This window comes from Lycium ferocissimum, chromosome 5 (assembly GCF_029784015.1).
Source record: "Lycium ferocissimum isolate CSIRO_LF1 chromosome 5, AGI_CSIRO_Lferr_CH_V1, whole genome shotgun sequence".
Classification (NCBI taxonomy): Eukaryota; Viridiplantae; Streptophyta; class Magnoliopsida; order Solanales; family Solanaceae; genus Lycium; species Lycium ferocissimum.
Genome location: NC_081346.1, coordinates 6,881,541 through 6,952,961, shown reverse-complemented (window position 1 = coordinate 6,952,961; position 71,421 = coordinate 6,881,541). Strand labels below are relative to the sequence as shown.

The 71,421-nt window shown below is 35.0% G+C and overlaps 4 protein-coding genes, 2 long non-coding RNA genes and 1 other non-coding gene across 7 annotated transcripts; 2 read left to right on the top strand and 5 right to left on the bottom strand.

The window, feature by feature from the left end:
- Nucleotides 1-546: 546 nt before the first annotated feature.
- Nucleotides 547-3,138, top strand: LOC132058150 (galactoside 2-alpha-L-fucosyltransferase-like). Its single transcript, XM_059450705.1, has 2 exons — nucleotides 547-928; nucleotides 1,649-3,138. The coding sequence occupies exons 1-2, from the start codon at nucleotides 694-696 to the stop codon at nucleotides 3,097-3,099; spliced, it is 1,686 nt and encodes a 561-aa protein (XP_059306688.1). The 5' UTR covers nucleotides 547-693; the 3' UTR covers nucleotides 3,100-3,138.
- A 587-nt stretch (nucleotides 3,139-3,725) lies between these two features.
- LOC132055693 (uncharacterized) lies at nucleotides 3,726-22,043 on the bottom strand. Its single transcript, XM_059447641.1, has 21 exons — nucleotides 21,795-22,043; nucleotides 21,627-21,696; nucleotides 18,986-19,028; nucleotides 16,939-17,016; nucleotides 16,726-16,810; nucleotides 16,210-16,292; nucleotides 15,887-15,944; nucleotides 15,642-15,750; nucleotides 14,717-14,776; nucleotides 14,466-14,562; nucleotides 13,340-13,375; nucleotides 11,601-11,737; nucleotides 10,513-10,583; nucleotides 10,353-10,406; nucleotides 8,947-9,089; nucleotides 7,516-7,656; nucleotides 6,374-6,598; nucleotides 5,505-5,564; nucleotides 4,697-5,002; nucleotides 4,108-4,595; nucleotides 3,726-3,844 (listed from the first exon to the last, which is right to left on the bottom strand). Exons 1-20 carry the CDS (start codon nucleotides 21,952-21,954, stop codon nucleotides 4,482-4,484), a joined length of 2,130 nt encoding a protein of 709 aa, XP_059303624.1. The 5' UTR covers nucleotides 21,955-22,043; the 3' UTR covers nucleotides 3,726-3,844; nucleotides 4,108-4,481.
- Nucleotides 22,044-23,405: 1,362 nt separating this feature from the next.
- Nucleotides 23,406-29,162, top strand: LOC132055692 (uncharacterized). The gene is made up of 2 exons (XR_009414630.1): nucleotides 23,406-23,709; nucleotides 28,900-29,162. It is a non-coding gene; the product is annotated as an uncharacterized LOC132055692 (long non-coding RNA).
- Nucleotides 29,163-41,128: 11,966 nt separating this feature from the next.
- Nucleotides 41,129-43,188, bottom strand: LOC132055691 (NAC domain-containing protein 100). The gene is made up of 3 exons (XM_059447640.1): nucleotides 42,608-43,188; nucleotides 42,095-42,372; nucleotides 41,129-41,991 (listed from the first exon to the last, which is right to left on the bottom strand). The coding sequence occupies exons 1-3, from the start codon at nucleotides 42,807-42,809 to the stop codon at nucleotides 41,470-41,472; spliced, it is 1,002 nt and encodes a 333-aa protein (XP_059303623.1). The 5' UTR covers nucleotides 42,810-43,188; the 3' UTR covers nucleotides 41,129-41,469.
- A 7,296-nt stretch (nucleotides 43,189-50,484) lies between these two features.
- Nucleotides 50,485-56,746, bottom strand: LOC132055690 (uncharacterized). The gene is made up of 2 exons (XR_009414629.1): nucleotides 56,717-56,746; nucleotides 50,485-51,481 (listed from the first exon to the last, which is right to left on the bottom strand). It is a non-coding gene; the product is annotated as an uncharacterized LOC132055690 (long non-coding RNA).
- A 1,752-nt stretch (nucleotides 56,747-58,498) lies between these two features.
- On the bottom strand, nucleotides 58,499-62,771 carry LOC132055689 (2-hydroxy-palmitic acid dioxygenase mpo1). Its single transcript, XM_059447639.1, has 4 exons — nucleotides 62,219-62,771; nucleotides 59,030-59,092; nucleotides 58,876-58,947; nucleotides 58,499-58,782 (listed from the first exon to the last, which is right to left on the bottom strand). The coding sequence occupies exons 1-4, from the start codon at nucleotides 62,555-62,557 to the stop codon at nucleotides 58,666-58,668; spliced, it is 591 nt and encodes a 196-aa protein (XP_059303622.1). The 5' UTR covers nucleotides 62,558-62,771; the 3' UTR covers nucleotides 58,499-58,665.
- A 2,934-nt stretch (nucleotides 62,772-65,705) lies between these two features.
- TRNAI-AAU (transfer RNA isoleucine (anticodon AAU)) lies at nucleotides 65,706-65,779 on the bottom strand. The gene has a single exon. It is a non-coding gene; the product is annotated as a tRNA-Ile (tRNA).
- Between the last annotated feature and the right edge of the window lie 5,642 nt (nucleotides 65,780-71,421).

Here is a 71,421-nt window from a genome sequence, read left to right as displayed (position 1 = left end):
CCCATTGGCCATTCTCCAAAATGCATTGTCCTCCAGAGAGATGCGTGATGCCCTCCAAATAATGCTGGATGAAGTGAGATGAAACTTCTTTATAAGTAAAAAGAAGGACAAATATCACTGATGTAATATTGACATATTTCAAAATGTTTTACGACTATCCGCACTATCCAAACTTATTAAAGTTGCTCTATCTCGAATTACTCCGTGACGTAAATGATGGATATAAATGTTATTTTCTTGATCACTATAAGTATCCCCTTATAGCATCTGAAATAGTAATGACATTGAATTGTACAAAAGCTCAAACTCGAGCGCCACATCTGTCATGTCTGTCCAAATTTGACCCACATTCTATGGATGATCAAAAGCAGCAACAAATAATTAATAGCCAAAATGAACAACCTTGGAACTAGGAAGCCATTTGTAGCAAAAACGGAAACAAGAATAGAGGCAAGATGATCTGCACTTTGCAGAAAAAGGAAAGCAATCATCACTAGTAAATACAGTTAATTGGTACATGATGTATCCATCAACCTTTGAATTTGCTGTAACCTCTTTTGCAGGGGCTGCGACCAATACTTAATTTCCATTCAAATTTCACAACACGTTTTTAGTGCATGCCAAATTCATCATTCTGTATTTGCTACTGGACTTTCAGTTCTATTTGACGACCCCACGAATATTGGAGAAACTATGAAGAGATTCAAGAAAATATCCAATGATGAACAAGTTTCTTCCTATCGAGCTGTTTCAAAGGATCAAGAGTTGAAATGGGGTCTGGATCCAATGACACTCAGGGGTTTTATAGTTGTTCTCTTGATGGTTCTTACTGTTATTTTCTCCATTGCCTTCATTTTCGGGGACTTGCCTTCTGATTGCTTGTGGACTTTTGGTGAAGCAAGATTTTTTGATATTAAACCTTCAAAAGGTGCTGCATTTCCGCTTTATTTTCGCATTTTTGTTTTTCCTTTCACTTTTATATTAGAATTTCTTCCTTTTCTGCAACTCAAGTTTGCTGAAACTAGAACAATAGGTATAGAAACTACCCCGGCATGCCATTCATTATGTACTCCTATGTACATAGTATATAGGTTTGATACTGGTAGCAAGTCTGCACTAAATGTGATATGTACTCCAGAAGTGTTAGGTAAGTTACTAGACCCATGTTTTCTGAAATCAGATCATAATGAATAAAGCTAACAAAAGGAGCAAGTTTAGTCGCAGAAGTTTCCATTTCTTGGCATTTAAATTTTCACATGCCGGGCAATTCCCTTGTTGTTATACTGGATTTCACCAATTACTCATTGTGTAATATTTTGGGGCGGAGTTAGGCGAACTCAAGGTGGTCCAATTGATCCCTTTGTTGGAAAAGTATATTTTGCTAATAGGGCAAAAACAATCTGTTCCATATATAACTTGTTGAATCCCCTTGACATAAAGGGAAGATTCTAGCATACAGTCAAAGGTGGCTCAAAAATTGTTTCAAGTCATAGAGTATCTACTTACATGTGCTTGCAATATTTCCTTATTGTGATCTAGCTTTTGGAAAAATGCTTGTAGTACTAATATATAGGTGCAAATCAGCATATGATGTGTGAATGCTTGGCCAGTAATCTTATTCTTTTCTTTTTCTTTCTTCCAGCCCCAGTTTCTGATGAGAATATTCTGACAGTACCAAAAGACAAACTACTAGGTGGCCTTCTTCCTTCTGGTTTTGATGAAACATCTTGTCGGAGTAGGTATGAATCACTCTTATACAACAAACGTCTGCAGCATAAGCCGTCCTCTTATCTTATCTCAGCGTTAAGAAGATACGAAGCTCTTCACAAGCAATGCGGACCTTATACAGAATTATATAACAGAACAGTCGACCTTATAAAGTCCGGTGAATACAGTAGTGCATCTTCAGTTTGTAATTATGTAGTTTGGATATCGTTTAGTGGTTTAGGGAACAGGATACTAACCTTAACTTCTGCTTTCCTTTATGCTCTTCTCACAAATAGAGTCCTTCTTGTTGATCCCAGAGTTAACTTACCTGACCTGTTCTGTGAACCTTTTCCTGAAGTTTCTTGGTTACTTCCTCCAGATTTTCCAATTATTGATAAGTTTAGTAGTTTTAATCAGAAGTCTCAACATTCTTATGGTTATATGGTGAGAAATAATGTCATAGGAAATTCAAGAATACCTTCATTCCTCTACCTTCATTTAAATCATGACTTTGATGAGCAAGATAAATTATTTTTCTGTGACACTGACCAAACTTTTCTCCAAAAAGTCCCTTGGCTATTTGTGAAGTCAAATACCTATTATGTGCCGGCTCTTTTCTTGATCCCATCTTTTGAGAAAGAGCTAAACAATCTTTTTCCAGAGAAAGAAACTGTTTTCCAATTTTTGGGCAAGTACCTTTTTCATCCCACAAATTCTGTATGGGGACTTATTACTAGGTACTATCAAGCTTACTTAGCCCAAGCAGATGAAAAAATAGGCATTCAAATTAGAGTTTTTGATTTTGGTGTAGGTTATTTAAAATTTGTGTTGGATCAAATCTTAGCTTGTACAACAAAGGAGAATCTATTGCCACCGGTTAACCTGAATGAGCCTATAGTCAATTCGTCTGGCAAGACGAAGACTACAAGTGTATTGGTGACATCGCTAAATTCACGATATTTTGAGGAGATTAGGAACATATATTGGGAGAATCCTACTGTGACAGGAGAAATTGTTAGTGTTTTTCAGCCAAGTCATGAAGAGCGTCAACAAACTGAGAAGCTGATGCATGACAGAAAGGCATGGGCAGAAATGTATTTGCTGAGTTTAACTGATAAGTTGGTTACAAGTGCATGGTCTACTTTTGGATATGTGGCTCAGGGCCTTGGAGGTTTGAAGCCATGGATTTTGTATAAGTTTGAGAATGGGACAGTCCATAATCCGCCTTGTTTTCGAGCTATGTCGTTGGAGCCATGTTATCATTCTCCTCCGTACTACGATTGCAAGAAAAAAACAAGAAGTTATAACGCAGTTAACATTGTTCCTCATGTGAAACATTGTGAGGATAATAGCTGGGGTTTTAAGTTATTTGATCGGAATGGTGAATTGTAACCATGCAATTATAACTATTGAGGTTAATAACACATTAGAATAAGGGGAAAAACAGGTCTTGCAGTAGTAATAATTGTAACTTTTTTCAAGATTATTTCATTGTTATGATTCTTTTGATGAAAAGCAATGATGCAACTTAGAACGGAAAAGAGACAAAATCATTTTTTACAGTTACTCTAATCTTATGGTGTTGCTATTTCTTTAGACCCTTTTACTCATTTTGACTAAAGTGACATGACATCCAGGCCTGCAGAACTCAATACACTAATTCAACCATGGCTATGCTTGACACACAGCTTTCGTATGACCTCAAGGAAGATATAAATAGTAAACCAAACGAAATGCTGCTTCTGAAATAATATTTCATATTTTGCAATGTACTTCAGATTAGCTTACTGATTAGCAAAAACTTACAAGCGATTCTCCTAGTATTATTACCCAATAACCGTAGGAACCAAGAGAACAATCAACATGGATGAGTCTCCTTGGTGGAAAATAAGACTTTCACCACCCCATAACTACATATGTATGTGCGCGTGTAAAATCCATCGGTGTTAACAGGACTTGGCTCCCAGAACCAAAATTCAGAAAACTGAACAGCGTGTGAACTAAATTTGCCAGAAATGGACAACCAATTGAAATTAAATAGATGAGCTCAACATCACAGAAGCGGTCATCCATTCGAGCTATGGAAAATTGGAAATCCAAGTAAGTTTCTAATTTGTGCTTCTAACAGAAGGACCATCTATCAATGGGATCGAAATAATAAAGTTATCAGTACCCTCTTTATTTTTTTTGATTAAGCACCGGGTGTCCGAGTCTCTTTGAGCCCCGACTAATCCCGGGGGTGCACAGGCCCTCGGCAAGGAGTTTCCCGCAAGTGCACCACGGTTAATTCAGGGTTTCCCGGTCCGATGGCCCTCGAAATTGTTTGCACCCAGCGGGTTTCGAACTTGAGACCTTGAAAGGGAGCACCCCAAGGCTCAAGTCAATTGCCACCAGGCCAACCCCTGAGGGTTAATTATCAGTACCCTCTTTACCGTATCACAAACAACGACTACACACTTCCTGTTATAAAATGGAAGCTCTTCAATATTTATTGAGATTTTCTTCCAATCAGAATCGTGATATATATTACTGTAGTAATTTTCCAATCAGAATCGTGACATATTGTCTTGGTCTCTACATAAATTAAAGCTAACCTACTGAGAAAATATGTTTACACGTCAAGAAACATTATCGAGCTCAATGTAGATGGTACCCGATGCCTGCAAGACAACCAGTTATGTAAAGGAGGTTGTTGTTAAGTCATCTGCCTGCTTGCTACCAATTTCAGCTTCTACTCTGTGTTAATAAAACAGCCTGCAATCTTTTGAATCCAACTAGCCTGTATCAGAATCTGAAAATTCCACTTGCTGAGCATCTTTCGGTTCCACATCGGTCATAGAAGGTGGAACAAGATCATTTCTTGGGCGTCGCTTTCGTATGGTTGCTTTCTGCAAAGAGATATAAGGTGGAAAAGATCCATGTTACGTAATTTCCAAAGAGGCCGAAATAAAGATCAATTGAGGAACAAACTGAAAGTGCCTATAACTACCTTCGCATTTGGTTGATTTGACTGATCAGGTTCTCTGGTCTGCTGGTTATTGGGTCTCTGGCTTGAATGATCAGGCTCGCTTGACTGAACTACCTGACTTCTCTTAAACCAAACACTACCGAATGAGATCAATGCTGCCAGGAGCAAGAAAGGTCCAACCCTTGGATCACCGCTGTAATCATGAACTTTGTTTAGGAAACTTTTGATCCTGTGATTCAATCCTCTACTAGGGCTAACAGTTCCTTCAGACCAAGATGACCAACTGGAATCTGCATCCTCCGGGACCAATTCAGGAGTTCTTGTTCTCTGCAACGAAATGTCTATAATGATGCAGAAATAGAAAAGGAAACTAAAAAAGGGTAAAGATGGGTTTCCACCATTTTACATCCTTGCAAAAATCAACATATGAATAACATGAGAAATCATTATCTCATGACATTGAGATCTATTATTCCTCCCACGTTGATTAAAAGGAGATTACTCCTATCACTCCTCCCACGTACATTGATTAAGTACCTTCCAGACTAGCATCCATAAATTCCACTCAAATGAGAGACGATAGATCAATTACCATAGAGATTTATTAGCCAGGGGTAAATAATCTTGTGCATGCACAAGTTCTGGTGTACTACCTACAACCAACTGGCAGCTGCTGTCATGAATAAAGCTTACAATCTTGAAGGAGGGGTGTCATTTATAAGATCCATTTTCAAACCCAAACCACCATTTAACCCAAAAAATAAAAGATCTTTTTGGAATCAGTTGGTGCAAACAAGTCTAAACAGAAAGATTTTGGAAATTAACTTACAAAAGAAGGAAGATTATTTGAGTCGCCATCTTTGATTATCTCAGAAATCCATTGTACAATCTGTCATTCCAATATAACATTAGATATCTAGATATAATCATCATGAACATTCTCATACAAGAAGCAGGCTCAATGCAAGATTGGAGAGTCCAAAAAATCTCAGGATAGATTATATATTTTCCTATCTAGGTTGTTCCCATATATGCTGATACTTCAGTCAAATATCAGACAGGGAAAACGTTTAGAGAGCCAAGCTTTATTTGCTAATCAAGCATAATACTTACATGTTCTAAAAGAAGGAGGCATTGACTATAAGTGTTCATAAGTTTTTCCAACTTCACAACATATGTCCTTTTTTCTCTCTTAATGAAGGACTTTGCATAACTTCCAAGACTGGTATCATGCAAATATGTGATCAATTATCATCAATGAGGGAAAGGAAACAGCCCTAAGCGCCAACCTCCAAAATTAACTTGTCTCCTATATGTATCTTCTACATAAACAGGTATTTTTGGTTCATAGAAAGAAAACCATTGGAAAAAGTAAATAGTTTAGGAAGGCAAAATCGAGAGATAAATGTTCAACTAGAAGCAATTTTGGAAGGACTGCTCGTCACAGTGTGAAGCAAAGAGAACCGTGGAAGGAGCAACTTTGATATCGTCCAATATAGAGGCTGTATACAATAGAAAAATGAATTGCTCGACGGAGCAAAAGATGTTTTATATACATACTTTGGTGTTGCTGTCAAGTAACATAGATAAACTAGTGAGTTTATACTCAATCACAAGAGAAAATCACAAGAGAACGTGAAAAATAGATCCATCATGTGACTGGCTATAGAATTTCAGGGGATCTGTCAGCCTACTGACCTCTTCAATTTTATTAGAACCATTGTATTTTGCCACAAGCTGAGATGCAGGATCAGTTTCAACATTGTACAATGCTGAGAATTTGTTAGTTGGCTGCTTTCCAACGTCCTCTGTACCATTCCTGTCATAGCGTACAATAAACAATTGTGCTATGTCTGTTATATCCCTCCTCGGCCCACAGGTCTCATAACTATTTTCTGAATTAATGTAGAAGAAACAGTAACTCTGCAAAAAGGAGAAGCTGTTAGCTTCAACGTGACAAAAAATCATAATTTTGATCAAAGAAGAGTCAACCAACACAATGAACCTCATGGGTACCACAGTAACATAATAGTCAATCAAGTCTTACATGCTTAAATAATATAAATAAAAGCCTAGATTTAGAAGAATAAAAGCAGACAAGGGAAAGAAAGATAGTTATATGAATCAAATTCAAGTTCAGGGAGCATCTCTCAACTACATAAAGGAAAAAAAAGTTTTTCAAAGCATAACGAAGTCTGCAAGCTTTCCAGACCCCACTTGTGGGATCACACTGGGTATGCTGTTGTAGCTGATGAACGAGTCTTCAAGCTTTAAGAAGGTTTGGATCCAAAACCATCTGGAAATTTAGAGCCTACCAACTAATCAATCAACTAAGCCTCAGCCCCAAATTAGTTGGGGCCGGGTAATATGAATCCTTTATATCCGATATGCTCTAATAGCTAAATAAAATGAAACTATCAAAGCAATCAGTTAATGCACCTTCTCCAAAATTTAAGAATTTGTAAATCCACAGAAGTGTCCTAGAGCTGAAATTTTTCAGGAAAAGCTATAAGAATCTAAGATGGGAGGTTAAATCAGCACGAAACAAGTAATTTAAAGATGGCTAGTTGAGTATCTAATCTAAGATGAGAGGTTCTAGGAATTCGATTTTCACTCTAGTCTAGATTCATGCTTTTCTGTAGTTTGTTATGGACTCCATCAGTCTGTCAAAAGACCTCCTACCGGTCATGTTCAACACAAGATGGGTATGAATCTATTATACAGATATAAAAAATGGATGCTAATTATTGTGCTAAAATTAAAACTACTGATGCTACAGAAAATGCAATCACAGCACTATTTAACCAAAGCAATGCAAAAATTTGAAGAGAGGTGCTCACTTTCTGTGCTTCCCCATCAAGCCAGGTAAATGTCAGTCGTTTCTGTTTTAGTGCAAGCCGAGCTGGCACAGACAACGAATCTTGATCCACTGCAGTCAATTCTTCATCAATTGAAAGAGTTTCTTGAACCCTGCGCATGGTCTTATGTGGTAGGTAATTTACACCATCAGCTAATGTAACAGACATTCAAAGCATCTAACATTTTATGCATGTCGCTTAATGTGAAACAAAATTTGAAGTCAATATGAATCTCTGGTGATAATGAGAAGTCCTTCAGGCCCGAGGGCAAGTCTCTTCCGGCATTTTAGGGTTGAAGCAGTTTACCAGAAAAATGCATCCCAAGGAAGAAATCTTTAGCTTTTATATATTAGGACAAAACTAAGCAGAGAGGCACATATAATATGCAGATGCAGACAAGTAGACATCTATCAGTTAGGAGAGGATGGAGGTCGAGTATTAGGGTAGACGGTTAGTAGGTAGTAGAGCATTTTCTCTCTTCACAGTGGTAGAGCAGGGCTCTATTCTGGAGCATCTTATCTGTTTCCTTACCATTATTAGTTATACTAGCATTATCTTATGCTCCGATTTTACTATTGTTGTTGTTTCTTTTGGTTATCTTTAATATTTGTACTGTCGGTACTTTCCTTTCTTCAATATTTCATCATAGCTTTTACTCTTGCATTTCTTTCAACCATTTTCTGAAAAAGGATTTTCTTAAGCCGAGGGTCTACCGGAAACAGCCTATCTGCCCCACAAAGGTAGGGGTAAGGTCCGCTACACCCCGCCCTCAGCAGACCCCACTTGTGGGAATGTACTGGGTATATTGTTGCAGACAAGTAGACATCACTATCAACAGATTATTGTAGGTCTTGGCATCTTATTAAAGTGTTTCAATTCTAATTAATCTTTCATCTCAAAGTTCTTACATAAAAATGTAAAGTCAGTGCTAATTGTTGGAATGCACATCTTCTACGTATTATCAGGTGGTGATCCCTAGCAACCCAACACAGATTTCGTCTGGTCCAGGCAGTCCAGATATTGATAGCATAAAAGGACATATGCTGAATAGGACTTTAATGGTTCGTGTCATTCATGTAGGCTTGGGTCTTCGGTCGGGCCCTACTGGGGCAACCTGTGGGCCAATTCATAGGTATATGACTCCACTGGCAAAAACTGCTGAATAGAGAGGGGCTTTATCAGATTCTCTACAATTACTAGCTCCAAAATCTCTCTCTCTCTCTCTCACACACACACACACACAGTTTCTCCCCCTCTTTCTCTATCACAATTATCACACTACATCAGCCGTTAATCTCCGTTCAGACTTTCTAAAACCAGATGGAAAGATAAATCAACTAAAACTGAGATGGATAAGCCAAATTACAGTCTAGAGCATTCATTAAGAAAAATGGACGATGAAAAAGAGCTTACTTCACGCATTTCATTGAGCTCCTGGCTATACCTCCCGACTAAAACAACACAATACCATATCTTGGTATCCTTTCCAGCACGTGAAAAGCCCCGCGAATCACAACCCAATTCTGTCGAAGTTACAGTCCTCAATTGTGGAAGCACTGAAGAAGTATGAAACAAAGACCAGCAAAATCCATATTAATACTATTTCAGAAAAGATTGTAAGACACATACTACAAGAGGCGCAGTTCTTGAAGCCTTTTGCCATATTTCAATACCACAATCTGCAGCACAATAACCCAGCATCTTAATTTTTTCTCCATCTAAATTGGAGAACTCAAGACATATAAACACAAATATAACCACCCTTGAATTATGATCACAACACAAATTTTGGATCTCATCTTTCCGCATGTTGTCAACTGAAAATAAGCCAACCTGAAGATGCACAGTTGTGCATTCATACTTCATAGTGCTATGAATGCCTATACCAATTTGGATGTAGGTAGGCTTCAACTCAGGCATAGATGTTGAATTAGTTTAACGATCAATGTACTAAAACATAATTGTCATGAAAATGCCTAGACCAGTTTATGCAGAACATGGCAAGAACTTTGAAGCAGTTAAATTGCCACAGCTATGCTTCTACCTTTCCGTCAAAAAAAAAAAAGTTGTCACAAATATGCGTACGAAATTAACTAGGGTAGCTACAGTGGTCACATGAAAAACTACACCTCAATTAACTAGTAATAAAATATAATTCCTTGTTCATCTGGGTACACAGCACTAACTATCCCTCTAGAGCCAATTCATGACACTCTAAATAAGCATAGGCAAAGGCACAAAGCAGGATATAACAAAGTTTTTAAGACTTCAATTTCTATGTTGTCTTTTGTGTTCACTCAACTACTGCCAGCATGATAATTTGTTCAATTAGGCATCAATCAACAAAAACAAATCTTGGTAAAGTGGCTATCACTTGGAGGAAATATACTTGAAATTAATGAGCAAAAAACACCTTGTACATATTGTCAAAGTGGTGATGAAAAGTTTGAACTAGGTATTCTCCTCTATTGATCCTGGAAACACCAACAACAACATACAACAAGAAGAAACAGGATAACTCCAAAGGAAAATTTGCTAAGTCAATCTAAAATGAGGGCCAAGTTTACATAATGATTGCTAAACACTACAGTAACATGAATAAAATAAACTCTGCTGACTACTTATCAAAAAAAAAAAAAAAAAAACTGCTGCTGACTGGAATGTATATACTAAAATCTCCAATTGATTAGCCAGCATAAACCATATCAGATAAAGCAGTGTATGAAAAAATACTTACTCAATTCACTTATGTAGTACACTATTTTATGAAACTGATGAAATAGCCAAATCCATTGGTAAAAGGTGGAAAAGATGAGTACCTTGATGTTTATTCATCTCCATAATATCCACAAACAATGAACTGTTGACATAGCCTACAACCACATATATTTTTCAGATTGCTATCTTAGGCACATCACTAATCACAGGCACCAGAAGTTATGACAATATGACAACAAATAAGGAGGATAATGAACTTACCATGATGAACAACAGGTTTGACACCTGTTTCTTTTAGAAATACAATGGCAGGAGCAGATTCGACCCCTAACCTGTATAGATAGGACAATAGGTCATCTTCCAAAATCTTTAAGTGAAAATTATCAAGGAAGCGGAGCATGAAAGTATAGAAGAATAACTAAGTAAAAGTTGTGCATTTCACATCAAAGAACTTTGTATTTGCTTTATCATTCTCTTTTTTCCTGTTTTATTAGACGTGGAAGAGGAACCAATCATACAAGACAATAATATTAATTGGAGAACATGTATTAGCTGACTAAAATCACGTCGTGAAAGTTCCACATTAGTGTTCAATAGACTTTTCTAGGATCCTCCATATTGGCTGATCCAATCAACATAATGCCTTCCTCTGTTATTAGCTAAATACATCACGTATGAAGTACCAAGGTAACTTACCAAAAGAGAGCACCTCAAGATACTATTTAACCACGCCTATCCATAGTAATCAATGCTCCAAACTGTTGCTACACTTTAGTAGGTTATTTCTGTTATTTCATGTAGACAGATAGCAAAGTACAAGCTTAGGGGTACTTTTAAGACTAGCCATAGTTTGGGGACTAAAGTAACAATTTGTGCCAAGTTTAGGGGTGTTTTAACCACTTCAGCCAACTATAAATGACAAGATTTTCAGGCTTCAGATCCTGTGGAGATACTTGGCTCTCCACAACGAAAGTCGTTATCTGTAACAGTTGTTTGACGCTTTCTAGTTAGTCATAAAAGTTTCCTTGAGGTCCAAAATCTTTTTATTTTACTGTTATTATTTATATCTACGTAACCTTCAGCTGTTCACCACACAAAATCAACTTCCAAGCTGTTCAACATTCACTCAATGAGGAAAAATCAAAAGATAATGGAAACCAACGAAGCTAGGAGAGATGATAAGGAAGGGCGAGGGAGAATATTCGAGGAGAAAAAAGAAAAGGAAATCAAGAACCCGTTCAACACCCCTCTCCCGCCAAAACAAAAAAGATTGACAAAGTAGCATGAGATGGAAAGGAAAAATACACTACATAGTTGGAAAAAGAAACAGCAAAACTAGTGTACATTACATATTCCACCACAATGAAGATTCTCCTTCCTGCCACAGGACAAATGCAAATGTAGCATAGGCTGAATAATTCTTAGCAGCCTGACGTATAAATGGAGTTGCCCGTTCTCCAGTTTGAGAGAAGAAAATGACCTTGACCTTATCATTGAGAAAAATAAGAAACCTGTCAAATTCTACACAAGCGACCGAAAAATAGTACACATGGCGGCACCAGGGTACTAAACATGACGGTGAAAATTGAAAAATATCTTCATTCACGCTGGGTTTATTCTTGTGTAGAATCAAATTAGTCAAGCTATATGGCATTTAAGGTGTGTATGCAGCCAATCCAATACAAACTACTAAAACCTGTGACAGAGACTTTGAACAAATCAAAGAATAAGACTACTCAGCTAAAAAGAAGTTGCACGGTATAGCATGCCCTCAGTTTCTAGGAAAGGAACTTTCTTCCCACAATCTTCTCCAATGTTGAATGTTCAACAAAGTTCGCCCAAATCTTTTAAGAATGGTATAAACTTTCTTCTATTTCAGGTGATGATTTAGTTTGTCTTACAGTCCGGATTTTAAACTCCAAAGCCTACAATGTTCAATTTTATCGAAATCTTAGCAAGTATTTTGACTCTGGTCAATAGTTGTCAAGGATTTATATCAACGAGTAGTGGACCTAGTGGTAAAGCATATTCTTCCTTTCAGGGAGATGGGATTTATTTAGCTTTAATTTGATGGATGTAGTCAGCGCTTCATAGAAGTGTGTCCTTCAAACAATGACATGAAGAGATCCTAAGTTCCTGACATGAAGAGATCCTAAGTTCCTAACAAGAAGAGTTGGGTTAAGTGGTCAACATGGTATTAACATGGTATTATTAAGTGGTTAACACGGTTCTTTTGAATCTCAATTTTGAAGAGTTGGGTTAAGTGGTTAACATGGTATTATTGTATATTAGATACTGAAATTAGTTATTCTAACTTCTATTTGATCGATATAGTACTAAATTCATATATGTGTGGCACTTTTTTAAAATCGTGAATTGTGCACCTCTCTTCAAAGAAGCGATCGCTTGACTTCTCGCTTTTCGCTTCAAGTCCCATTTTGTCGAAATCTTACAAAGTATTTTGACTTCGACCAATAGTTTTTGAGGATTTATATCAACTGAGTAGTGGACCTAGTGGTAAAGCATATTCTTTGTTTCAGAAGGACAGTATTTTTTTTAACAGAAGGCTGGTACTTATTTTAGCTTTATTTTGAACACTAAAAGGACATGTTAAAAAATGTTGCTTGGGATCTAGATTTTTGGACAATGATCATTTCTAAAAGAAGAAACGGCTTAGTGAAGGTAATTGCATTATGGCAATACTTTACAGAACTTATTGGTCACCGTTTAAAGAGGATGTTTGAGCATCATCCCAATGTTTTGCTCAAACGAAAGCCAGTAACATATCATAATTAGAAGATAATTAAAGACAGGATGCTCTTCAAAATGGTTTTACACAGATAGAGGAGTATGTGATTGTAACCTTCGATAATTGCATTGTGATGACCTCTTAAAAGATGATCGGTATAGATGTGGTTGAACTGGTAAAAATAAGGGTAACTCGAAAAGGATACTTTAGCGTGCACATTAATCGAGCTAATCAATCATAAGTTGCAGCAACTGGCCATTTTTCATCACTTCATTTTTTTTTTTTATTTTTTTTTTTTTACACAACTGCAGTAGTTGGGTAGGCTATCAGAAGTTATACCTTGTGAGGTTTGCTTTTCAGCAGAAAATCTTGAACCTGAAATTAAGAAGAAGGGGTGAATCAGAATATATAAAGCTAGTCAAATATTTTTTGATGAAGAAAAGCTAGTCAAATATTTTTTTGATGGAGAAAAGCTAGTCAAATATTAAAGAATACTTTATTGAACGCAAAACTTGTCTATCTTTCAACAAGTTAAGTAGAAAATTTGCATGTATGTTGATCAGTCTAGGAGTTTACCATATATAAAAGATGTGAATGCGGAAAAACTCGCGATTTACAACAAGAAACACATTTGTCTGTTAGCCTGTTAGGCCAAGCTTTTGGGAGCCAAGGAATCCTTTTTTGGAAAAAAAAAAAAAAGTAATTGTTTTGGAGAATTAAGGAGTTTGGCCAAATTTTTTTGAAGTAAAAAAAAAACAAAGTATCCTAAGTAGTAGCATAAACTACCTTCCCCACTTTGAACTGGAAAATAAATTTGTAACTTCTCCTTGGAAGCACAAGCAAAATAGAAAATTAAATTTTCAGGACAAGAGTACCCTTACCAAATATTAACATTTGTCAAACTGTCCCTCTTAATTTGGCTATCTGTATCCCAGTTATAATAATAACAATATAAGATGTATACTGTATCTCAGTATAATAATAACAATATAAGATGTATACATTTACCAATCATATGAATATTAAGTACTTATATAATATTCCAATTATTACTTTGATATAACTATATCGATAGATAAAATTTTGAATAAAATTTTGAATAAAATTTTGATATATACTTTTTATGTTATTTTTTACATTTAGTTAAATAAAATTGAGAATTTTAATTACATTCTTCCACAATAAATATTTAAAGCCATTTATCGTAAGAATTATCAAGTAAATCTTTACCTGTCTTTTCTCGCTGAAACCATTTCCTTGAAAATTTGGTCAAACACAAATTGTTTTTCCAATACTAAGAAACACTTCTCAAATCCTAAAAAAACAGCTAGCTAAGTTTTTGTTCCCAAAATCCCATGAAACTGCTATTTTCAGTTTTCTCACACACACCAACCTACCCATCAGTCTAATTTGTGCAATGACAGCAGAATAAAGCATAAGATGAAAGCTAAATCACATATGTTACCATTGACTCCTTCGAGTAGTACCGAATACGAGGCAAACTTAGAATGGATGTTGCAACCCAATCGGTAACTGAATCAATGGAAAGTTCTCCTTCATACCTAACCAGATTATGAAGTATCATTAGCAAAACACAAAGCAAGAAATTGTATTGAAGGCAAAGTAAGTCCACGCTCTACTTTTGAACTTTAATCAAGCAAACATGACTGTATGACAGGAGAATAACCTGAAGAATGGTGAGAAAAGGAAACTCACCTAGACATGCACCTTAAACCTCTACAACCTGGGGGGAACGCCACAAATGCTGGAATTCCTGTAAGCGTGGCAATAAGTCAAGTTAAAAAGGGTTGAAGAAATGGGGAAATTCATGCATCACTGTCAGTTAATTCATCAAAGCATAATGAACTTCCTGCAAGTTCAATTGAATTTTGGTGGATGACATGACCCTATAAAAATTGTAAGCTAAGCAAGTAAAAGAAGATAAGTCCTATATGAACATGTACATAATCAAAATTTATCTGATTTTAAGTCAATCTCGATTCCTTCATCTTAGGGGCCGAAAATTAGACTTAGTGAGCTGAGTGCAAGAGAAGATTAGTGCATCTGAAATTCTTCTCCTACTAACTGCACTTATTGCAAAAATATAAATCATGCCCCACTGGGCACAAATGTATAATTTACACAATATATCATCTAGGAAGAGATTCATGATAAGACCAACTGCCCCGACAATTCAGTTTCAATGTCTCCAGATCTTCTTACTAGTGCAAAGGCTTTTTGCATTGCAATCTCATATGTACTCTTTCTAAATTCAACGAGCTATAGTATTTCAAGTCCATCACATCTTCCCTCTAATGAATTTATACATGATTCAGAACCTAACAGCTGCCATTACTGGTCAAGAGCTGCAGTCAAATTCCGAACACCACAAAACAGCAATCTAATTCTTATCTCAATAAGTCCAAAAAAAATATTGATTTCCCTATTATGCTAACAATTGAATCCCAACTTCTATACATGGTTCGCTAGAAGAACAAAATATCAGTCATAAATATGAACTCCGTGACATGTGTTCCAAGCTTGTATTTCAGCAGAATACTATCTAACAGCCTGTGTTCTGTTGAACATTTTCGAGGAATGACAAAGTAATATTTATATTTGTTTATTAGAATACTTTCCATGTCTAAAATATGGTAGTCCACCAGGTCTCTTCTCAGCTAGATATGTTGCAAGTTGAACATCAGCAAGATCAATAACTCCAGTATCTGCGACCCCATCTAACAAAGTAACTGAAGACACAAGGTAGAAGAAATAAATGGGAAAATACATCAAGTAAAGTTAGCAGGGTAGAAGAAAAATACACCAAATAACATTTAGCAAGATTATAGATGGAATAAATGTTTGCAAAAATATTCAAACGCTTACCAATTCTCTTCCACTTGTTTGAAAATTGAGCACATCTCGCACTCCCCGGAGAAAAAATCTAGAGAAGAATTTCAGTCAGATATTGAGGTAACACAGGTTCGTCATGCAAAAAAGAGTTTCATAGCATGTTATTGAACGATATATCCGACGATGCATTTATCCCTCTATAACACACAGATATATAAATGAGGGACTAGATTCTGGTTGATACTATAGTATACATTGAGCTCTCCATGTACAGAGAGTGAATAATGAAAGCACAAACTAGTAGCTACATAAGAATTCCCAAAAGTAAGAAAACCAGTTTGACACACATATTGTACCTGAATTAGCAATGCCTTGTCAGTTCCAATCTTGGATAGAAAATTCTCCGAGTTGATGACATCAAAAGCATGGTCTTCAGGATCTAAGGTACAAAAATAGTGAAATATGCATCAGACAAACATAGATAATGACTCTAGAAAGAAAAAATCTAAACTAAACTAATATTATTATTTTTATTTTTATTTTTATTTTTGAAAAAGTAAAAGATTTCATTAGCCATGGCCTTGTTATTTTTTATTTTTTTTTAATTTTCAGTTTCCATAAAAAATAACAAGGCAACTTGGCCATATACAAGAGGTATATCGAAAAAGGGGAAACCCTACAAAATATGATTCACCCCTAAAGACACCCTATCCTCTATACAAACAGGAACTACATGGGGGCACCAAAAATCTAAACTAAACTAATATCAGTTGAAGTATCATATGATCTCTGGTTTACATATCTGTGGGGTGGGGGATGGCACTGGGCAAGTGCTTGCCTAGCAAAGTCTAGCTAAAGAGGTGTTTACGAACCAAAAGAAATTGTCTCCAGGAGTGGTAAGCTGATTTCTGAAATACTTCTCCCAACGTACTGCTCTTTAGCCTTTTCAATAGCATCCTGAGTAGCGAAAGAAAAAATAGATTAAACATAAAACAGAACACATCAATAGGAAATGTGAAATGAATCTACAGATTCCCATTTATGGTACTAAAAATTATCAGTACAAACTAGAACAGAAAACTTACGAATTGCTCATCAATACTGAATAAGTCATAATCTCTCTTCCAAATTTGATTGGTCAGCAACTCAAAAGCATATCGAGCCTGTGAAAAAATTATGCAGCAATTATGATATGGGAAGCATGAGCCAAATTGGTCATGTTAAGGGGTGCAGGAGAGCCAGGCAACCGGAAAGTAAAATCAACCAGTTCACAGCTGTCCAAAATAGAAATATCAAGACCTCTAATCAGAGGAAAGGCCATACCATGGCACTAGGAAAAAATGCTAAGACATGTCTTGCAGATCTAATTGCATGCAATACCATGGTTAAGGGCATTAAGTGTGCATAAGCCAGCAATAACAAAACAAACATAATGAGAAAGAAGCTACTGCTTAGAATCTGGCAATATTTGGATGGCTGGTATGAGAAAACATTTCAAGTAAAAGAAAATAATATTTAAGAAAGCAAACAAACCCCGGTGCTAGAATCAAAAGAAAATGTCAACAGATTAGGGAGAGGAGGTCAGCATGAAGATACAGTATTACTGCATGGTAAATTAGCAAGTGATGAGCCAAATTTAGAAATACTCAAATATCCAATATTATTTAACAGAATATCAAGAAACAAATATTTAAAGTTTGTTAAAAACTAACTTATCAAAGAATTTTTTTTTAAAAAGTTAAACAAATAGTTTCAGTGTTCCAAGATGAAAGTTTATATCAAGTAATTTTTCAATTCTTTCCTTCTTCCTTATTCAAGGTGTTGACGCCAGTCATTAAAGCACAAGAGAGCAAGATGAATATGCTAATCAGAAAATCTTTACAATCAGCATCAGATGAAAGATAGCTTTATAAAATTTGAAGGGAAAAGAGGAAATAGAAAGACCCTGAACCCTGCTCCTCCTTTAGTTAAAGTCCCTATATGGAAGAACATCATGTCGGCCTAGGGAGATCCAACAGCATGAAAAGAAATGAAATGCAATACGACCTGCTTCTTTCTTAGATTGTTGCACTTCCTTCACATATCTTGCCCATTAAACCTGGTTTTCTAAAGTTATTAATGCATTCAAGCCATAGAATTTAACACCAATTAGCCTTAAACTAGGATTGCCTTTGCCACCAAAACGGGTAAGTGTACCCTCACTTGTCCTACATCCACTTGTTCTCATCGCGTGAAGTCACCCATCACATAATGTATAACCTTTATGGTAGAATCTACAATAGAGACTTAAAATGGGGAACTCATGCTAGCTAAATGTTGATCAACTATCTGATAAACACTGAACAAAATCACTAATATGAAGCAGACAAAATTAACTCTTCTCTTTTTAAATCCATCCACAAACTTAAAAAAATGTATTTCTACCACAAACTTGGAGTGATGAATAGTTAGTGGGACAATGAATAAAGATGTGCATGAAGTGCACACCTTGATCCTTCATAGTATTGAGATCAAATCATTACACACAGCCCATGATTGAAAGGGGCAAAAGCTACATGTTGCCCACTTCAAAATGTCCGCGAATTGGAGATTCTGGAGCCGAAAAGAAAAAAAATGAAAATATTCCCACATGCACTCTAACTTCATTTTATGTAGGACAAGGTTCAGAAGGTTGGTGGGGCCAAGGAAATTAGAGATTGAGCAGAGCTAATGCACCAAAGTGTGAGCAGTGAAGACCATTGCCTAAGGATAAAACAACCCGTAAACATGTACTTGTTGAGGTGAACAAAGATATTGGGTGTTCATCAACTCCATCACTACAACAAGAACAGGGTCTTGCTTTACAATCTTGGATAAGATCAAGGACAATGGAAATTGCAGATTTGGGAAACAGGATGAATTTTCATAATACTTTTGCCTCTATGTTGCTATCACAAGATAAGAAGAAAAAATGAGGGACATTATTCATGATAAACAGGACATTTTTGGCATACATAGGCTAGCTTTTTCCTTTTAAAACCACACACTAGTTTTATCATGCTTCAGTTTTCAATTTTCAATTAAAGACAAGGAAGTTGCAAAGCGTCATTCACTGTAGGGAAAAATAATGTCAAATTAGTGCTGACAACTAACCTTGATAAAATCGACAGTAGAAGGAACTTCAGCACCTGAATTCCTGTAAATAATACACTTTTATTTCCAGGAAATTAAATCCAACAAACAAATTCAAATCAATGTTTCTTCGTGCTAAATACTGGATTTGACACCAAAGATGTGCAGCAGTGGAAAAGTGAAAGCGCAATAAATTCTAAGCACATCTCATACATATGTCATAGAAAGCATCCATATAATGTTCATGAGTCACACCTCATCCCAACAAAGGGATATTAAAAACATACTATGCCATTTGTGCACCTTTTCAGTTTATTGGTAAAAAGATGGAAATAAATTGCCTGAAAGCACATGTTGAGAAGGAAATTGAAGTTTGAGCCTAACTCAATCTCAAAATCTAGCTTATGAGGTGAGGATTGTCCACAACCATAAAAGAAGACCAATTACTCCATCCACCACCGGTGTGGGAAAGCTAACACACATCAAGTTACAATTTCTTCTTCTTCTTTTTTTTTTTTTTTTTTTTTTTTTTTTTGATAATGAAGGGGAATTCTCAAGTTAAACTTTTAAACCAAGGATCAGATATGAAATATATTGCTTCGCTTAGTTTAAGGGATAATTTATAAGCACAATAGAGTGTCTCTTATTTCTCTTTCCATTAGTTAAAATTTTTGAGACGTGGCATAGTAGAGTCCTGATTTATCGATTAAGTGACTTTTTAATTGAGCAGAATAAACTTGGGGAACATAGGGACATCTAGCAGGGGATGAGTAGAATGGGTTAGAGAACGATTAGTGCAACTAAGAACTATCTGCGTAAGAGGGTGCAGGGGTTAAATTTTTGAAAGATTATGGTGAAACCAGCAGCAAAAGAGGCCAACGTTTCTGATTGTGAGAAATGCAATAATATGGAGTAAAAGCAAATTTAGCAGAAGATACAAGGATTACAATGAAAATTGGTGATGTGTCATCCATAAGATTCTAGCAAAAGTGAATATTGTACTGGGTATTAAAATTATCATCATCTCATCCCGAACAAGTTTAACTATAACACAAAGGCAAACCCAAAGAGAACAGCTAATTTAACAAGGCACGCTGACGAATTTCAAAGTAGTCTTAGGGGACTAACAAGACCTCTAAACTGAGACAAGATTGAGAATCTATAAATTTCATGACAACAAAAGCAGTACACCAACATGATGAATATATCGTACAAAGTATGATTGATACCTCCACACACCCTAAAGGTATGGTTTTCGAGCTCACTGGCACCCTGAAGGTTTAAATGAGACACAAATACCCCTTAACGAGGTGGACTAACCACTCAATTATCCAGAAAAAAACTCGACCAGGAAATGTCCATGTTCTACTTTCAGGATATAATTAAATATTAGAGTAGGAGATAAGTTTTTTTCAATTATCCGTACTACTATACGTCAATAAGTTATTCAATATTATCTGTATTATTATGAAACTAGTTTTGAAAATTTAAATACATCTTACATGTCAATGAGAATTCTCAATGTATTAGGCTATTAGTTACTTAACCAAAAGTTGTGATAAGTATGAAACAGTAGTAAAATAATCTAGTGTTGAAACATTACACTACAAGGGTTAAAAAAAAAAAAAAAAAAAAAGGTCTTGCAGGCTAACGAAAAACCTTATGTCCCAAGAGAACAGTTGAGTGAATTCAAACAATAGTTTATAAAAGAGAATTACACACGAGAACACTTACGTATTTTTTTATTTTATTTTTTGATGACATGGGAACCCACAGCCGCTACCTTTCGGGTGCGCACAGGGTAAACCCAGCTCCTGTGCAATAGCTCGCAAACCACACAGGAGAGGTAACCCGCACTAGGCAAGCCCCATGCGACGAGCTCGACCCAGAAGGCAGATCCCCTGCTGTCGTAAGCAGGGGGTTTCGAACCTGAGACCTCCATTATGAAAGTCCCATGCTCAACCAACTGAGCCACCCTTGCGGGTAACACTTATGTATTTTCTCAAAAGAATAATATTGAAAATACTATTCATATTACTTTATGCTAACAAGCTTTATATAAATGCATATCTACACAAGAAAAACGATAGAGAAAAAGATCAATCCAAAAATTATCTTAGTAAGAAGTTTCTTCAGGTGGTTGGTTAACTATCCTGTCAAGGAATGCTTATGTCCAGTTGAAACCTTACAGGCGTTAGAGTCTAAAAGTCCATCCTCTATAATGTTTGTGCAATTAACCCAAAAAAAAAAAAAAAAGAAGCAATTTCACACAAATGATAGAGGCTGTGGCGAATTTATGTAGAAAAAATGGGTCGCGTGAATGCATGGTGACCCGACAAAACTTGGTATGTATGTAATTCTTAACATATTATCTAATATAAACTGAAGTAACACATAGTCAAACGAGGGAGCACTGGTTGAGTGCTGGGATTAATCCCTAAAGGTTGCGGGATCAAATCCTACCAAATCCACTTTTCCGTCCTTTTTTTTTTTTCTATAAAATTTTATATCTTATCTTAAAAGCAATGGTGAACCCATCCTGTTGAAATCCTGGATTTGCCTTTGGATAGAGGAAGCAATGTTGGAACAACAAGTATATAACAAAACTAATCAAGAACCACCCCAATATGTAACAACAGAATTCCAGTGAAAAATGAATTACCACTTTGAAGATAGCTTTTCGTATGCCTGACTGACATCCTCAATTGAACTATGTGCTCTGATACCCAATGCTACAAACAGTCACACCAATATAATTCAAGAAATAAGAAAACTTGGCATACAGTTAGGAAAAAAGATTTATAATGTAATAATCAGAGTGTGAACTCACAATCATAATGCGAACGAGGGAATGCACGAGGAATTACGATTAACTGATAAAAAACCGAAGCAGAGAAAAGTATAAAAGGGATAAAGTAAGCCTTGAGAGTCAACAACACTGGATAAGTGACCGGTGGTTTTGTCGGAACCCTAACAGAGGGTGTCGCCATGATCAAATACTGCTTTTCAGGACAATGTGAGAATGCCTTTTGGGAGTTTGATTTAAGACACTGTCCGGAAACTCTACGCTGTGTGTAGGCAAAGTAGTCGGTTTGATTCGCGTTTTTATTCTTATCGGGTCCGGGTCCGGGTCCGGGTCAAGGTTTTTCTTGAATAAATCATTAAGAAATTATTATGTCATATTATGTTATCCGTTGCTTTATTAATGCAGTGGAGTTTAAAAAATAGAGAGATATTTTTTGAATCATGCAGTTTATAAATTAAAGATATGTATAATGTACTAAAATATCTTTTGAGTTTTATGGTAATAAATTTGTCATGTAAGATTTTTGAATTGTCAAACTTACTACATATAGAAAGAGACGCTTTTTTTTAACAGACCAAAAAGGAAAGTAGGATCTTTTAAATGTGTGATGTTCCACATCGGTGGGATAAGTGTGCTTATATGGGTTTAAAATAACCTTGGGTTCTCCCACATTAATAGCTAGCTTTTGGGGTGTGAGTTAGGTCCGAGGTTATTACAAATTGGGAAGGAGAAAATATATTTTCATTATCCGCAATTAAAATTTTGAAGTGACATAATATTAGTAAAATATACTTATGTATTTATAATTATATGCATGTGAGCTAAACTTTGGAAGAATATAACCTAGAAAAATGTAGAATTCTTATAGTTTTTGGTTAGTTTAGAAGTTTTAGAAGGCCAAGGAAATGAGTTTGTGTTTTGAGGTTTTATAATGCAATTGGTAGAAAATGGGAACAAACACTCTAACAAAAATGTACTTCACTCTCTATCATAAGTAGTTTCGTTATAATCATTTGGTAGTCTATGTTTAATAGCTGACTAATTCTAGTTCACGCTATAAATTCCAAACGATTAGGTTAGGGAATGGTGGAGTTTTCTTCAGCATTGCTCTTTTAGGTGTAGTTCCGTCAAGGCGCCATGATCAAACTCCGGCAATGAGGGACCCCGAAACTAGAATATGTTGCAGCTTTCTTGATCACAGTCAGGGTGCTGCTCGCTCTCTCTCAGCCACTAGTGGCTCATGTAGTGGTCTGCATTCCTACGTGCTCATAGAGCTGCATATGCATAACGTTAATTAAAACAACCAAAGTTGTAAGTTCATAGATAGTCATACATTCTTAGGAAAAGAATTGGTGTATTAAAATGTCTTAATCATAATCCCCATTCAATATCTACTTTTCACTAAGAATTATTTGTAATATTAATATGACGGAGTAAACCCTAACACGAAGTAAATTCTTATAAGAATAGAATACACTGTACTAAAGAAAAAAAAAATCTATAATTTTTTTAAGTTTATATCATTATGACAAAAAATAATAATAACAACCCCCATATCTTTTTTTTTTTTAAAATCAAAAGGCATAAAAGCCTTCTTCTTTTTTTATTATTAATAAAGCATAAGCAACTAAGAGTCTAAAATAAGACACAACTAAAACAAATGCAAAAAGGTAAAGCTGAAGTATCTACAGGGGTTAAGATTAGGAAAGTGTGTTCTACTTGGGAGATCTTCGTCTTCGCATATGGGACATTTTTGGTCAAGATCCATCTGAAATTTAGTCTTCATCTTTTAAAATCCAAGGTGGGTATGCTTCATTTCTTGATCATTTTCACCTTTTACTTCACCTTGTTCAGTCTGTTGGATGTGTTCTTGATACGAGAAGTTGTTGATCAAGATCGAAATGAAATTTGTCCTTCTCCTCCAGAAATCGAGTGCTAGGTATGCCTTCTATCCATTCCTTTTGTAGTAGTTGTGATTTTATTTTGCTGAATCTACTCATTGTTGTCTCTATATGTGCCAATTTGCCGATTTGCTTGTGTTTTAACTGATGTACTCTGCTTTGTGGGAAATTTCGTTGGGATGTCCTCTGTAACGTCTTGATACTACCTATTCTTAGCGACCTTCCTTGCATATGATTCTTGTTCAATGGGATGAGCACCTAATGGCACTAATACCACCATTAAACAATTGTACGATAGCAAGTATTTTTGCCATGGTGTGTATCCTTTCATGAATCTTTTTTGATTTCCTTTTCCTCTTTGTTGAATCTTTCATTGCTATGTTTTATTAGTCTCCCTGTATGTATGTTTTTTTTTTTTTTTTTTTTTTTTAAATGTCCTTTGGTACCTGCAAAAAGGAAACAAACAGTTAGTCAAATTAATCCCTATATTCTTCTCCCAAAGGATTTGAACATAGGGATTGTAGTCACTCCATTTCATTCCATTTAGTTCCTTCATTTGAAAATTCTCCTTCTCAGATATGGCAATTGTAACTTGTCATTGTTGAGTAATCTTCTTCCTTCCCTTTCCAGTTGCTGAAATGAGTTAACTAGGGCGCTACCATTATCTAGTGCCAAATTTGCCAAATAATCTGCCATTTTATTTCCTTCTCTCGGAATGTGATTCACACTTACACTCCTAGTGGCCATAATTTCCCAAATCTCCTCCATTTCATTCACTATTTGCCAAGGCACCTCCCAGATTTTATGAATCACCTTCACTAGAAGTAAAGAGTCAGTTTCAATGAGTATCTGATCGCTCTGAGTGTGCTTAATGAATCTCAGAGCACAGTATGGCCATTACTTCTGCTTGTGTATTTGTAGAATATGCTCCCTCTATCTCCTCTGCCTGAGCATGAATAATGTCTCCAGTATTATTTCTAACACAGAAACCCCAAGAGCTTATACCAGGATTATCCCTCAATGCACCATCTGTGTTACATTTGATCCATCCCATTTCTGGAAATTTCCATAGTACCTGTCTAACCTTGTACTTATGAGTATAAGCCTGTAACACTTGCACCTGTTCATTCCAATTATAGGGTGCATACTTAAAGTTACTCATTCTCACTTTCATGAACATGATAATATTGTGTATGACATTATACATTAGCTTCCCATGGGAAATCTTCCCTTCATGCTTAATGGCATTCCTCCTCTTCCAAAGCTCCCACAATATAATTCTTTGGGACTGCTTGAAAAATATTTCTAGCATTAGGGTTCAAAGGAGCATCCCACCATAGGTTAACCACTTGTGTAATCCGCAATCCTTGTATATTCAACCCTACTGCACCACTAAATTGCTTCCATAGGAACTGAGCAGCTGGAGATTGTAGAAAAACATGTGCAAAGTCTTCTACTTTAGGGGATTGACAACAATAGCACCTAGAAGGATATTGAAATCCCCACTTCCTTACAACATCATCCAAAGGGAGTTTGTACTTCCAAAATCTCCATAAAAAAAAAGATATTTTCACAGGTAAACCTTTTATCCACATGTTTCTGTACAGCATACTTGTTTGTTGCCTCTGTCTTACCAGCTGATAAGCAGAACCCATAGTAAATTTACCTTTTGCTTCTAGTCTCCAGAAAGGTATATCAGCTGGTCCATTTTCACTAGGAGGAGGAATATTTGTTAAGATATGCTCCACAATGTCATTAGGAATCAGACCCCTTAGTTTAGATATATTCCAACTTCCTTGCTCCACTGCTTCATATACTTGGACCACAATTCTATCACAAACAAATTGTGATCCAGTAACATGATACAATGCTCCCAAACCAGTCCAATTATCCAGCCAAAAGTGTGATTGCCCCTGTTTTTGCTGCCACCATATTTCTTGTTCTATCTGATCTCTCATTTGTAGCATTTTCTTCCATATATAGGTTCCTTTTGTCCATCCAGCTAATACAACATGCTCCTTCTTTAAGTATTTATTGTTCAAATACATTCTCCACAAGGATTGTTTGGTCCTAAAATTCCACCACAGTTTGGCAAATAAAGCTTTTGACACATCCTGAAGACTTCTAAATCCCAACCCACCCTAATCATAAGGATGACATAGCACTGTCTACGAAGTCCAATGTTTACTAGAGTTTCCAACAGAGTTACTCCAGAAAAACTTGGCAAACATCCTATGTAAGTTAGCAATAACCCCTGCAGGGGGATCACATGCTGACAACAAATGAATAGGCATGCTTTGAAGAACATGCTTAATGAGAGTGATCCTTCCCCCAATGGATAGTAATTTTCCAGACCATGAGAATAACCTGTTACTGACCTTGTCAATGATCTCCTTATAATGCTCATTCTTCCTCCTGCTGTAGTAAATCGGCACCCCTAAATATGTAAAGGGAAAATCCTTTCTAGGAATCTTTGTCACTCTATGAACCAGCTGTTCCACCTCTACTTCTACATTTTCATGCATATACACTGCACTTTTCTCCTTGTTAATCAGTTGTCCACTAACTTTCTCATATGCACCAAGAGTCTCCATCACCAATTTCAAGGAATTCTCCTCGGCAGAGGTAAAAATTATAGTATCATCTGCATAGGCTAAGTGGTTGATATAGGGGCTCCACTTAGGCATTCCATACCCTCTAAACTGCTCTTTATAGTGTAGTGCATTCAAAGCTCTGGACATGCATTCAGCAGCTAGAATGAATAGGGTTGGTGAAAGAGGGTCTCCTTGTTTCACACCTCTAGTGGATTTAAAGAATCCCTGTGGCTGCCCATTAATAAGAATAGAATACCAATTATTAGACACTATCCTATAAACCATATCAATCAGCATTTCACCAAACCCCATTTTTCTCAAAACTTTGGTTAAAAATAACCATGATACTCTGTCATAAGCCTTTGTCATGTCCAGCTTGATTACAACATTAGCTGGATTTCCCCTCATTTCGATATCATGCACAATTTCTTGAACTAACAGAATATTTTCCACAATGCTTCTTCCCTTTACAAACCCTGCCTGCTGTGGAGAAATAATAGTTGGCAGTAAGTGTGCAATTCTGTCATGTATGATTCTGGAAAAAATCTTACTGTTAAAGTTGCTCAAGCTGATAGGCCTCATATCTGAGAAAGTCATGATCTCTTTCTTTTTGGGCAGTAGCACTAGATTTGTACAAGTGACATATCTTGGTAGCTCATGTCCACAGAAAAAAGATTGGACCATCTTAACAATATCTTCTTCAATAATCTCCCAACAGTGTTGATAGAACTTCCCTGTAAAACCATCTGGCCCTCCTGCACTGTCTAAGTTTAGCCCAAACACAGCTCTCTTCACTTTTTCTTTTCCTGGTATTTCATGTATCAATTTCTTCTACTCCGTATTAACCAATTGAGGTATATGATTCAATATCTCAAAATCAAATGGAATATGGTCCTCAGCAAACTGGTTTGAATAAAACCTGATAGCCTCTTGAATAATATCCTCCTCCTTGTCAAGCCAAATCCCATTCTGATCTTGAATCTTCTTGATTAGCAACCTTCTCCTCTTTCCATTTACATGAGAATGAAAGAACTTAGTATTCCTATCTCCATCCTTAAACCATTGCATCCTTGCCTTTTGTTTCTAGAACTTCTCTTCAATTGCATAGAATCTGATAAGTTCTGCTTGTACCTTCTGCAATTTCTCCCTGTTACCACTAGAAGGATTCTGTTCAAATTCTAGTTCATGCACCTTCACTATTTCTTCTAAAGTTGCAATCTGCTTGAAAATGTCCCCATAAGTATCTCTGCTCCATTTAGACAAAGCTTTACTGACCTTCTTCAATTTGCTATACACTTTGAAAAAAGGATCTGTACCAAAGTTGCCTGACCAATTTTGCTTCACAACCTCCAAGAATGATTCTTGCTCCACCCAAAAATTAAGGAATCTGAATGATTTCTTAATAATTCTGCTATCTTCATTATAATTTATTATCAAAGGGGCATGATCAGAACCTTGTTTAATCAGATGTTCTACTTCCAGATTAGGAAACTTGTTCATTAATAATTGATTGCCCAAACACCTATCAAGTCTCTTAAATATACAAGCTTCATCTGATCTGCCATTCCACCAAGTGTAAATACTACCAGTGAACCCCAAGTCTGATAGTTGGCAAATATTTAAACACACTCTAAAATCCTCAGTCTCCATAACTGAAACAGGCAAACCTCCAATTTTCTCAGAGTCATCCAGAATAACATTAAAATCACCCCCACCAGCCAAGGAGTTTGAATTTGATTAGATAATTCATACAAAGCATCCCATAGTTCTATTCTAGTATCTCTATCATTACTAGCATAGACCAAAGATGCAGTGATTTCCTGATTACCATCCACCTGAGTCAACTGTAAAGTTAGAACCTGATTAGAGTCCATTAATACCTCCACCTGATAATCTTCTTGTACAAACACCCAAATCTTCCCATTACTGTTGTGCCAAGCTGAACCCATTCCCACCCACTGTCTGTACATATCAATATGTCTAATATGTTGGAAAGGTTCCATCAAAGCAATAAAATTAAAATGCTTTTGCCTATGCATCATCACCACTCTCTCAAAGGCCTGTTGTGTATTTACAGACCTTGTGTTCCATATGAGAGAGTTATTCATTGAGAAGTACTTTTGGCAATAGCTAACCTTGTTTGTACACCCCCTATTTCCTTAGGAGGTACACTCTTGTCTCTATTAGCTCTGGACTTTTTCTCTCTCTTTAACTTTGCAACTTGTGTAGGTGACACATCTCTTTTGTTTCTATTGATCTCCTCCTTCTGTACTGATGTATCTGTGCTATTTTCCACCTCATCATCATCCCCAATATCAATTTGTACCTCTTTTTGTGTTTCCTATTTATTTGCATGTTCAGCTTCATTCCCTTTTGTATTTGCCTGATCAGTGTCTATGCTTTCTCCTCCCTCAGTATTATTTACATTTTCCTGATTTCCATTTTCATTGTTGTGTATATATGATGTTGTTTCTGTGAATTCTTGTACTGTTTCCTTGGGTTGATCATTTAAATCAATTGATATTTCTGTCCCTCCATGGTCATCAGGTGGCTTTTCTTCAATGACTTTATCTTCAATTGATTTTTTAGCATTACAATCATTATCACACTTATCATTTTTCTCCCCTTGTGCAGGATTATCCACATGTTGTATGGCTACCTCATCATGTTGATTTGCATCATTAGCAGTATCTTCTACCCTGGAGCTTCCAATCTCTGAGGACTCACTATGTTTGTCCTTATCCTTTGCTACAGTATCTTCATTGTTATCGACTTGTATTTGTTCATTTGCTGGTCCCATATTAATTTTGGTCATCTCCTGTTGAATATCATTGACTGCAATTTCCTCCACCTTTGAATTCTCACTGTCAACACTATTTATGTGTTTTTGAGACTCAGCATCATTCTCCTTATTGTTTGATTGAGCCTTGTTTTTAGCTTTAGTGCCACTTCCCTTGTCCTTTTGTTTCCCAAAAGATGCCTCTACCCAGGGTTTTGAAGTTTCAACCTGCTTATTATTTTCCTCCTGCTTCTTATGATCATTGGTGCTTCTTCGCATTCCTCTTCCTCCAAGTTCACCAAAGTTTCAAATTGGTTCTTGTTCTCTGCCATTTTGTCCCTCTTCTGGTTATCATTGATCAACCTCTCCTTTTGTCCTCCTTCCCCATGATTAACTCTGGTATTAGCCTCTTTATTTTTCTTATGCTGCATTACTTGCCACTGTTTCATCTCGTTCCAGTTCCCACCAGGTTTGCTTTGTTTTTGCTTCTTAGTTGGAATCTGTTTCTGTTCCTCAATTTTCTTCCCTTTTCCTTTGTCCTCCTGATTTATATTTTGATGTGTCTCCAGTGTATTTTTCTTATCATTCATGTTACCATTCTTGACTTTTTCCTTCTCTTTGTCCTTCTCTTCGTCTTTTTCATTCTCCTTCGTTGGTCGAAACTCTAGATGAATACTCCAACATCCTGCCATATCATGCCCTTGTAATTTACAATGGGTACAATATTTTGGCAAATAGTCATATTGGATATGTTGCCATTTAGATTTAACTTCTCCAGTTTCCTCATCAACACATTTAATCAGAATCCTTTTTGGCAATTCTTTCATTAGATCCACCTCTACTTTCACTCTTGCACAACTTGGCCTTGTTCTATTGTTGGTGGCCTTATCGATCACCAATGGTTCCCCCACAGCTTTGGCCAATGAAAACATTGATTCTTTATCAAACAAATTTGTTGGAAGGCCTGGAAATGAGATCCATGCTATTGCAATTGTGGTTTCCTCTTCCGGATTAAACCATGGATCCCATTTCAAGAATCTTATCGGAAAATACCTATTTCGAACATGTAACTCCCATGCTTTCGACAATAAAACAAAGATAATCTTCCAATAGTGATAGTCTAATCAACACATGTCTTTCTTCTAAATATCCAATAGTGCATTTTCCTTTTATCTCCAATTGTATCGGCATGATATTTCTCAAAGATTGTATATCAGGTCTACTGTATGAGAATTTCGCCGCTATTGCATATTGTAGATTTTGCCTGAGACATAATCGAGCAAATTCTTTCTTTGTCCATGTCATGGTAGGTTCTCCATGTAAATAGGTGATGATTTTAAAATCTATAGGTTCAGATATTTCAGGAATGGTATTGTTATGAAGAGCTGCTAGATAATTTGCAGAATTGTTTTGATCCGTATTTGGCAGGCCAGCCACTGTTGGTGGCTGGCTTCCGGCCGCCGTGGCCATGCCAAGATCTAGTGGTTTTAGGTTTAGGATTTACAAAGGTAGGGTTTCTCTACTAGTGCAACGTCTATCAAGAGGTGGTTCCTATTTTCCTTAATTGAAGACTTAACAACCCCCATATCAAAGGCCATCAAGAGAGGATATAGTTGGATATTTTTAAACATGTGACAGCAATTGAGCTATTTTTGAGAAGGGTTAAAATAGTTTTCCTCCTTTTTATTTCCAGCTTGGCATCACGTGATAGATAGATGTATTTCATGCCTTTCTTACAATAAGAGATTGAGCATACTCAAAAGGGAAGAAGAGGAATATGAGTTCGAATTATATAATCATGATGATGAAATCTGACTAAAATTCTAAGAACAATATCTAATACAAGAGATATATATCTTCTCTCTTATCATCTGGCACTCTTCTTTTTCGATTTGTGTTTATGTCCTGTTCATCTGGTCCTTTTTTTCACTTTGTGTCACTTCATTACTATTTTCACATGTCTAAGTTGTACAATACTATTGAGTCGAAGCTAGCTCATTCTTGCAATTGACAATTGAGACAACGAGCATAACCAATGATGAAATGATCATCTTTCTTTGAGATTATGAAACTAAAAGTTAAGTTGAAGAATTCAACAACTTAACAGGGAAAAAGGTGTTCAATTTGTAAGCACAAATCTCATGAAGGGAAGAGAATAACTTGGACGATTAATGAATTGTACAATTTCTTGTTAAATTATTATTTGAATCAAAATAAGACAAAAGAATCAAGATAAAACCAGTGCTAAGAATTAGGATTGATAGAAGCAGTACCATCATCTTTTACAATAATGGATTATGAACAAATAACAATGTCAGTGAAGCCCCTCCCTCCCTCCCTCCCCCTCTAGATTTTGCTAACCTACAACGATGAAGGTTGTAGGATAGCAATGCATCCACTTTTGGTTTTCCATAAATGCCCCTCATATTGTCACAAAACATTATAATAATGAGGTCATTTCTGTCTTTCTACCAAAATTTTAATAGTAGCAAGCAAATTCTTCTTCCCCCCCAATCAGAATACTCCCTTTTTCGACAATTTCTCCTGTCAATTTCTTTTTTGGCTAACTCCTTTCCGGTCAGTTCTTTCTCCGGCGAAATCTTGTTCTCCATTCCTTTCTCTGGTCAACTACTTCTTTCTGCTTCTTTATTCCTTCTCCTTTGGGTATGCACGATAAGATCATCTCTAAGAATCCTACCGAGCTTAATGTATAATTTGCGATTTGTTTGCCGAAACGAATAAATTGAAGACCCTCACAAATAAATTCTTTTTTTTTTTATTCATTCAACTTTTTGTATTTAAAAAAGAAACAACAAAAGCGAAATCATCTATTTCTATTCATAACTGTGTTATAGTACCCTATAGCCTACTAGCAAGTTCCCCAACTAGCTTTCTTCTCTAAGCCAATCTCACCTTGTTTGAAATAAGAGGAGCTGCTATAGTAGTAGTAGCTGTTATATCCAAAACAGCATAAATCAACTTCTTGATGATTAAATACGAAGATATATAGTAGAGTATAATGTAGAAGCACGGAGGAGAATAAGTGCTACTCATGAGAGAGAACCAAAGTCTCTTAAACCATTAATCAAAGTGTGTGTTAAATTGAAATGAATGAACAATTAAAATTAAAATGGTGTAACAATTAATATACAAACTAAGGTGAAAATCCTTGGCTATTTGAAAAAACACATGTATAGAGTGTTTACCCCGGTATCGGATAACCAATTGAATTTGTGAATGGGTATAGGATATGTGCTTTGTTCTTGACGTATGTAAGCTAAAGAAAATATAGATTTGAAGGCTCACCGCTAAAGCAGCCAAAGATGTAAACGTTATGAGCAATGAATTATATTATTAGCAATAATTCTAAAAAGAAAATGGCCTTGGCCGAGTGAATGAGAAGGAGAATAAATATGTGAGATTTTTCTCTTACAAATGTTCTTCAAAGGTAAAGGGAGCCAACCCCTTCCAAGGAGGGGGGTGTCCCCTATTTATAGTGCTGCCCCCATGGGCTTCGTACAATGTGAACTAAATAAAATAATAATGACAAGGACAGCCCTGAACGGATTTGGTGGGATTGGACTGACGGCGCCGTCTGACACACGCATGGTTGGTGGCTGACCATGGCAGGACGCTACTGACGCGTGGCTCACGTGCAACGGCTGTACCGGACCAACGACCATACGGACCAACGGCTGTACCGGACCAACGACCACACGGACCAACGGCTGTACCGGACCAACGACCACGCGGACCAACGGCTACACCGGAACAACGGCTATGCGGACCAACTGCTAAACCGGACCAAATAGTATCCTTACTCAGCTCCGGTCCAAGTGCTCCCTCGGTTTAGCTCGAATGTCGTCAGGCACGTTCCTCTCTTCTTTCCCTCGGTCCTCATTTCATCGGTTTACGTTATGTCCGGTATTGACCGTATACATAGAGCACTCTACAAACACAGATAATTGACTTCAAATTGAACTGTCAAGGTGCAGGTCCGTTGACCCGATCAAACTACACATTCTAATTAGTGAGTTACCCCGAGTCCCAACCACAAATTTCAGTCTAGCTAACTATGTTCTAGTCCACTTCAAATTTTCATTATATATAAGTGCGGTTGGGGTACGAACACAGCTGCCCCCACTTGTACAATGAGCTTCACAAATTGTACACGCAATGAATGCTTGTACCATGAGTTATATAACTTATACACTTTATCCAACTATTTTTATATCCCACGTAGACATATGTCATAGTACTTAATATTTATTCCCTTCTCATGTATAGACGTATGTACTTCAAATTTTAATTCTCCTACACAAATTTATTTCGTCCGTGCACTTTAATATGTTCACTTTTGACTTTTCACATTCTTTAAGAATTAATAAATCTCACCTGGATATATGCCATAGTACTGAATATTTATTCTTTTCTCATGTATACACGTGTGCACTTCTATTTTAATTCTCCGACACATATTTATTTCCTCCGTGCAGTTTTACTTGTTCACTTTTGACTTTTTACGTTTTTGCTGAAATATTTATTTTCTTCCCATATTTCTAATATATATAAGTGGCTTGGGGGTACGAACACAATTGCCCAAAATTGTACCAAAAGCTTAACAAATTGTACACTCAATGAATGCTTGTACCATAAGCTATATAACTTGTACACTTTTCAACTATTTTTTAATCCCACGTGGACATTTCTAATATGTCATAGTACTTAATATTTATTCCATAGACGTATGCACTTCAATTTTAATTCTCCGACACATTTACTTCCTCCGTGCACTTTTACTTGTTCACTCTTAGACTTTTCGCGCTCTTGAAAAATATAATATGTGTGTGTCCAAATTACTTGTTCATTTATAAAACCAAAATAAAATTAATCCTTTCTAATAAATATTCTTGAAAATAGTCTATTGGAGATAGACTATGACAAATGTCTAAGTGGATAAAAAAGTAGTTGGTTAAAGTGTGCAATTTATATAACTTTTGGTACAAATTTACATTCTATTGTTCGTCTCTTTTCACGTTTAAAGTATTAAGAAAGAAGGAAAACCCGTTTTCCTTCTTTGTCAATATTTTACTTATCTTACTCTCCTTTGCATTCTCTGATTATTGTTTCTTTACATTTATAAAATGTATTAGTTTATATTTTCATTTCGGAATTAAAATTTGGTGATTTACGATATAACATATCGCATTTCTAATATGTCATAATACTTAATATTTATTCCATAGACGTATGCACTTCAATTTTAATTATCCGACACATTTATTTCCTCATCTTTTTTTAATTAATTTAATAGAAATATTTTATTAGTTTTGCTTTTAAAAAAACCAATATATACAACAATGGTTCTTATGTTTGGATCTGAACAGTTAATTAATTGAGATGGATATCAACTTGTCAGTATACATATAAGATATTAAACAATTTAAAAGAAAAAAATCTAAAATCAAAATATTAATTTTCCCTCACCTTCTTACTAATTTTCTTTTTCACATTGATGAACAACTTTCATTGTCATGACTATGACAAATTTTTAAAAATTATTTACAAAATACAAACTTTAAAAACAAGTTAATTAAAGTGAATAAACATGTTCGGCGAGTGCATCGCACGGGCATATATGGCTAGTATGTCTCTACATAACAATCACATGGTAAAGTTGTCAGATCTATCGATATCACACTCAAGAACAATCAAAATTTTGATTTGTGTTAGTCTTAGTCCTATGCTCTGTCATTTGAATAGTAATCTATTTGACGAGAATCGAGACAAATATTACTCCCTCGTCCCAAAAAGATTGACACTTTTCACTTTTTGAGAATCAAATTTCTTAATTTTGATCATGTATTTGAACATAGAATCTTTAATTTTTTCGAAATAAAATTTACATATTAGGAAACTACGTAAAAAGTACTATAAGTCACCATAATTAATAATTTAAAATATTTAAAAGACATATAAATAAGTCACCATAATTAATAATTTAAAATATTTAAAAGACATATAAAAAAGTTATGGTCAAAGAACAACTCATTTAACTCTCGAAAATCGAAAAGTGCTAATTTTTTTGGGACGGAGAGAGAATCTTATATTGCAGATAATTTCAAATTTGAGTATCCATTTAGCAATAAGACACTTTTATGGATCGATTTCGGCCCTCCATGCTGTTATTGTCGATGGTACATCAAGGTGTGGCGGACCCAAGATGTTGTTGGGTGCCTTATTAAAATTAATGAAAATAAAGTCCTGAGCAGAGGTTCGAACCCAGATTTTTTAGCCACTAAAATTTTTAAAGTTCCTCCTGGAAACCAAAGTATTTCTAGGGTACTTTTTAAGTTTTTATACCCAATTTTCATATATTTTTTATATATATATACCTAGTCTGCATTGAGTTTAACAGGTGCTAGAGCACCATTATATTGAGCCTAGGTCCGCCCCTTTTAGCATCATCATTAATTGAATGAGGAATTCTAATAAGGAATTTAGAAAAGTTCCAACGATATCACACATGGGATTTGAACATTCTCTTATGTCAAGGGAATCAAAATTTTAAATATGTATAAAAAATATATTTTATTCTATTTATACAATATAATCTTTCAACGCAAAAAATTCAGTTGAATACTTAGAATTTCCTTCTTACTGTGACGCCCCCATTTCCATTGACCACGTGCCCATAGGATATTGATCAACTAGGAGCTAGTATGTCATCTTATATCTCAATAGTGATGTTTGTGATGTTATTCCACACTATTAGAGTATACCAACGTGCTCCAAAGCCACCACTGAAATATTAATTGAGTTCTTATAAAAAATAAAATAAGAAATATTAATTGAGCAACAGCTTCTGCCAACATTCAATGAACTTGTTCATCATTAATTCATTTATTTGAACCCCGAAATTGACTTTAAGCACCTGCATATTGCCCACTATAAAAAAATTATGACATGGAACTTAATTCTTCCAATAGGAGGTTCAGAAAATTCCTACTATGAAGCAAGCACCCATGAATCCATGCTCTGCCTAATTCTTTTTGTTCCCTGCAGATTTTGTTCAACATTTGTCAACTTTGATATAAATGTCTGCATGCCGAAAATCAAATAAAATATTATCATGATCACAAATATGTAGGCTAAACATGCAAAGTTCCAATTGCTTTTCACGATTCAGCATGGCCAGAATTTTACCACTAGAAGAAATGTAACTAAAGGCTGCATTTGACGACTGCCTGTCAGTTACTTGTTTTGTCTTTTTATAAGATGGTCCATAACAAAAACAGTGGTAAAGGACACGTGGGAATTAACCAATTCTCGTGAGAAAGGAAAGATAGGATTGAACTACTAATTAATTTACTAAAATATAATAGTAAAAGGAAATGAGAAAGAATGGACCTTTCAAAATATTTATTCACTTACGAAGGGCAATAAATGACTTTTTAGCGTCCTCAATGCTCCCCGTTTCACATTGTAAACGCATAATTCTAGCCAAACAAAAACGACTTAACTATAGGATAAGCTTCAAGATTTCCATACCTTATCTTAACAAATTTATTTGTTTGCATCCCCGATAATTGCATAGTATCTCATAATTACCCACGAAAAGAGAGGACATTTTTAGGTATGTAATACCGAGTTATAACCAATGGCCGATCGAAAGGCTCTATATTTGTCCATTTGCTAGATTTGTCCAACCTATTTATCTCTTTTAGTTAACATAAATTTTGCAAACCACCCTTTTCTGTCATTAGTCATTTTAAAAATATAGGATGTTCAATTAACTGTTGTTTGTAATCTTGTTAAAACGTTACCCCTTTCTAACAACTTTCTCATTTCTCATAACAGCCGTGTCAACTTAAACTAATTATACAATGAGAATATATAGAAGTTGATTATATTAATTCTATTGATGATGAGATTATATTTCTGATAAATTGTATTTTATTCCATTTCAATTTATATGACGTGGTTTAATTTGATATATATGATATGATTTTTAAGACAGAGATGAATACTTTTAAAATTGTGGTTCTAATTATGAAATAATATCTGTATAGCTATAAAACTTTTGAAATTCCTAATCTTAAACACGTCATTATGTTTGTATGGTTATAGAATTAAAATTGACATGTGAAACTATATATATGACTTTAGAAGAATGTCACACACGTTTTTTTTAAGTTTGATACATCATTTGGTATAGAGAATTTATTAACTCAATTAATTCATATTCACACCATAAAATATTTTACAAAAATATAAAAGTTTTAATACTATACATAAAAGTTTATCATTCCAATCATACTCCTTCATGGTAGAATTCCCATGCTTTGGGTCGAACAATAATATCAAAGGCACCACCAAAGGATGGGGCTACTCCTCCCTTAATCAGAGGTCTCGAGTTCAAGCTTTGGATATGAAAAAATCTTAGGTAGGAAACGCTTCCCCCAGAAATGAACCCTATCAACGCGAATCCGTATATAGTCGGGCTACAATACGGATTCCGCACACCGAACACCGGGTAGAAAGTTGAAAAAAAATAAAAAATCAAAGGCACGTGCAAACCACCTGAGCAGAATGGTTATAGTATGGAGGTCGGCCCAGAAATTGGATTACGTGGCAAGTGAGTGGTGGCCAGAAAGTCACCGGTTCGTTAGCCACAAGAAAGAATGATGCAAAGAACCTGAACCTAGTGTCCTTTTTGGAAATGACCATTGCGGGTCCCATTTGCTTACATGTCGAACCGTTAGAGAAACCTAATATAATGCGAAGAACACGAGAACAAAACAACTACGTCAAGGTTTGGTAATGTGATTATGGAAGGTTGGGCCATTTGCCTGAATCACTTAACTGTCTTCCACTTTCCTTCTTTTCCTCCGTTTGGTTTTGTTGTTTTCCTTTTTCGTTGAAAGACATTTCTTTTCGTCGGTCCAATACTTACGAGTTCGACTCATTCAAATTTAATCAAAAAAAAATTATTTCGAGAGCAGAATACTAAAGACGATCTAATCCTCCAGACTTGAATATAAAATTAATAAATGAATTAGTACTTACCACCCACCACAGCCTTTTAGTGGTTCATTGAATGGTATAATTCGTTGACACAACTCTTAAAGTTTATGTTAGGACACTCGAATATTGAAAACATAACATAAAAAGTTTTTAGTTTGTAAAATTTTAAAGTCAATTTTCTTCTTTCGAACCAGAATTACTCTTTTCTTTAATATGTGTCTGTTTATGATCTTCAGAAACAAAATAACAATATATCTGAAGACATCTTTTTGTATTTATTGTTGATAATAAACAACTTCTTCTTTTGTTTTATTTGTTTTGTTTTGCAGAAGATAAATGTTAGTGCTTCATCAACAAATTATCCAACACACGCAAAATAATTTTTGAGACAGTTAATAAGAGTTCTTAAACTTTCATGATCATAATCTAAAAACCTAAGCATAGCTTTTTGTACACCTAAGACATCAACGATTATTATTATCTGCGTAATAATCGGAAAGAGGGGGCTTGGTTCTGACAAAATTAATTAGTCTAGTAAGCAGGACATGCATGATTAGCATTTAATAAGGTCAATGAGAACATTAATGACTAGTATAGTTGGATCACGTGAGAATATTGGATAACTTTTAATATTCCAACTAATACATAAATGTGAAAAGTATTAGTGATATCGGCTGCCGGACGCGTTATAATTGGCTACACAATTCTCCAATAGAATGGCTGCTGAGATCATAATAAGTCATAACCTTTGCCAACTTATTAACCCCACTGTGAAAGACAATGTTTTTATATTGGGTTTCTGAAATTTGATAGCGTATGGTTATTAATCAGTATTTCTTTAATGTACAGTTTGAATTCATGTGATTAAATTTGAAACATACGTACCTTAGCTTTCGGTCGGGCTCATAACTTGTGACATGTTATAACTGTAGAATATATAGCTTGTCCCCAAAAACAAAAAAGCTAGAGAACATATCGGAACTGATGAGATAAATAATTGTATATCTGATTAATCGAGTACTGTATAGACAATTTATTCTGATGACCTTATCAATTTAGAAATTGTTGATCAAGTACATGTTAGATCTGTTTGCAGCTAAAAGGATCATAAGTGAATAATCAATATAAATGTATTCGTTCTGACAAAAAAGAATAAATGTAACGATTAGTGTGATTGAAAAATATTCAGGAGGGGATGAGATCAGTATGAACAAAGTATTGGAATTTGCAGCGTCATCGTCCAATGTATATGTCAAGGAAGTTGAATGAATTTAACTGTGAAAGGCAAAAAGCTACCTAAATTCATCGTTTGCCAATTGACATTACATATATACTCACCATTGTCAATATGAATAACAGATACTGTAGTTTTTTATGGTATAAATAAGCAAGTTGAATACTGAACGAAATAAGTTCAGCACTTTGATTTTTGGGTTGCGTTTCATGCCTATGTTGACTTTTAATCCGTTGTGTTTAGCTGTCAGAATTTTCAGTTTAATTTATCATGATTGATGTCATGTTTTTGCTAATTAGCTCTCGTTTGGCCATAGATTTTGGAAGTCTTTTTTTAAAAAAAAACAATTGATAACAGTGTTCGTCCATGAAATTTGATCAAATTTTGGAAAACTTTGAAGAAAAATTTTGAAGTTCCAAAAACCGGTTTTTGGGTGAAATTTTTCTTCCACTCATAAAACTTCATTTTTTTCCAAGTAAAATACATATCCAAACACAACTTCAAGTTCCAAAAATTATTTTTCAACTCAATTTCAAAAATTCTGTTTTTCAAGTTTCACAAAATCTATCGCCAAACACTAGCTTAAAAATATGTTGCAATATAGAAATGATTGTTTTGGTCGTTGAATTTTTCATTTGAAAACAGAAAATTGAATTGACCATAAAACTTATAAATGAAAATTAAAATCAATCATAATATTTTGAAAAAATAAATAATTGGATTGTTTTTTAATTAAAACCGAAGAATGCACATATTGAGTCAAGTCTTAACAACCACAACGTGACAGTATAATTGGAGTAATAGCATTCTGACAAATCGTAGCTGAAGTAGGGACAACGACAGTGACTAGCAATTCTTTATTTGTGTCAGGCACAAAGAAGAGAACATGTAGAGGAACAGTACCAGATAGTACTCTAACTCAGACTGCTTTTCTGGTATTCTTCAGTTTGCACTGAACTTACCATACGATTGTTAGTACAATTTTCACTCCCTGCTAACAAAGGATAGACATGTAGCAAGTGATATATGTCACATCATTAACGTCTGTTAACAAATGATGATATCCCGTGATATTTTTTTTCTGTGAAATGAATATGAAATAAGTAGCAATATTAATTTCATTTTGTCAATCATCTTGACAGAATTTATAAAGTTTTTTCATATTGAAGTATGTATAAGTTAATTTCTTTGTTCTTCTCAATTTTGTTCTTCCTTTTAAAACTGAGCTTCACTGCAAGTACAGAAATTTTGAAGCCCTTGTTTTACATGTGGGACAACTGATCCTGAAGATAACATGCAAACGACAGAAATTCGTCATGCTTAGCGCCTCGAACTGTTCTTTTTCTAATTTAATGCGTGGCAAGAACCATGTTTTTATTTATTTTTGTATTTCTTACTCAACTTGATACATAGCCATTTTAAACTTGCCAACATTTATTGCCGTTACAACTAATCCGATAACATTAGGTTCGTAGTGTTAGCCTTGTACTAGGCTCTTAACCATCGATATCATATCTTAGACGAGATACACGTGGTTAATACCATGTTTTGACATCTTAAGTGGTCCAAAAGTACTTTGAGATTTTCACCTAATCATGACATAATTACACACAAATATTGGGGGAATAACAGGGTCCACGGCATATTAGGTTGAGTCCCCACAAACCAATATGAAATTGAAAAATTGAAAGAAACAATTCAGCTTGAAGCTAAAAGTTTGGATGAAGCAACCGCTAAAATCCATACAGAGAACGAACGTAGTTTCATAGGGAAAAAAACACAATAAAAGATTAGTAAGCTCACCAACCTGATCTCACAGTCACATGCTAACAGTGTTCATCAGTACAACTACAATTTTATACAAATTCAATATCACAAAGTAATAAATAGCAGCAGTGAGATAACTAGGAGTGTAAAAAGACAAACCAAAAAAAAAAAAAAAAAAAAAGGAAAAAAGAAAGTGGTAGGAGTATTTTTTTTTTTTTTGGGACATAATATTGGTTACTCTGTTGAATGCAACTTAGGGGATTAGAAAATCTATACACATGACAATTTAATTCCACACCATAATAGCTACTACTACTGAAGCTCTATGTCTGTTCTTCTTCTTCTTCTTCTGTTATTTTTGTTGTTGCTTATTTTGCCTTCTTTTCTGCCAAGAATTTCAGTAAGTCCAAAGGCAATCAAGATCCTGTTGAACCACAGATGATGTAATTTCAGTGTTCATATCAGTGCTTAGACCTGTTTCTTGTGATACACTGACCATTTCTTTCTCCTTTTTGAAACTCTGCTGCATGTTCTGCCCATAATTCTCAAGCAAATTCCTAAGAATAGCAGGATCTTGTACAGGAAATGAACTTGGCTGAGGAAAATTGTGTTGAATAGGGACTGTTTGGTTCCAGGAAAATGTATTTGGGACAGAATTTCTTGGGAAAATATCCATGGGATTTGGCAGAACAGGAAAATTAGGAGAAGTGTTGAAAGAATTGATCATGTTTTCTTGGTTCTTTTGAGCATTAACAACATTGGAGAAGCAGTGCACGTGACTGGGTGATGAATCTGTCAATGGTGGCAAAAGGGAATTGCTCATTTCATCTTCATCAGAATTCCCTCTCATAAGCCCTGAAATGTGAATTTTCTTTCCACCAGTTGTCTTTTGAAATACTCTGCTGATCACCCAATCATTCTGCCACAGCCAAAAACAAAAACAACGAAGAATTTAGGATTCTTGAAATGAAACAGGGAAAAAAAACGGAGGATATCAGAAAAAAAATGCATAAAGTCAGTACCTTTATTGTCTTGGGAAGATTGTAAACTGATAATCTTCCTTCTAATCTGTATTCATGAGTCACCCAATTTGTTTTTTCACCTCTGGGAGCTCTTCCTTTGTAGAAAACCAGAGTTTTCTTCATACCAACAAGTGATTTTCCTCTGAAAATCTCCTTATCTTTTCCAGTGGCTTTCCAATAACCTGCAGCAGTTGCCCTGTTTGTCCTCAAACCAGTCGGGTACTTCCTGTCTCTCACACAAAAAAAGTACCATTCTTTTTCCCCAATTTTTGCCTTCCCTACATTTACAAGCCACAAACACAAAAACAAAATCAGGAACATATACCACGTTATGAACAAAAAAAAAATTGGTATCTTTACACAAATAGCTGTCCGTATTCATATTTGTTTTTCCTAGTCAGTATATATAATAAGTTATACACTGACTATTTTCAGTTTAAGCTCTTGACTGGACGGCTATTTAGGTTAATTTTACATCGAAATTATAAAAGCAAAAAAGGGAGATCAACTTACATGGAAGCTGCCAGGGTTCAATTTTGTTCATGTCAACTTCTCCAATAGCAATAGCAGAGAAATTGGTATCAACAACTTTTTTAGATAAATAATGAGTAATCAACTCTTCATCAGTAGGATGAAAGCGAAATCCAGGAGGAAGTTCCATCTGTTGCTGTTGATCATCCTCCTTAACAACTCCAGAAAAATTCTCCATCATCATCAGAACCTAAACCCCTACACACCCTTTTGTAAAATTTGTGTTTTTTTCACAATCTGATTGATAATTTATGAGTACCAAATAGGTTCTTGCCAAACAGTTCAAAAAAGCAACAATTAAGAATACTCCTATATATCAAGATTCAAGACTAATGAAATTTTAGAAAAAGGTATCTTGGCCTTTCAGAATTGCGAAGAAAAGTAAATGAAAAGTGGGAAAATAATGAGAAAGTTAGAAAGAGAAGTCATGGAAATGATTTTAAAGATTGAAAAAAAGGCAGAGAAATGAACTTCAGAAGGCCATAAATACTGGTCTTTGGGGGGAGAAATACAAACGTGAGCTCTAAGGAACTTTTGTTTTTGGCCCTTCTCTTGTGCCTTCTCATATAAACCTCTATACACCCCTTTTTATATTTGACTAAATACACTTCATCCCCTTAAAGATAGTATGTAATTCTGTCAAATTTCATTTGTCATATAGTGCTTATTTTTAACTAAAGTTTTTTTTTATTGGATCATATAATTTAATAGTTGGAATTTCTGTTATATAAATTGTAATAGTAGTAGTTGAAGAAGTTTTCAATTTTTGTTGCTTTCATGGTTGTTTCAACTGTATACCGGAACTATGTATCCAACATGACTTTATTGTACTGTATTTTAAGTATTTTTAATATTAAGTAATTAAAGTTGCTTTCAATATGTATCTTTCTCTTACATTCTTCTGATACAATTCTTGAGTGATTTTCCTAAATTAATCTCCTCAGTTCAAAATTCTTGACTTTTGAGCGTGCGAAAACGGACTACCTTAATGAAATAAAGTACTAAAAATGAACGGATTACAGAGAAGGTTTACATCATCTACCTCAAATTAGCTTAATTCCCATTTAACAAAGTGAAAATTACCTTTATAACCGTATATTTATTTTCATTTGGGATAAACTTAGTTGGGTTCATACCAGCATTCCACAGAATCTTCATGCTGTTAGTTTCCAGATTAGACACGTTAAATTCACCATATAAAGCAGAAAATTGGCAAAAAGTCTAAGATTCTTAAAGGCCTTTCATACTTTCAATTGACAGTGATAAGAGACTTCAATTAAAAAGGTTGTTTCTTATAACGCTGTTAGGCTCACACGTATTGTTTTTCGCTAATTCAATGAATACATAACATGTGTTTTTAATACGGTTATACTTAACCATAGTAAATTAATGTAAGTTTAGTTTAAACACCAGTGTGAGTACTTTTTTTCGTCAACCGTTTTACTTTTAAACATTTACGTGTCACTTACTTAATTACATTTCTCAATTAAACAGTTCCTTAGCTTTTAACGAGATTCTGTATGTAGCCCACTTTGACACTAGAAAAAGGGACTTTAAGAATGTTGTTCTCGTGACCAATTTCTGTTCAGCAGTTTCTGCAACTAATTAGATCTTTAGATATTTACTAACATAAAGCCAAAAGTTGTAATGATGAAGATCCTTTTGTGGTATAGGATATGGGTCGTCTAGGAAGTTCACTTAAAAGATTGCTCTTTTGGACTCATCTTCAACTGTCTTTTATGTACTTACAAAAAGCTTACTGTTGGCCATCCTGTCATTCTTTGATATGGTGGGGTTCTTTCAATAGTTTCAAACTTTCAAGTATAGTCTTCTTGAATGCGCTCTGGCATAATACTTTGGGCATGTATAATTTATTAATTGTCACAAGACTGACCATGTTTTAAGAAACACCAGGTAGCCTATTTTATTTTTTAATAAGTTAGTTGTTCCACTTTTTATTAACGGTTACATCAAGCTATTTTAAGGTGAAATTGATAATACAAAAACTCTTTTATATGTATAAATATTAAGCTAGATCTGTTTTTTTCCTGGATTTGGTTGGTCCATCATAGATGTGAATTGAGAGAATTAAAAACGCTTACTCAGAATCCAAACTGGAAACATATATCAAAGCTAAGAACATAGAAAAAATAACCTCCAATTATTAATCTCGAATATATGCGAGTATTATACTTGTACAAATATTTCTAACATGTTTCTTGAGTCAGGGTTATCATCATTGTCTTTGTGTGTATTCGCTGTAACAGTGTTTGATTAGTTTTAGTCGTGTTTAAACATTCAATCAATAACTAAATTTCAATAAAGTGTTTGTTTTTAGTGGAAAAATGTTTTTTTTTTTTTTTTTTTTTTTTTGAAACCGTTGGAGTTATTAAAACCAAATGGGAAAAAGAGGAAAAACGAAAATGCTTTCAGATTGAAATCGATTTGTACAATTGTCGTTTGCCATCCATTGTGTGCATGAATTTACTTTAAACAATGCATGAAACATTAATTTGTTACATCAAACTAATTAAGACACCTTATTTTGTTTGGTAATTGAAAATAATATAGTGTGAACACTTTATAATTCATACATGATACACCGTGCTATCCTAAAAATGGTAGGATTTGCACCTAAACAAAGAAGTTAATGTGAATTCGTTAATATGATAACAGAGATGCATGTACTATGTTAGATACTCAAACACTTATGATAGTCTAACAATTTAATTTTTAAAGGAAATTCCTCATATAACCCAAGAACGAATGTAAGAAGGATCTATAATTGGCTGATATAGCAATACTAATACGTAAGTGCTTAGCAAATACAATGGAGAGGAGAAAGAAACCTTTAAAGGGTGTAGAATTGTTTATAGTGCTAGGGCATGTTTACAACTTCTCGAAATATTTGAAAATGTCACTTACAACATCTAACCCTTACAATGTTTAATTGCTGATCAACTGGTGCCCCGAAAAAGAAAAGATTAGTTGATCAGTACAAATACTTCCAAATTTCTTAATATACAGCTTCGAAAAACCTAAATTGATCATTTCAAAGGTTTTATTAGCATCCATATACTCCTTATGTTAGATAGGATCATAGGAAGATCAAATTTAGTCCATAAAAATATAACTCACTCGGGTGTGAATGGATTAGATTAACCATATGATCATTGTTGGGTCAATTTGAGCATAACTCAAGTTGGTCCACATAAAAGTTTGAGCTAATTTGTGTAGCTTATGTAGCCCAAATTGACGTATAAGAAAACATAACAAAACATCCAAAGTAAATAGTTTGAGCTTGTTTGTCTAAATATATTCGTGATGAATAAATAAAAACTTATGTCAGTTTAATTAGTAATTAAACAAACTATAAAAGAACAAATAAAGAAGAATGTTTCGGAGTTGGATCGGCTGGGTCATATGCATTGTTTAGCTCAAATAAACTACCTATTTTGATCGAAGAAATATATAGTTTGAGCTGATTGTAATCCTATCTATTTATCGACTAAGTTTATTCTAAGTCACCTAAATTTAACCCCAACCTATTCACGTGGCACCACTTAAACAATATAATCATGGCAAAAGAAGTTCTAAAATGTAAACACTTTTATCGAAAATGAAAAATTATCGTTCTAACCCCATGAGATTGCAAGAATTTGCTTCGAAGAGCTGCAATTAGAGTACCAACTAATCTGTTATTTCATACTAATTGTGAACCAAATAAAAAACTCAAAAGAAGGACTGTGGCATTTCCATTTCTTAAATAATAGCAACAGTAGAAATTTCTTATTCAGGAAAGAAACCTAATTATAGGAGGGCCACTTGTTCAAGATTGCATTTCTTAAGGAATTAAATTAGTATAATCTTCTAACCAATATTGAACCGTTCAGATTGGCTTAAATAGTCAAACATTCATATCAGCCACCAAAATTTGCCCATGAAGAAATAGTATAGTGCCGCCATATATAGCCAATAAAAAAACCATAATCAAAACACACACTTGCCAGTCCCAGTTGATCCAAGCAAGAAAATTTAACTAAACTCTGGTTTAGTTAATTAACTCTAGGGTTGACCGTTAAACTCTGATTAGGCTTAGTTCTGTTTCTTTTGTTCCAACACATACCAAGAAATGAGACAGCTTTACGTGGCGCAAGAAGATTGGATCTTATTGGTATTCAGGGAATAAAAATTAGGCCTAGGTCACTTTTAAATTCTTTAAGACTTCCCAAATCTCTAAAAGTACTTTTGTGAAATATGCTATAATGATTGACTGCTGCATAATGCATTGCCTAACTATCAATTTATAATAAGATGGTGATAAGAATTTTGTTTTTTGGTTAGGTCATTGTGATCTTATTGAGGTCCAAAGCATCCAAAGCATACTGCAAATCTCTTAATGCAGTATTAGATTAGGTTTTATTATACTACGTGGCTTATGTGCCAGTATTTCTTTGCATCTGTGGATGCAAAATTGCCATGTTCTCATGCTTACAAGTTTTATAAGGTTTGACCAAAATCATTTACACAATTAACCAAATCTCACATTTTCTGAATTGCTTCTTGCTGTTAGCTAGCTGTATAGTTTGGTTTCTTTCTTTTTTGAGAAAAAAATTGTTCTATGTTTGATCCGTGTCACATATTAGTATGCTTGACCAAGTTTTCAAAATATATATACTTATTTTGAAAAAGTATTTTCGGAGAGTAGACTAATCAATTTGAAAAACACTTTTGCCAATATTATAGCAGAGGAAAATTAAAAACAACTCCAACTTTAGCTTCTACTACTACTCAAAAGCACTTTTTTTAATTCCTAAAAGATTGATCAAACACCTCAATTCTCTAAAATAAGCTTTTCTTTCTGGAAAAAAAATAATTAATTGCTTTTGGACTCTCAAAAACTTCGCCAAACAGGCACTAATAATTTCGATGAGCTAAGTGATTAATTTTTTTGGACTAACAGTTGTTACTTGTTAGTCTCAGATTTGATTCTTAAGTTCTTTAAAGTGATCAACATACAAGTTTTATCTTCAAATTTCAAATTTCTCTCATCTCCTTTTTGTGTTTAGTGGAGAAACAATATCTATGATTGTAGCTACTGGAATTTTCGGTTTTCGATATACGTTCACACGAGGCATCACATGTATTTATCAGTAGCAGCTGCCATGATGTATTATAGACCAATGTTCGATTTTTTTTTTTTTGTATAGATGGAGATGAGATGACATACCCAATTTTGTGAAAATTTAATATTATCCATGTCTGCAAATACTAATCAAGATCCTTTCAGCAAATTATAATAACGATAATAATAATGATGATGATGATGGCGATGAAACTAAATAAATACTACTTATAATCACAATCATTATATAACCGCAGAAGGAATTAGAGGAATATACCCAAATCGCCAGAAATAGTAGCTTTTTCTGATGATGATCTTCCTGTAGTCCTAACATGAAACATCTAGATGTCTCTTAATATACTAACTAGTGCTTATTAAACATGCGCTGGAGGATAATCATAAAGTTCTAGCAATTAATATATTAAAAATGAGAGAATTATTAAAAACTAGAGATATGATTTTTAAATTTTAAATTCGAACTACTGTTGCCCTTTCGAATACTAGCTAGTCATTCTTTCAAAATTTTAACTAAACAGATTGTTATATTACTCTTGCATGAGAAACAGGTTTGGATCTTCAATAATGTATTGTGTAAGTTACTAAGAGCAAAAGGAGGAATTCATGTTAGGCGTAGCTAGTGTATTCGGCAGCTTTGTATTTAGTGCTACATGTATATACTAGTTTCTTGGTAATTATAGTTTGATAAGGGAAACCATAGAAAATGAATCTGGTAATAAAAGTCACAATTCAATAACAGATAACAAATGAAACATAATATATTCATCTCAAATGGCAAACGATTTCGAAATCAACATCTTTTTTTCAATATTCGTTGGGATTGACATTGCTTGACTTTTGATTCAACGCGTGAAGCTTAATAACTCACTTTGAACTTTTTTTTAAGAATTATGTGGTACAATTAAGTCGAAGAAACCCTTCTTCAATAAGTATATATTCATTTGCTTGTAAACCTTCGGGTACTCATCCGTCTCTCTTTTTTCTTCGGAGATCGTTTATTCAAAGCTTTATTAAACCTACAATCAAATGTAAACCTTTAACTCTCTGTATTACTCCTCCGTTTCACGGAATAGAAGGAACATATCCAAGTCTTGAAGAACAAATCTCTAGCAATAGTGGCTATTGGTATTTAAAATTGGGGTCACTTTCATGTGTTGGCCTCACCTTAATTGTTTGGTTCAACTAATCAATTAAACATTGATGTCACAAGTTTATTTAAAAATTCCCAAAGGCCTGTCCAATCCCCGCAAGACTTGGATGCTTTCGCCTTAATTTACATTTTTTTAAAACCTTCCTTACACTATAATGGTTGAAAATGAAGTATCTCTTAAATTAGTTTAGTAAGAGTAACAAGTAGAAAGGAAAAGTTGATTGAATAACATGAAAGGGATAGTGACCAAGTATTTGTACATATGAGACTTTATTTCGATTTCCTTTTGTGGTGTCGAAGACATGCACTCCTTTTTATTTTTTGAAAAAAAAAAAGTTTTAACAAATATTTTCTGGGTGCTTAATTATGGTCCATATTTTAGCTTTTGAGGCTATTGATGGAGCTTGTCTTCTGAGCTAAAGAATTTTCACATTGTTAGATTATCTTGTTATGGCAAGTAATTTTTTTTATTTTCAAGATTATAAATTTCATTTGTTTACGAAAGATTACCCGGGAATTAATCACGGAAGAGGACCCATTAATCATGCTTATGCAACTTTCACACGAAACCTTTTATGTCGGAAACAAAACAAAAATACAAGGATGTCGCCCCCTAATTACTCTTCTGAGTCCTATTCTTGTCAAGATTTTAGGATGGTTTCTGTGGTAGCTATCATATGATTGTAATCCCTTTTTGGCTTTAATATAAATTTAAGGCCATTTCAAGTTAGTTATATGGCTTAATAATTTAAGAAACGTGCATTATCAGGGTTGGCCGTTTTCTTTGGCCCACTTTATCTCCCTTTTCTTTGTGCCTAAAAAACAAATAAAGTTTGCTAGTCATTGTCATTTATTTTTTCTTTTTTCAATTTTTTGTACTTGTCTTTGCGTCATGGTATGCAATTTTTACTCTTCCAGGCCATTTCGAGTTAGTTGTCGGGTGTAACTAATGTTCTTTTCTTCCTAAAATAACAAAAGTTTGTTAACAAATCACAGGATTTCAGTTGGATGCAGAAAATTAATTAATTAAGTAATTGATTGAAAAAGAGAGAAAGCTCATTGGAATCGTTTCCTTGAGGCTGTAGAGAAACATATTGTTAATGTTGAAAGGCCAGGATTCAGATAGGCTCAATATTTCCTCAATTGGGTGTATTTGTCAGATACAAAATTAAGGTACTTCGTATGTATAATTAGAATGAGAAAGTATTCAAGAGTACATTAAGATTAATTTTCCAAGGTCATAAAAGTTGATTTATACAAATACATTAAGAGCGGACCCTAACTGATTGAAATTTATTGATAAACATAAAGTCGTTAAAAGCACTATGCTGAAACCGACCAAATAAATAATCATTTGAGGAAATAGGATCTCTTGACCTCTTACAATTTGAATAGAAGAAAATATCTCTTTCAGATCTCTTATATGTTTTTTTCATATCTCTGATGTATAAAAAATGAAAATCTCTTGTAAAAAGGTCATAAAATTAAAAAAAATAAAAAAAATTAAAGGGCCCAATCATTTATATGTTTGGATAGAAGTAGTGAAACTAATAATATGCAACAATGTCCGAGCTTTGATCTTTTGTTGCTAAAACTATAATCTACAAGAATGATGCCAATAATTGAAGTGGGCTGGTTTGCTAATCTGGCGTGATCCCTCTGACAGCACTATAAAAGGCCTACCAGAAATGATTTAGTAGAACAAGACAATAACATCCAAGTCCAGGGCCTTGCTGATGTTTCTTCCCTTGCCACTTTCTGTTTCACTTGGTGATAGAATTAAGAGCAAATCCAAACAACTGCTATTTCAGACACAACTCAGGCCTCGTATATCACAATTTGGCCAATTGGGAGGGTAGCTTGTAAACTGAAGAGACCCTCCCATCATCTTGGGACATCAAACTTCGCATTTTTTTTCCTTTTGACAATAGTGGTGTACGGACCTTGCACGCACCTCGATTAATTTAACGGGTACCTATTACCTCCCACCAACACAAGCAAACTTCACGTATTTTGCTATATCTAATTACATAGCTAATTGGGATGATTAGAGGATAAGGAGTATCTCCTTTTTTTACTTCGTGGAAGAATAGGTTAAATGGAGGGATATGCTACCCTTCTGATAAATTCTGTAATATTCCTTCTCTTTTCCCTCCAACCAGAATAAATGTCACATTTTCTTGTTAATCTAAGCACCATCACAGCATGTCAATGAATACCAATATAACAATAGTGAAGATATCCAGTAGTTTTGTTCTGTACATGATTGGCTAGTGTATATAGACTTGATCAAAATCAAAGAACAATATTCTTTCCTTCTATTCAATAAATGTACTAACTTGGAAGAGATTGAACAATATCAATATCACAATAGTGAAGATCTCCAGTAGTTTTAGTTCTGTACAGGAAATTGGCTACTGTAAATTAGACTTAATCAGAATTAAGGAACAGTACTCTCTCTAAACAATATTTTCTCTTTCTTTTCAATAAATGTACTAACTTGGAAGAGATTGAACAGGTTCCACACCCAAGTAATCCGGACGGACTAACCCAGAGTCTCTATCTACAGTGGCAAGATATATCATTATGATTTGCCTCAGAGCAGGGCTCTATGAATCTACCTCATTTTTTTGAGAACATTGACAACCCAGATTGGCTTCTCAGGAAAAATTTCATTGTACTATTCACCTTGGTACTTTTATTTCTTCTTTTAATGAAAATGAAAAAAGAAAATAAAAAATGAGAACCAAAAGCATGTTGTCACATGACAAAATTCATCCCTATACATATTCATGGCTTATTTCATTTTGGGATAAGAATATCTCAATCTTGCAAGAACTTTTTCGCAAAAATAACTAAAAATAGAAACACAATACAAAGGGACTGCTTTAGCTTTGTGAAGCTGATTTCATTTCTACGTGAGGGAGAGAGAGTTGCTGCTGCTATCTTTGTGTGTGTATTACGGTTGTTTGGCTCATGGAGCTGCTATTAGGTTCAACAAAATTAGGTCTAGCTCGTGTTTCTATTTTTAGTTACTCTTCCCAAAAAGTCCTTATAACATTGGGATATTCTTATCCCAAAATAGAATAAGATGAATTTTGCGTCGCCTCAGAGCAGGGCTTTATGGATCTACCTCAATTTTTTAGAAAATCGACAACCCAAATTGATTTCTCGGGAACAATTCACTGTACTATTCATCTTGAATTTTTATTTCTCCTTTTAATGAAAAAGGAAATATCAAAAAAAGAAAACCAATAGCATGTTGCCACATGATAAAATTGATCTCTATCCATGACTTTTTTTATTTTATTTTGGGATAACAATATCCAATCTTGCAAGGGTTTTTTTGGGAATCGTAACTAAAAATAAAAACACAATACAAAGGGAGTTGCTTTAGCTTTGTGAAGTTGATGTGATTTCTACGTGAGGAAGAGAGAGTTGCGGCTGCTATCTTTGTGAATGTATTGCGACTGTTTTGCCGATGGAGTTGCTGCTACGAAATAAGGTCTCGCTCCCTTTATATTGTGTTTCTATTTTTGATTACTCTTTCCAAAAAGTCCTTGTCTAGTTCCCTTGTTTCATTTTGAGATAAGAATATCTCAATCTTGCAAGAGCTTTTTGGGAAGCGCAACTAAAACTAAAAAAATAAAAACACAATACAAAGGGAGTTGCTTTAGCTTTCTGAAAGTTGACGTGATTTCTACATGAGAAAGAGAGAGCTGCGGCTGCTAGCATCTGTGTGTGTATTGTAGTTGCTTTGCTCATGGAGCTGCTGCTAGGTTCTACGAAATTGGGTCTAGCTCCCTTTATATTGTGTTTCTATTTTCAGTTACTCTTCTGAAAAAGTTCTTGGAAGATTGGATATTCTTATCCCAAAATGAAATAAAGATGAATTTTGTATCGCCTCAGAGCAGGTTCTATGAATCTATCTCAATTTTTGAGAAAATTGACAAACCCAAATTGATTTTTCTGGAACAATTCACTGTACTATTCTTTTTGGAATTTTTACATCTCCTTTTAGTGAAAAAGAAAAAGTCAAAAAAGGAGAATATTGTTGTCACATGGTAAAATTCATTATATCCATATCAATGGCTTATTCCATTTTGGGATAAGAATATCCAGTCTTGCAAAAACTTTTTGAGAAGAATAACTAAAAATAAAATAATAATAATAATAATACAAAGGGAGTTGCTTTAGCTTTGTGAAGCTAATGTGATTTCTACATGAGGAAGCTAGTTGCGGCTGCTATCTTTGTGTGTGTAATGCAGTTGTTTTGCTCATGGAATTGCTGCTAGGATCTACAAAATTAGGTCTAGCACCCTTTTTATCGCGTTCTATTTTTAGTTACTCTTCCCAAAAAATCCTTGCAAAATTAAGATATTTTCATCTCAAAATGGCATAAAGATGAATTTTGCGTCGTCTTAGAGCAAGGCTGTACAGATCTAACTCAGTTTTTGAGAAAATTGACAACCCCGATTTATTTCTCTAGAACAATTCACTGTACTATTTATCTTGGAATTTTATTTCTCCTTTTAATGAAAAAGAAAAAATCTAAAAAGGAGACCTATCCATATCATAGGAATAAGAATATCCCAATTTTGCAAGGACTCTTTTGGAAGAATAACTAAATATAGAACTACAATACAAAGGAGTTGCTTTAGCTTTGTGAAGCTGACGTGATTTCAACGTGAACTTGAATTTAGATAGGTTATGCAACCCATAACTCCTTATACACAAGAAGATATACTCTCCTAAAGTTGGGCCCAAATCATGGACCAACACTTAGAAAAATTTTCTAAGTGTTGAAAAATCAACTCTCTGAAACTGGGGCCCACGCGCCTGCAAGTGCGCGTCAAACTACTGACGTTAGGGCTCACGTGGCACTTTTTTTTTTTTTCAAAAAATTGGGGATAATTTTTTGATTTTTTTTTGCTTGGGCCCACAAACACTTGTCAACTTTTTGACTTGAAGAATTTTGGATCAAACACCCTCTTTTGTCTTCTTCTTCAAGATGAAGGTATGAAGATCCTTATGAACTTCAAGAACATTCAAAATCCTAAGTACCTTAATTTCAACTCGTTTTTACACAAATTTCAGATCTAGGCTCTATTCAACTAGGAGAACAAAACCCAATACAAATTAACCTCAATTTAGCCCCAAATCAACAGACTCACTTGTGTTCTTGAAGGTCCCCCAATGGTGGATTCTTCAAAACTTGTCCAATCAACCTCAAACTTCGGATCTAAGTAGATTTGACCCTTCAAAACTCGAATCCAACCTCAAATACACACAAATCCAACAACAACAATGATTTTTGTGATTTTGAAATTTTCAACTACGTCCAAGTCGATTCATATCATTTGGTATCAGAGCTTGGTAGAAGAATTGTTCCATCAATTCTTCATCCTTGGTTCAAGAAAAAAAATCAACAAAAAAGAAGTAGAAATTCGAAAATCTCAAAAATTTGGTGTTGTTGGTTGATTCGTTGGAATGGAGGTTAGATTTGAGTTCTTTGTTATCAAATCTAGCTAGATCTCGAATTTGGGAGTATTTTGAGGTGCTTTGAAGAAATCACCATTGAAGATCTTTAAGCTTTGAAGAACTCAAAAAGGGTCTTGGTGATTGAGGTTGATTTTGAGCTTAATTTGCAGTGGCCTTTGTTCTCTTAGTTTTGGGGAGCTTCGATCCGAAATTTAGGAGCAAAACAAGTTGATTTGAAGGTAGATTGAAATTTGGGTGTTTTTCATGTTCTTGAGCATCTTCATACCTTCATCTTGAAGAAAAAGGCAAAAGAAGATGTTTGATCCAAAAACCTTCAAGTCAAAAGGTTGAAAAGTGTTTGTGAGCCCACGCAAAAAATCAAATAAAATTTGCCATGTCAACAGTCTGACGCGCGCCTACAGGCGTGTGGGGCCCAGTTCCAGAGAGATTTTTTTTTTCAACACTTAGAAATTTTTCTAAAGTGTTGGCCCGACTTTAGGGGAGTATATTTTCGTGTGTATAAGGAGTTATGGTATGCATAACCTATCTAAATTCAAGTTCAATGAGTCTACTTTCCAAAGCAACAAATCGTTCGTCAATCAGAGCTCTGTACAAAAAGTTATGTGCGTTTTAATAAAACGCTGCCAGCAGCTCCCAATTTTCTAAGTGTTGGCCCAAAAACTTCCCAAATTTTCTCCAAGTGTTTGGCCTAGGTTTGTCTACTTCTTATGTCATTTCTTTGATTCTCTAAGCTAATTAACAACTAGTAATTGTTCTTACTTGATTGTTAATTAGTTCTTGAGTCCCATTTCTTTCGTACCAATTCTTTCAAGCTTTTATCGTTTTGAATTCGTTGGAACTTCTTTGGCTCTTTCCACTTGATTTTTGAGTCATCCTTTATCATCAACAAGAATCTATTCTTCCACAAGCCGAATCGTATCATCCTGAGTCCCGTGATTCTAGCACGGTCGCTTTTATCGACTAATACTAGCTAAAATTAATCTTGAATAAATTATTCTTGCTTTAAGTCTTACCTATGTTTCCCAGTTGATTCGCTTAGAAATGTGATTTATATTTTTGGCCTAGGAGCGTAGCCGCACACAAAACTTTTTTTTTAATAAGAGTAGGCCAAGGAGAGTACCCACAACACATAGTCAAACTCAATTTATTTAATTTACTGCACTCTTTTCTTTTAAATTAGCGACGAGTTTCGAATTTATCGCAACTCGCGTCGTTCCCTCACACATGCTCTTTCCGCTCTTTTCTTTTTAATTATTTACAACATGGTTTTAAATAAATTCATATTCTCATCTCGCTTACTCACAATTTTCTGGGTTAAAAGTAGAGTCAAGGAGGGTAACCCCACTGAGACTCATTGGATTTATTGTTGCATACTTAACCAAGGGACGTAACCGAATACATGGCCAAAGCACATTTAATTATTAAATGTCAAAGAGCATAACCACACATATGCCTTTAAAGTTAACTAAATATAAATCAAGGATAGTAACCGACCACATAGTTAATACTAGTTTAAAAGCGCTTATACTTTGACCAACGCTTGATATATCCTAATGTTTCACTACAATTTGCTAATACCGGATCATGAACTTGATTCAAGAGACTCGGCGTTAATCGATAAACCAAAACATTAAACGAACCAGTCACATGAATCCATATCACAGTATTTACGATCTCAAGTTATGTTTGTCATACTGAAGCAACTTAAAGTACAATGCCAAAATTTCATCTATCATTCTCCATTTTGAACAATTTTTGCACAAATAAAATCCAACCCAACAGAGTACGCAAATCAGGTCTCAAGTAAAGGAAACAAAAAAAAGAATGGACCATTTAACCATAACTACTCAGTGTTGTACTTCTTTCTTCGAATTAATAAAGGTAACAGTTTCAAATATTTGTGATCCAAATTTCATGCTAACACAGTTAATACCATTTAATATTCAATATACATATGAGACGGGAATATACCTTGTATTTGTGATTAGAATTGCCAAGCAGTTGAATAATTAGAACTAATGGTCAATTAACTTCTACGACCCACTACTATTTAACTAATGGCCAACTTTGTTGTGCAAATCAAATCTGGCCCAAATTAACTACTAAAACAAAATGACATTGTCATAATTCAAAGCAGCTAACAGATAATGGATTAACTAATCAAGGGAACAAATTAATCAGGGAAAACGAACCAGAGGCAAGGTAGCACAAAAATAATGATGAAATGACCAGGTTTTGAATCATGAAACAATTAAACAATGAGAAAATGGAAGAGTAAGGAAGAAGAAGAATGTACCGTTGCGAGCTAAAAGCAAACAATCTGTTTGGGTGGCTTTTCATGATTTCTAACAGAGAAAATTAGGTCTTTCGTGTGTATGGCGGCTGTTTTGCTCATGGGGCTGCTGCTAGGTTCTAGGAAATTAGGTGTCTCATTTGTATTGAGTTTCTCGTCCCATAAGTGTAACTTTAGCAACCAAAAAAAAAAAGGGAAAAGGGCCAAAATTACCCCTGAATTTTGATAAATAGTTTATTTATACCCTTCGTTATACTATTGGGCCAATTATGCCCTTACCGTTATATTATTGGGTTAATTACGCCCTCACCCTTATACTATGATCCAAATTTACCCTAATCTAAACGGATTGCCACGTGTCCTAATCCTAGACTCTCAACCCATTTCGCTCCAATAATTTCATCCGGATCAAACAATTCTCCGGATCCGACGGGCATAATTAACCCAATAGTTTAACGGTAAGGGCATAATTGGCCCAATAGTATAACGAAGGATATGAATAAACTATTTCTTAAAGTTCAGGGGTAATTTTGGCCCTTTTTCGAAGAAAAAAAAAGTATGTCCAAAATAAGTATTTTCTTGGAAATTCAAAATAAAAATTGGCAAGTTTTTTCAACTATGTCCTTAATATCAAAGAAGTAGCTCTTAACATTGTTCAATTCTCAAAAAAAAAAAAAAAATCTAATAAGTAGAGATGGTTTAGTAAACTCCACATTGTATTTATTGATTTCTTAATAGACAATTTCGATAAGATGACACTTATTTTCGGTCAGAGGGAGTATTTATTCTCATTTTTTATCTTCTTTTTCCTAAAAAGAATAAATTAAAAAAAAAAAACATAAATATATTAATTAACTACTTTTAAACCAAAAACAAGAAAAATTAAGTAACTGGAGCAAGGAAAATTCAAAAGCAATGAACTAAAAAACTACATTAAAAGAAACTTATTTATGTAATTTTTCTTTCTTTGGAACATAAAACTTGCACTCTAAATATAATTTTTGTTAAAATGTCCTTTTTTATTTCCACAGATAAAACCTACTAAAATGAAATCAAAATATCAAAATTAAGCCTAAAAAAACATTTAACTCTAAAACGGTGTAAAATCTGAGGAATGGTCAAAAATCACTTATCTACGCTATTCATCCTCTAGCTGGGGCGTATGCACATTTGGGCCAATGGGACAAGTTTATAAGAGAGCGCGAGAGAGTCAACGAGGAGCACGAGAGTCCAACATGCACCGCCTTGTAATGGATAAAAAAGAATTTAGATTAGCTTACATATTTATTCAAGTAATGAACCGAAAAAACTGGGTGGAAGAAGAGTAGGGTGGATTCCCAGCACAGATACTGCACATTCTTCTCTTCCTTCTGTACATAATACGAACAACCGCTGGCAAGACCAAACAGTCAAAATGCAATGTCTCTTGTTTCTTGACTTCAGTTTGATCTGCCCGTGAGAGCTTGTTACGCTCTTGGAGAAAGTTAAAACAACAAGGAAAAAAGAGTGTTCAATCATTTACGCACTAATGGTGTAGTAGCTGCTGCCTATAAAACACCCATCCCATAAAAAGAGGACAAGCTATTAGAAACAGTTCAAGAGCCACCGTCTTTGGTAATTCAGTTTGTGATGCTTAGCATCAAAATCCCATGTATTTACATGGGATTTAGTAGGTAATCTACTTCACACTAGCAAAGTCCTTCATAACTGGTAAGATGCATCATACATCAAAACCCACGAATACTTCACCATTTGATGCATCAAACCGCAGGCTTAGAGCATTTTGATAAATAATTGATTTTTAATAAAGGATGCATATAAAACCAAGTTTTTTACTGTATCAGGTATGTATACAAAACCAAGTTAACACAACATAAGCGGTTCACATGTGAACCAGCTTTGTTTCATTTACAGATACAATTAGAATAGGTAACAACCTCACATATTCGAATTTAAGATATCTTTTTCTGTTTCTTCTCTTGCCATTCTTTGATTTCAGCATCTATTGTTGCTTTCACTTTTGAATGAAACCCAGGGTATGGTTCGTAGCCAAAAAGAGATTGGAGGGCCTGTGAGGAACCAATAAGTCACGAAAAGATTAGATAATGCAACAACTGAAGGTACTTGTATCCTAACATAGATGATAGACCTAGTATAACTACCTCAAGGAGTACAAAGAATGGTGCCATAAGGAACGCTTGTGCAAGATTGTCCAGTAGAGCAGGTGCTCGCTTCTACAAAATTGAATAACAATGTCATGCGACCAATTTAATGGAAGCTTTGAGAATCTTACATAAAATTAGTAGAAATGATCACCTCAAATACTCCATGACCTATAAACTGTCCAATCCAGCAGAATAACTGAGCCGGTAGAACAACCTGGCCATGTGTTTTTCATAGTTAGCACCAACCATCACATACTTTATTCAAAAAGAGCTAGACAAATTGAAAAGTACTTCCGACCAGTGGCGGATCCAGGATTTTACACAAGCGGGTTCAATCAGTGAATATCCAATAACGATAGCCAATAGTGTAAGCAGCGCCGGCACAACAAACTAGATTAGCCCGCTGCTCGTTTATTTGTTCTTTTTTAAAATAATGTAACCTCAAAATAAGATTATTTGAACTCAACACACATTAATTTAACAAAGTTGAGCAGAATTGAAAAAAATTACAAAGAACCTATTTACATTTATTTTCATAAAAAATCTATCCAATTTGAAACACAAAAACTAATTCAACAAGAGTTATAAATTTATTAACTCTACGTAATTTAACAAAATCATTTATAATTTTCAATGTGTTATTTACTAAAAAGACAATACAAAAGAGTTTCAAACTAAGCAAAACTAATATAAATTAATTTAACCAAATTAAAATAAACTAACAAACTATATGTAATTGCAACAAATATATGTTCTAGAAAAAAAACTATGAAAGAGAGTACCAAAAGTCAATTAATAAAAAGTTAAATTTTGTTTGAAGTAAAATAGATTTCAGAATATTTTTTCTTGAATTTCAGTAAGAAAACAAAAATATACATGGTGAAATAGAAAGAAAAAAAAAAAAGACAAAATAAAGGTAATAAATTACTAGCTAGCAGTTCACTAGCATTAATTGTATATGGTTGGCCAATTTCCTTTGTTTTTTTCCGTAACATGGTTAACCAATTGGCCTACCATTTTTTTTTTATAAGGTTGGTTAGCCAATTGGCCTACCATACACAGTACATACTGAACCAAAAGCAATAAAACGGAATCAAGCAATGTTATTAAGAGGAATCGTTCTGACATGCTCACCGCCACTTTGAACCCACTTGACCGCTGCACCAGAGCCAAGACTTGTGTCAAGAGGATTCAAGTACTTCCCTATATTTGAATTTAACAATAGTTTTCTTATAAAGAGTAAATTTACAGGACGACGCGGATTCAGTTGAACCCACTTCGCACTACGTGGGTCCGCCCCTACTTCCGACCAAATAGATCAAACATTATACAACGTTGACCAGCCCATATGAGACTGTCCAAGTAGTAATTAGCTTTTTTTTTTTTTTTTTGGGTTGATACAACCATGGTATCTGGGCTAAGCTTGCACACCTCAACTAATTCCACAGGGCAACTCCCACCAGCACAAGTACCAGGTAACCCCGTAATTAGTTATTGGTCTTGGCCTCTAACAACAAATAGATGACAGCCAAGTTTGACCAAGCCCAATGCGAGCAAACAACAACAGGCTATGATTATCTACCCAATGAACTGCTATAGCTAAAGAAGTCAGGACTAAAAAACTGATGGCCTGGGCTGGTCATATGTTATGTATAACATGTTGTGTCATGTAGAGCGGAGTGTGGATTGTACACAACATGGTAGCTACATGATACTACCCTTGCCAGAAGCTGTGAAATAGATCAGTGAATTCAGCTGAATGACTAGATGTTTAAATGGACCATCAGTTACGTGTTTAAGATGGGCAAATAAGCTACATTATAAGACTGTAAGCTCCCCTGTTTAGCTTTAGTTTGCCGGTTGTGAATACAGGAATAGCAACTAAATGGTTGCTTTAGGTCAGTATTCGAAAATTCAGGTAAAAAGAGCATTGAATCCACAAACGACATTAGATACAAAAAGAACATAAGATTGACAAATGACAAATGCAACCCTTGATTAGCAGAGCCCCATGTTTTCTTCAGTTCATACAACATTCGTATTCATTTTTCAGCGAAATTCCCATAGTCTGATTCTGGTTTCAGCTTGCATTAACTAGCCTGTCCAACTGGTGTAATCAGGACTTGTTCTTGATTGTATGTCAGTGCAGGGCAAGTGTGATATATAGAGAACCCCTAGTTTACTCGCAAGGCAACTCGTTTGACCTTTGAATGAAATGAACCCGATTAGGGAAAAATAGATTCAAAGGACTAATATAGCTGACTCCAATTAGTTTGGGATTGAGGTTTAGTTGATTGATTGATTGAAGGGGTGCAAGAATATAGCAACAGATCAAGCAAAAGGGGGAATTGGCATTCTAACTATGCTCGTCCGGGAGGAAGCATGAAATAGACCGGTAATTTGGCTTCACACAAGATCAACATATGTGTCAATGTGACGATAGGCTGAAACTTTGGTTAGAATAAGGTGCAGTCCAGAGACTCCAATTGCTGGTAATAAGTAGAATGAACAATCAAGAACAAATAAAGAGGACTGACAGGAAATGAAGCTCTGAGAAAGGCTAAAGCCAAAAGGCTTTGAACAAGTCCTCAATATGTGTCAGGGGTGGAGCTACAGTTCTGCTCACGGGTTCGGCAAAACCTAGTAACTTTGGCCAAGACCGTGTATTTGTGTTAAGAAATTTACTCCACCTAGTATGTATAAATAATTTATTCACAACCCAGTAAATTACCTTTTCTAGAATCCAAACTCATAAACTTAAAATCCTAGCTTGATATTTGTAACGAAATGCATGTCTTGTTCTAGTAAAGTAACATTTAATGCAAATTAGAACGTCCTCATTTTTCTTCAGTTTGCCTGTTTCTAAATTGACAATTCTCCAACAGGTTTATATCTTGACAGACAATATCCCAAATCCACGGGAGCCTGACATAACTTAAAATAGTAAATGACGGAAGAAAATCAAGAGAGCAGCCAGGCGTAAGGAAAATGACAAAGACTCAAACTTTTAAAGGGGTCGTTTGGTTGTTGGTTAGGAAGTGAATTATTCATGTACTAAAACCAACATAACTAGTACCATGTTTGGCAGCATTTTAGTTGCTATGTATAAAATTTAGCACACCAAATAAAGTGTTTAGTTACCAGTTTACAATCTCGCATAACTAAAACACGTAATTAAGCAATAAGTCAATTTACGGAGTATTATTTTATGCAAGGTAGAAGATGGAATAATTAATACATGAATAACTAGACTCTGCATTACTAATACCTGCATAACTCTAACCAGCAACCAAACGAGGGAAATAGAAAACAAACAGATAAATGAGAGAAGACCCTTTACCTTCCAGGCTAAAGAGAAACCCAATTGATTCGCAACCATACCGCTGGATACCCAACAAATTAAACATAGCAAAGCAGCCAAAGATCCAGCTTTCTTGTCCAAACACACGTAGAACACACCATAAACCAAAGCAAACAAGAACCCATAATTAAGAACCAAGGAGCTGTGTTCACAGAGCTGAATTGGAGGTAAATTGAAAAGTGGGGGCGTAAAATTGAAAAGAACAAGACTAGTAAAAAAAATCGGCCACACAAATACCATGTGAATCAAGATATTCACTGGGTTGCTATGGTAAGCGCCATAGAATGCAAACTGCTTCTCTAGGTCAAAGATTTCCATATCTTCTTCAATCCTTTAGTAATCTGGGGGAATTATTATGATGAAATGGGGTTGAAATATTTGACCCCTATTTGGGTTTTGGGATTATAAAGAGGAAAGTAGTAAAGACAACTGGGAATTTTGTATTTTTGTAGAGAAGCGACAAAAGGATTGAATAAAAGAATGACAAATCGAAAGCAAATTCAGAGAAGCCTGTTGATTTGCTACGATGTTGTCTATGCTGATGTTTCTCATTTTTTTTTTTTTTTTCTTATTATTTCCCTTTATTTGGTCAAAGGCGTGTCCAGCTTCTTTCTTTGACACTTAAGAAATAGAGGTTTTAAATTTTGAAAAAGAAATTCAATCAATAAATAAAAAAGGAGAAAAAGAAGAAGAATAAGATGATCGTATTCACACATGAGGGCGTTCGCTTAGGCATTTTGTACTGCCTTTCATCCTTTTATCTATTTGTATATGTATTTTATTTTAGTTGAAGGAAATCTTTATTATTGAAAAGAAAAGATGAATTTGAATTTTCGCTTGCAACTTGGCACATCACATGATAATCCTATTTCAAAAAGAATATACGAGGCACGAGCATACTCTGAAGTTTCAGTTATGACTCACAATCAGTGAATTGTGTTACTAGTTAGGTTCTTCTTTATCTATTTATTTTCAATTTAAAGTTGCAAACTTTACAGCTTCGATGGAAACTTGCTGCACCAAAATTCAGCTAACAGAAAAGTTCAGTCATCAAGCCTTCCGTTGGAACAAATAAAAAGTTTCACTAGGAGTATAATATGAGATTAAATATCCACATCAACGTATTTCAATTTTCTTTTATTTTTGGTAAATTATTTCAATTTTCCTCAGTAGGCGTTTGGCCATGGAAATCAAATATTTTTCACTTTATTTGGAATTTTAAAGTTGGAGTTGAAGATAAAGTTGTGTTTGGTTACAGTTTTTGCAAAGAATATTTGGTTGGTTGAGTGTATTGAAAGTGAAAACAATGTTTTTGGTGTTTTTCAAATTACAAATACAACTTGAAGTTGTATTTGAAATTTTCATGACCAAACGTTGATTTTCAAATAAAGTGAAATAATTTTCCGGAAGTTGTATTTAGAATTTTGATGACCAATCGCTGATTTCCAAATAAAGTGAAATAATTTTCCGGAAAAAAGTAAAAAATTCTCACGTCCAAACGGGTCCTTAGTCTGTGAAAAAAGAACTTTATTATAACGATGGACTTCAAACATTTGGTTGTTAGTCGAGGTATTTAAAGATACTCTCTTTGTTTCAATTCACGTGAATCTATTTTCTTTTTTAAATCCGTCGCAAAATGAATGCCTCTTTCTTTGAAAACAAATTCACTTTATGAAATGATTTGACCACACAAATATCCAAGACTTATTTTGAATCACAAGTTTCAAAAGTCTTCCTTCTTTCTTAAATTTCATGTCAAGCCAAATAGATTTACATAAATTGAAATGGAAGGAGTATTTTATTGTTGGTAATACGCACAAAGAGTAGGTAATTGCAGAGGTGAAAAAAGTAAAGGCAGGTCACTGTTTTTTGGGCTAAAAAGCACCCCAAAAAAGGGCCCATGCGGGTCTCGAAGAGGAGAAGTCCCAAAAGAAAAGGCAGGTCATTGTTTTTGGGCTAAAAAATGCAGCAAAAAAACACACAAAAAAAATGGCCCATACAGCCACACAAATATCCAAAAAATTTACTTGGCATAGCTAACATTATTACCTATTTATGGAACATAACTAAATTTTACAATAATTATATTTAGTAGCTAAAATATAACATATTTACTTCCTATAGCTATCACTTTTTTACCACTCATCTGATAACTTCCCACACCCCTAAATTTAAGCAAAAAACAAACGTCCCTCTCTCCTATCCCCTAAATACACGTCATTATGCCCAATATCCCTTAATTTCCTCCAATTTCAAATCAGTTTTATAATAGTTCAACTTCCTTGTTTATCTCTAATTAACTACTCATTAATTTCACTCATAATTCAAATCTAATTCCCAACAAAAGGTAAGATTCTATACTGATTTTTACGTTTCACTGTGTATTTATATTTTCGTTTTGTATTTTGATTATTATGTTCAATATTACTTATTCTGATTTCTGTTGACTATATTTCAGATATATTTTTCATATATTTTGACTATATTTAGAAAAGTTTCAGAAAAAAAAAAAAAAGTTGCAGTGAAAACATTGTTACCTCAATTATAAACTCAATTATGACTATATTTTGGCTATATTTTAATTTTATTTTTGATTATTATGTTCAATATTACTTATTCTGGTTTCTGTTGACTATATTTTTCATATATTTTTCAAAATTTCAGAAAAATAAAAAAGTTGTAGTGAAAACGTCATTACCTCAATTATGAACTCAACTTGAATTCGATATTTCAACAGATGAATTCATATATATATTCGTCGTTTAAAATGAACTCTGCTCACTGGTTTGATATTGTTATTTTTCAAAGTTTATTGATAAACTAGTTTTTGAACTTTTTTTTTTTTTTTGGTTAAAAATATGAATGTACTTTTTGAATTCAATTTTTTTTGAATTTGTTAGCTGTTTGAATGAGATATGAGATCAGATCTGGAATGGGAGTATATTGCGTGAATCAGGGAACATTAAAAACTGATTTTAATTTAAATTGGAATAGATTTTGTTTCCATAAATATAGCATTTTCAATTTTCTCAGCGTGTGTATTTTCGTTATATTTATCCTATATTTAAGTCGACGCATCTCTGCTAAATATAGGTCCTCAACAAAATAATTGTAAAATGTAGAATATGTAGTTATAGGTTGTTAGAAGGAGCTAAAAGGTAGCTGTTTGTGAAAATTTTACTATTTTGAATCACAAGTTTCAAAAGCCTTCCTTTTTTCTTAAATGTCGTGTCCAGTCAAATAGGTTTACATAAATTGAAATGGAAGGAGTATTTTATTGTTGGTAATACGTACAAAGAGTAGGTAATTGCAGAGGTGAAAAAAGTAAAGGCAGGTCACTGTTTTTTGGGCTAAAAAGCACCCCAAAAAAGGGCCCATGCGGGTCTCGAAGAGGTGAAGTCCCAAAAGAAAAGGCAGGTCACTCTTTTTGGGCTAAAAAATGCAGAAAAAAAACACACACAAAAAATGGCCCATGCAGGTCTCGAACCTGCGACCTTCGCGTTATTAGCACGACGCTCTAACCAACTGAGCTAATGGGCCGGCTTGCTTTTTAGATCCGTGTGACACATAGACAAGGTACTATTACAAACCGGGGACAAAAATAAATCCCTCATCCAATTTCCTACCCGTCTGAGAGGCGTCAAAGAAATAGAGGAGAATAGCAACTAATTTTCAAAATTTCGGTTTCATATTTCAAGAAATGGCTGAAGCCATTATGAGCTTTATGATTGTCAAACCCAGGATTTGTAGCTTCTCTATGCAAATTACAAAACTAAACACGCACCCTTATACAAGATCAGTTAAGGCATAACCATCTCTCTAATTATTCTCTCCTTCTCTTAATTTATATTTGCGACGTCCCCTATTTTACTAATACAATTCTTTTGCATTTAATTTCCTCTGTTTCTCTGTCGCATTTTTCAGTTTAGTCAATCCTCAAGCATTGCTTTTGGCAACGGCAGACACCAGGTAATTAAGTAGTACTACACTACTACCACTTCTACAATCCATAATTATTTTTCACGATTCGTTCTTGAAATGTTCTAATGTATTGACTACCCGTATATGTGTCAACTGTACGTATAATTAATAGATTGAGAGTGGCGGAAGAAATTGTAAGTTTATATGGAATGTTCTTCCAGAATATTGGCCATTGATGGCAGTACTAGTTGAACACATGGAAGGTCAAAGAGACCTCATAACTCACAAATCCGTTTGGCACCTAAGTGATGAAGCCATGAAGAATGTTTGTAAGTGTTATTATCATCCCCTGTTTCATATCTAATTACCAAATGTTTAACATTTTGTGTAAGTAATAATTATGATTACAGTATGTCACATACAAAGCTAATTTACTTTTTGTGAGAATTCTGTCATTGTAGACACGTTTTACATCATGTTCACTGTTCGGGGATGCTGCTTTTTTGTTTCTAAAAAGTAAGCCTTAGATTTCCCTATAGTCCTGTATTTTGCATATTTCGAATTTGCTTCAATAAAAACATCGGAAAAGGCTCAAACATGCCATCGAACTATCGGAAATGACTCATTTATGCCACTCATCAATAGTTTGGCTCATTTATGCCATCGAACTATTGGAAATGGCTCATTTATGTCACTCATCAATAGTTTATTTACATTTACGCTATCAGTTACCAAAATGACTCATCCATGTCATTTTTCTTTAACTTGCCGGATTTTATAATACCCGATATGACACGTGGCACTGCAATTGGGTCTACGTCGTTTAATTAAACCAGCCCAATTTTAAATCCCAAATTAATAAAAAAATCCGACTCATACACCCTACCCACCCACAACAATAATCGAGTTAGAGGCCACATGTCATATCTGGTATTGTAAAACCGACGTTAATGAAAAATGGTATGGATGAGTCATTTTGGTAACGGGCGATGGCATAAATGAGCTAAACTATTGATGAGTGGCATAAATGAGCCATTTCCGATAGTTCGATGGCATAAATGGGCCAAACTATTGATGAATAGTATAAATGAGCCATTTCCGATAGTTCAATAACATATTTGAGCCTTTTCCGTAAAAATATTAATATGTCGTCTCGTTTAGGATCCCAACTATGATTCAGAACAGTACAGAGGAGATGGAGGTGATGGTACTGGACATTGGGTCTATGAGAAGGTACAATCTTTCCAAAATCTGGTCGAAACATCTCTTTGTTTTAATGATATAAAGGCAGGGCCGGATCATACAATATAGTTTATAGGTTTGGCAAAATTCAGTAATTTTAATATTAAGCCTATATTTGTGTTAAAAAAAAAATCCAGTATATGTTAAAGAATGGAGTATATTGCAAACTTAGTAAGTTATCCTATCCTAGAACCACAACTCATTAACTTAAAATTCTTCATCTTTGTCTTAAGGCAGGTACGTTGTCTTATGAGTACAATGCTTTGATGAACTTATAAATAACTGAAAACATAGGTAGAGAAACTAGAGGCTAATCTAGAATCAATAGTTTGTGAATCCAGAATAAATGTGGTCTTATTTTATTAAACGAATATGTTTTTTTTTTAAAATAATAATAATACGTAATAAAAAACAATAGGTTCAGTTGAACTCATATAACTCGTCCTAAATCCGCCAATGAAGAAAGGGTAGGCAATTTGATAGAATGAAGTTGGTTTTGTGGGGTGGATGCAGCAAGAAGACACTGAAGAATCAGCGAGAGCAGCGTTATGACGCAAGGAACTGATAGAGGAGATTGAACAAAAGGTTGGGGGTTTGAGGGAACTCGAAGAAGCTGGCAAGAAGGAAGAGCTTATTGTCAAGTGAATAAAATGATCATGATGTATGCATAAGCTACCAACAAAGTTCATGGGCCAAAGTCATAGATGGACCCCTTGAACTTGTCCTGATTTTTCATCTAGACCCTCAACTGAAACGTTGACCATCTGAACTCCCGAACATAAGATAAAGCGTGCCATTTGAAACCCCTATCGTGCCCCGGCACACGCGTGGCTTCATTCGCTTTAAACAGAGCGTGAGAGACCAATTTTTTTCTTTTTTTAAATTTTTAATCATTAAAAATTAATTTTAACAAAAACTCTATTTTAAAATCTATTTAAATAATTAAAAAAAATTGAAAAACCCAACCCATCCTCTCCGATAGCCCACTTCACCGCCGCCACGCCGCTGCACTCTCTGCCGCCTCCTCCTCCGCCGCCGTCGCCGCTTTCTTTTTTTAAATTTTTAATCATTAAAAATTAATTTTAACAAAAACGCTATTTAAATAGATTTTGAAGCGGCGGGGGCAGTGGCGGCGGTGAAGTGGGCTATCGGAGAGGATGGGTTGGGTTTTTCAATTTTTTAAAATTATTTAAATAGATTTTAAAATAGAGTTTTTGTTAAAATTAATTTTTAATGATTAAAAATTTAAAAAAAGAAAGCGGCGGCGGCGGGGGAGGAGGAGGCAGCGGCGGCAGTGGCGGCGGCGAGGTAGGCTATCGGAGAGGATGGGTTGGGTTTTTCAATTTTTTTTTAATTATTTAAATAGATTTTAAAATAGAGTTTTTGTTAAAATTAATTGTTTTTGTTGACATGGCTTATTTAAAAAAAAAAAAAAAAAAAAGGTAACATGACATGGCTCCATGTCACTGGTCTATTTTCCATGTCACGGCAAGTGAGCTTCACGCGTGTGCCAGTGGCACGAGGGGTTCAAATGGCACATTTATCTTATGTTCGGGGGTTCAGATGGTCAACATTTCAGTTGGGGGGTCTAGATGGAAAATGAGGATAAGTTCAGGGGTCCATCTATGACTTTGGCCAAGTTCATGAATGTTTCCCTTTGTATAGATAAAAGTATCATTTCTGAATTACCACAGTACATATTTGTAGTACTACTACACAGATACATAGCCAAAAAAGAAACTTATATTAGTATAGTCGTTTGAAACATGGACTAGTGCCCCTCACTTAAGGCCTCTTGTTGAAGTTTCGCTTTAGGCCACAAATATCATTGAGCCGCCCCCGAAAGCAAATCTTTGTTTAGACAATATTAAGCAATTGAAATTTTCTTGCCTTGTCCGGAAATATAGAGCCTTCTCCCCCCTTACATTTTGTCTACAAAGGGTGTAGCCTAGTGGTAAATAAAGCTAAATGAAATTGAATATCAGAGCTCGAATGTGGATACATGCAAAAAACGTAAAGTGGTTTCTTTCATCTATCTAATTCTTGATGTTTATTATCAAGACGCTTAGCTTTCTTCGTTGATTTTATCTTAGCAACATAGCCTTATCCTTTGCCTTTATCTCGTGGCTTGGCTTTATTACAAAATCTATTTGGAGTGGATTTGAAGTATCAACTACATAGAATATTATAGACTACCCATATCATAAAACAGATATCATTAACATTATACTCCTTCCATCCCAATTTATGTGATATACTTTGACTGGACACGAAGTTTAAGAATAAAGGAAGACTTTTGAATCTTGTGGTCTAAAATAAGCCAAAAATATTTGTGTGATCATAGATCATCTCGTTAAGCATAAAAGGTAAAGTTTAAAGTTAAATTGTTATCAAATAAGGAAATTGTAGGAAATCAATCCGTGTCTTGTATTGATGTATCAAGGTTATTATATACAAAGTAGGTATCCCTAATTAGAATGATACTAGCCTAAATTACAGGACCCGATTACAATACATAGGAAGGGAATATTTACAATATTTATACTATTACATAGTCTATCACACCCCGCGATCAAGCGGGGGAGGTTGTCGTCGCTTAGATCGTCCCCACGAAATCATCAAAGAGCACGCGCGGAAGACCTTTAGTGAAGATATCGCGATCTGGTAGCGGGACGGGACGTGAAGGACACGAACTTCTCCGCGGCAACTTTCTCACGTACGAAATGTATGTCCGTCTCTCAATATGTTTAGTGCGTTGGTCTTCGAATTGGATTACGATAGGTATATGGCACTAACATTATCACAATAGACTAAAGTAGGCGACCAAATTGGACAACGGAGCTCCAAGAGAAGGTTGCGAAGCCAACGAGACTCAGATACTACATTAGCAACGCCACCGGTATTCGGCCTCGGCACTCGATTTAGACATAGTGGCCGCCGTTTGGATGACCGAGAGAGAGGTTATCGCGGGGAAGACACGGTAACCGGATGTGGAGCGGCGAGTGTGGGACAACCACCCCAATCGCATCGGTATAAGAGACAGAGCGATGGAGGACTTGTACGAGATGGAGACCAAAGTCAATAGTACCTTGAATGTGTCGGACTATGCGTTTAAGAGCATGCGCATACGGGCAACCTTAGGATCATGCATGTGAAGGCATACTTGTTGAACCGCATAGGAGATGTTTGGTCGTGTGAATGTAAGGTACCGTAACGTGGCAAGCCAACTTACGATATTGGGTGGGATCATCGCAAGGAGGGCCGGCCGTGGCATGGTTGGCTTTGGTGTCGATAGGTGTACGGCGGGCTTACGGCCGGTCATGCCCGCACGCTTCATAATGTACGCCGCATAATTTTTTTTTACGAGAGAGAAACATGCCGTGTGAAGTCGGGTAACGACGATACCCGAAAGTAGTCGAGAGGGCCCAAATCATCGGCAAATTCGGCACTAGCGAGAGAGACATGATGGATTCCGGAAACATCGAGAGGAAAGGCGCGAGAATAATATCATCAACATATAGCGAGAATGTAAGCAACGTCGAACCTCGACAATAAATAAAGAGAGTGATCGGATACCTGGCTATGTGAAAAACCAATGGTGGAGACATAGTACGCAAGCGTTGGAACCATGTACGGAGCTTGCTTAAGGCGTACAACGATTTCTTCAAGAGACGGACATGATGGGGATGCGTGGGTCCTTAAACCCAATAGGTGACGCATATAAACGATCTCATTAAGATTACCGTGTAGGAAAGCATTCTTGACGTCCAATCGATGAATGGGCCAAGAGTGTGTAAGTGCAATGCTCAAGACGGTGCGAATAGTGGCCGGCTGACGGCCCAGGATCGAAGGTCTCGTCGCAGTCAACTCCAACCTGTTGAGACTGCCATCACAGACAAGACGGGCTTTGTGCCTCTCAAAAGAACCATCAGAATTCTTTTTATGACGAAAAATCCACATAGAACGAATAAGATTCACATCGGGGGACGTGGAACCAACTCACGTCTTATTATTAATTA

Excerpts from the sequence above, each read along its gene's own strand:
- LOC132058150 (XM_059450705.1), top strand. The coding sequence starts at position 694 with ATGAAGAGATTCAAGAAAATATCCAATGATGAACAAGTTTCTTCCTAT. Across the intron at positions 929-1,648 it reads TGATATTAAACCTTCAAAAG|TTTCTGATGAGAATATTCTG; the intron begins GTGCTGCATTTC and ends TTCCAGCCCCAG.
- LOC132055693 (XM_059447641.1), bottom strand. The coding sequence starts at position 21,954 with ATGGCGACACCCTCTGTTAGGGTTCCGACAAAACCACCGGTCACTTAT. Across the intron at positions 16,811-16,938 it reads TCAGTATTGATGAGCAATTC|GATGCTATTGAAAAGGCTAA; the intron begins GTAAGTTTTCTG and ends TTCGCTACTCAG. Across the intron at positions 5,003-5,504 it reads CAAATAATCTTCCTTCTTTT|AGAACAAGAACTCCTGAATT; the intron begins GTAAGTTAATTT and ends ATTTCGTTGCAG.
- LOC132055691 (XM_059447640.1), bottom strand. The coding sequence starts at position 42,809 with ATGATGATGGAGAATTTTTCTGGAGTTGTTAAGGAGGATGATCAACAG. Across the intron at positions 42,373-42,607 it reads TGAACCCTGGCAGCTTCCAT|GGAAGGCAAAAATTGGGGAA; the intron begins GTAAGTTGATCT and ends TTGTAAATGTAG. Across the intron at positions 41,992-42,094 it reads ATCTTCCCAAGACAATAAAG|AATGATTGGGTGATCAGCAG; the intron begins GTACTGACTTTA and ends TGGCTGTGGCAG.
- LOC132055689 (XM_059447639.1), bottom strand. The coding sequence starts at position 62,557 with ATGGAAATCTTTGACCTAGAGAAGCAGTTTGCATTCTATGGCGCTTAC. Across the intron at positions 58,948-59,029 it reads TAGGTCATGGAGTATTTGAG|AAGCGAGCACCTGCTCTACT; the intron begins GTGATCATTTCT and ends TCAATTTTGTAG. Across the intron at positions 58,783-58,875 it reads CATTCTTTGTACTCCTTGAG|GCCCTCCAATCTCTTTTTGG; the intron begins GTAGTTATACTA and ends GGTTCCTCACAG.